Source organism: Homalodisca vitripennis, chromosome X, assembly GCF_021130785.1.
Source record: "Homalodisca vitripennis isolate AUS2020 chromosome X, UT_GWSS_2.1, whole genome shotgun sequence".
Lineage (NCBI taxonomy): Eukaryota > Metazoa > Arthropoda > Insecta > Hemiptera > Cicadellidae > Homalodisca > Homalodisca vitripennis.
In genome coordinates, this window is record NC_060215.1 from 123,979,835 (window position 1) to 124,051,923 (window position 72,089).

A 72,089-nucleotide genomic window follows, 5' to 3' on the forward strand; every position below is an offset into this window, starting at 1 on the left:
TATTTTATAATTGACTAATATTTAAATTAATACGGATATAAAAAAATGCTTAAATATGTGTGCTAATATCAACGCACACGAATTCACATGAATTATTGTAGAATAAATAGTGCCTACGGATATTCATGAAACGAATCCTCACGTACTATTTTTTTGTGTGATTAGAATTCAAGAATTTAATGAGAATTTGGCATCGTATCCGTCTATTCGTCATATTGTACAATATTCGAATTATTAAATATTATTGATATTAATATGATATAATCGTATCACATTACAACATATATATATATATATATATATATATATATATATATATATATTTGCACAATCTTCTCACTCTCAGGGGGTATCGCTAACATTTCAGTAGCAGTGACCGAGACAGCTCACCGCCGCGGCTGGATATTTTATAGCCCACAGGTGTTCTCCAGCTCCCGCTGCCTCGCACGTACAGCCCATAAAACTCGTCCTAACCCATAAAACATTAGCCTGACCTCTCTGGTCACTAATAGGTTGTTGTGTCTCTGGTGTCGGCGGGGCGAGACCCGCCGTGGCTGTCGTTCTCAAACATTATTGCATGTCGTTTGAGAAAGTACGGTTTACTAATACAACAGTTTGAAATAAATTAAAACATTGAATCTTTTTTAGCATTTTACGACGTTTTACTTCTGCTACAGAAAGTTGGATATACAAACGGCGAAACACCGAATGTCACTGTGTCTATGTTATGAGAGCTATTACAATCAAAGTGCAGCTATACAATAAATGGTTACACATTTTCTTGCTAAGATTCGCTTAATGACTGTAGCGGAATAGGACTTATATACGCACTATACAGTGCTGGATTAATACTCAAGGAGTCAATAGACGGTTTAAATTGTATGAAGTATACAGCCTGATGTTTTATTTAAGATTTTTATTCTGAAAAACACTATAATTTTTAAATCGATAGGAGGTTATCTAAAATGTTAAAATATGGAATTATAAATATTAATTACAACATCATATTTTATACGATGGACACACTTAAAAGGAACCGTCAGATATGTAAAATCATCGTCATTTAAAGAAACAAAAACCGTCAAAGTCGTGACGTAAATCTCCATATCTAGTCTTCCAATACGAGGGAGAGTAACAACTTGAGGATTCAGTCTCACAGAACGATGGCTTATGAACAACTTCCATCTCAGGTTGGTGTCAAAGTGATCAACAGACTCTTGGTGTACATCAAATCATTGGAAATAAAGGAATGTTCGAAAGCTCTATTAAGACACTATTGTTGAGTTCATGACAAATCGCTGGAAGCAGTAGAAATATTTTGTTAACTCTGTTGCTAAAATGAAAGAAATGTTAATGTTGACAATTTTAAAAAGAATTTATTACTGCAACATGAGTCGAAATGGATTACTGTAATGAAGAAATTTTGAAACTACAATTTGAGATTCTTGGGAAAAACGTATAGGCCTACAGATAGGACTTTCAAGTCCATGATCTAGCAAAGTAATAATTCTAGTCTACATTCAGTAACAATTCAATCACTACAGTCTCCGCAACGAAACTGCGAGACTTACGCCGAGGCCTATCGTCTCAGAAGCTATACGGTCCGCCAAACACTGCCCCTACAATCATCCCCTGTCCACATCGAAACTGCGAGAATACACCCAGACCTCTCGTTCCAGAAGCTATACGGACCGCAAAACACTGCCTCTACAATCAACCACTGTCTACATCGAAACTGCGAGACTACACCCAGGCCTCTCATTCCAGAAGCTATGCGGACCGCAAAAGACTGCCTCTACAATCAACCACACTCAGGCCTCTCATTCCAGAAGCTATACGGACCGCAAAAGACTGCCTCTACAATCAACCACTGTCCACATCGAAACTACGAGACTACACTAAGGCCTCTCGTTAAAGAAGCTATACGGACCACAAAACACTGCCCCTACAATCATCCCCTATCCACATCGAAACTGCGAGAATACACCCAGACCTCTCGTTCCAGAAGCTATACGGACCGCAAAACACTGCCTCTACAATCAACCACTGTCTACATAGAAACTGCGAGACTACACCCAGGCCTCTCATCCCAGAAGCTATGCGGACCGCAAAAGACTGCCTCTACAATCAACCACACTCAGGCCTCTCATTCCAGAAGCTATACGGACCGCCAAACACTGCCCCTACAATCATCCCCTGTCCACATCGAAACTGCGAGAATACACCCAGACCTCTCGTTCCAGAAGCTATACGGACCGCAAAACACTGCCTCTACAATCAACCACTGTCTACATCGAAACTGCGAGACTACACCCAGGCCTCTCATTCCAGAAGCTATGCGGACCGCAAAAGACTGCCTCTACAATCAACCACACTCAGGCCTCTCATTCCAGAAGCTATACGGACCGCAAAAGACTGCCTCTACAATCAACCACTGTCCACATCGAAACTACGAGACTACACTAAGGCCTCTCGTTAAAGAAGCTATACGGACCACAAAACTCTGCCTCTACAGAGCCTCTGCATCCTCCCCTGTGAGGATGAGAACTCTCTTTAACTCCCAAGTGGCTTGCTCTTGGTCTAACACCCTACAAAAACCTCTTGCGTATAAAATCAAAGGCGGAAAAAAATATCAGAATAGAAAACCCATATCTGAAAAAAAACAATTAGACTGATCACTGAATTAAGATCTCGTATGTGGTTATTGAAGTTATGTAATAGGTAATTATTTCCAGTTCCTCTAAAGATTCACCAAAGTACATTATGGAAATTAACTGTTAGCACTCTCAATTCTCAGAAACTCGAAATCTGGTTTCAAGATTAATCAAAACTATAGAAGTCCTATAGGGAAATCTTAACTGCCTGAAAAACGATAGAGGCAAATGTGTAGATGGCTAAAATATGCAGATAAGAAGAGTGTTATATGGACCGTTGTAATGAACAAGAAGAACGCTCCGCCTGAAATAAAGTAACAGATTCAACCCTCTCTCGGAGGAAGATCTTAAACCCCAACAGCCACATCATTCACCAATCGATAAGGAAATAAAGAAAGGATGTGTGCCATAAAAACGTAATAAATTGGAGTAATATGAAGTACTAATAACTAAAAACTTAGTATAAATTGTGAGCTTTAAAAATTTGATTCTAGAGAGTAAGATCCCCGGCGAACACATAGCAAGCATGATGCGGATACTGGTGAGCCCTACTACCAGAGGGTGTGGTGTTTGTAAACTCGGCGCTAAACTCATGAATGTTACCGATCTGAGCCCTCTTTCATCTGGAAGCTACTGCTTTTTCATTCCATGTTCAGTGGCATCGGGGTAAGAATATGTATAGAGAGGATCCATCACTAGGAATAAGCTACTGCAATCGGACCATGTCACCTCCGATGGGAGCTTCGAGACACTATACAATGAATACGAGTAGGGGATAAAGAACCGGAGGATCACTTCCACTACAGCGAGAACAAAGGGATGAGCGACCGCAACCGGACCATGTCTCCAGAACGGCTCTTACGGGCGTCTGTGGGGCGCTCCTGGACTACAAACAGGCAGACAGATGGGAATACGCGATGTGTCCACCAATGAGAGACGACTGTTAAATCATACAATAGGTACAACGGTAACTTGGATAACCTAAACAGTATTTATTTTGGCATAGGGGTTGCCCTAAACTACTTTAAAGATAACAAGAAGTCTTCTACTAAATATTAAAAACTAAAACCTGCTTTACTGAATAAATATAGTACATATTAACCCCGGCCGCCTTGAACTTACGCACAAGTTCAACAAAACAAACCAAACACACGTCTTAAGAGCTACTTAAAACAACACTAAAACGAGAGAGGACCGTGGAGCAGCTTAATTAAGAAGTAAAAACACCTGGATGGCAGGGCTGACCAGGGTTCCGCCTGGAGTAGGCACGGCACTGGAGGTGCGGGCTCCATCATAGAGGGGACGGGTGGTCGGCTCACGTCACGCGGTGCTCTTGTACAGCTGACCTGGCGTGCGTTCATGTGCTTGCCCTACACTATTCACCACTACATTAGTCTTGAGGTGGCAGGGGGAGTTTGTAACCAAGAAAGTGTAACAGTAGAGTCATACCACAATGACAGAGAGTCTACGGTAAAATGTTTACCTAATTGTTCAGCGCAATATCTAACCAGCTGGACTAAGAGGTGCGCGTCGCACAATTCTAGTCTTGGTAGTGTAACACGCTTAATATGGGCAACACGACTTTTTTATATGATTTCCAAAATCTTAGTCTCCATCACCAATACCAACATTCTGGACCATTTGCCAGAAAACACACAAAAGTACATTCATCAAAAAATATTTTGAAAAATGAATGTACGAATCTTTATAGATATTAGTCTTTGTTAGCGAATATTTTAAATCTTATAACGATTGTATCTTTGTCCAAACCAAATTCATAAAACAATTGTCGTCCATTCCAATTGTTCCTGTATTGCGTAAAGTGAGAGACAGCGGTTAAATCGGACGATAGGTACAACGGCCACTTGGATAAGCTCACCAGTATTGATTTTGGGATTGAAATGACCTGAACTACTTTAAACATAACAATGAGTCTCTATCAACTATTAAAAACTAAAACCTACACTACTGGATATATATCGTAAATGTTAAAAAATCTCTGTGTAAAACCATATTCACAAATAGAACTGGAACTAAGTTTGTACTCTAATGTTAAGTATTCCTCTTTATTATTTAGGGAATACATTTAAAAACAAGCAATGCAAAGTGTAACGGTGTTTCTTTATGTATCCGATAGCAAGAGTCTAACCTGCAATCTTTTGTCATAACAGATAAAGATCTCTTGGAGTTTACTAATTCCTCAAAATTTCTTAGAATGATCCTCGACACCTCTGACTTAGATCAAATATGTACATATTCATTCAAAAATTAAGTGTTTCTACCCTTCGTAACCTTGCAAGAATGTGTTCAAGAAACGTCCGGTTATCGATATACATAGGCCTGATATACTCTACTATGGCTTAAAGACTCAGACTGGTGAAGTTGCAATAAAAAGGATTGGACGTAGATTTAATAACGTTTGATATTTGATTTATATAGACATTAATTCCTCACTGAGCTCAGTAAACAAAAAGTAGGATAGCTAATTATTGTCCTTCGTTAATAAAAATATGGTAACTGTCAAAATTGCGTTGGCAAGATAATTAATTGTACAAGTTTTGTTTAAATCGTCTACACACTATTATTAAACTTTTGTAAAATTTAATTATATGAGTAAACAAGTTACATGATTAACACAATATTCATGTTGCAGTATTATAACTTTATTTTTTTTTTTATTTTGTAAAGCCTACGCTTTACTCTGCACCAAAAATTTTTCGCATGAAAAACAATATTTAAGATATTCACTATTCTGTAACGTGGAAAAATGTCAGCTTAATGCTGTTTTTTTTATTTAATTTAATCGATAGTTCCATCTACACCTGATGTTGCATTTGAAAAAATAATTATAAAGAGCTGTATTTATTGGTTAGGTGGAATATAATTAGGGTTATATACTCGTTTATGTATCACGTTGAAATAATACAAAAGCCATCATACATTACTGCGATAACAAGTAATATGTGTCTGGAAATAAAATTACTTGATAATGCGCTTTTCTTCTACTGCTTGCTATTACACAATTGAAGAAGTGCTTGTAAATCGTGGCAGCCATCAGTAGGCTACATACTCATGACCTCATTGTTCTCTTTCCGTCAGGTGGCTCTTTTGTAGATTTGACACAAGTATGAGTATTAGACGTTTTGAATTATTAACAGGTTATTGAACAAATGAGATCCAAAAATGGAAACCAATTACTGGTTTTGTGTACACTTTAAATCTATTTTTAATAATTCGTATGCATGGTGTCTTTATATATGCCAAAATCTCAACAACGACCTTTGTTGAAAGCTACAACAGTGTCAAATACGCCTAGCTGTAAACACCTGTGTTGTTAAAACGTTTTTTCCAGTTTTGGGTTTGCTCTTGAAGGAACATACATAAACTATACTTAGAATTTAGAAATAAAAACGCAGTTCCCTTTCCCGTTAACTTTGGACTAACTATATTGATCAATTCTAATCTTTGGAGGATGAGATTTGTCAGGCCTACATTGAGAAGCATACTAAGGTGATGTTCGTGAAGTAGGCCTATCACTAGGCTAGCCAACATTTTGGACCAGGTTAGTTTTATTGTCAGATTTTGTACTGAAATTACAAAGCCATGAAAAATGCTTGTTATTTTGTAGGACACTTTCATACCAGACATTTTAGTGAACACATAATCTTACACAAAACACATTTTGCTCCAAAATTCACTGTAAACAAAGTACAAGCAAAATAAGTACTAAATAAGGTAAAGAAGTATTAGTAAACATACTATTATAAAGCAGCTGTTGCCAAAATAGCGAACTTGTAAAATGACAATACAAATAGACGGATTTGGAGCTAATATTATAGAAAGCGACCAAGACCACTTGCAAGAGCATAAATAAACTCCTTTCAGTCGGGAAATCCAATTAAAAATATTCTTATATTATAGATTTTGACAAGGTTGAGAATATAATTGCACTAATTTTGTTGTCTAACAATTCAGATATAACTTATTAGAAGAGAAACAATCCGACATTACAGAAGATATGATGGAAAATTAGTTCATTTCAATCTTTGTTATGAAGGATAAGGCATCTGGGATAAGGATAAGGGAGGGTTGCAACTGCCATAGTCTTCTCCCATATAACCAAAGAAATCTTTAGTATGTTCTTTTTAAATTATTAAAAACATAATCAATTAATAATTTTAGTTTCTGAGTATTTATATATTTATTTTTACAGAAATTTTAATTATTTTTATAGAAATTATTTTTAGTTTATTGTAATTAAGCTGCAATAAAATATTAAGTAACAATGCGGTACATTACAAGACTCATTCTCAAAACACAAGTTCTTACTTAGTTTGGGAATTAATTTCTAAGTTTTATTTTATAGAGTTTTACTGCAACATAATTAGTTATTGTATTATATTTTATTTCACCTAATGAAATGTATGTAAACTAGATGTAAATGTTTTTTTGATGAAGAAATAAATAATTTTTTGACTTGACTTGACTTGACTTGACATCTGTCATGCAAAAGCGTGATATTATTTGTATGGCAGCCAATGTGTTTAGGAAATTTGTTTATGTATATAAGAAATATAAGTCATCTAATTATATATCCATTATAAATATCATTATACATTTCTAAACATTAACGCAACACAGTAAATATGATTTAAACCTCTGAAGTATCAATCCTCAAAATACATATCCTTTGATTTTTCTGAATCTCATGGTTCACTAAATCATATGCTTTACTTAGGAAACAGATAAGGCCAAGTGTTGTGGTATATAGAATCAAGGTAAAACATTATTGCCTTGATAAAGTTATCGACGGCAACCTGATGACTTGCACCGAGCGCCGGACTTGTGAACTGTGCAGTAATAAATCTGACCTGTCAAGAACTTTACGAGGGTAACCTGCGTCCTCTGTGCCCATATATGTTTAAAGCCGTATTGTATAGCCTACTAATGGGAAAGTTTTTTTCAGTTCACAGTGTGTAAAACGAGTTGAACCATTATCCAAGAATGTATGCAGAAAACTCGTCGGAGAAATAACAGCCATATTAGATCGAGAAAAAATGTATAAAGCAAATATTTTAGCATTTTAGTTATAAAAATGCATAAAAATAAGAATAGTTTACAAAATGAGACTGAGATATGCAGTAAGGAATGTTGTAATTGTTTAAATTTTTATTGAAAACAAGACTAATATTTCTTGTAGTAGGTTTTTTTTTTTTTTTTTTTTAACAGAGGGCCAGGTTTCCTAGGCCTGGTAGTTGCCTCTCAGCCATCCGGCTTATTGTGCACCCTCTCCCAGGTTTAAGCTGTATCAAATCCCAGGCCTTTACAAAACCATGAGATCTTCTGAACAATGCTTTCCTGCTCCAACCCCTCTTCCGTATGCATAAGAACACCTAGGGATCTTGAGCGTTTGCTCTGTAATGCCGGACATTCAAATATGACGTGCTTGGCTGTTTCGTCAGCCTCGCCACATTTCCTGCACAGTGTTTCCTGAACTGGAATACCTATTCTGTTCAGGTGACTTCGGAATATCCAATGACCTGTAATAAAACCAGTCACCTTTCTGATCTCCGTTCTACTCATTCTAAGGGCATCTGCTGCAATGTTCCTTGATGGTCCCTTGAGCATCCGCTTTGCTTGTACATTCCCCTCAGTGTTTCTCCAATGTTGTAGGTGTTTGTTAGCCATCCACTTGGTAACTGATCTACGTGCTAAGTTATATGAGACCCCACACGTTGGTTCAGGACCGGTAAGAAGACGGTTGGCTCCCAAGTTAGCGGGAGCCAACTTCTGCCCCTTCATTTCCTGTGATTCCTCTATGTCCAGGCACCCAAGTTAGAATAACTTTATTGGTTTTCGCCAGCAATTTCAAGACCTTATGGCATTCCCAGACTGCCTTCGAATTACAGTCATGGTTGGCCAAGGCCTGCAGAGCAGCCCTGCTGTCCGAGTTAATGTAGATGTTTTTGCCTTTGTAGCCCCTTTCCACATTAACTCTTGCACATTCTGCAAGGGCTGTAACTTCAGCCTGAAAGACAGTTGCCAGTTTACCTAGGCTAAAGCTTAAGTTAACCCTCGGTCTGGCTCCCCAGACCCCTGCCCCAGTACCCTTCAGAGTCTTTGACCCGTCCGTGTACCAGGTTAGAGCCTTCTTCATGTAGTCAGGCTCACCTTTTGACCATTCCTTCCTCTCAACAATGTTGACTTGAAATGGTTTTTCCCAGTCCGTAACCTTTGCCATTCTGTCAGACATCATTTCTAGAATATCCAGTTTGAGAATGTCAACGATCTTGGAGTGCTTACTAGCATGGTGATAATGCCAGTTCCCATTGCACTTCAGTCTGTAGGCAGCCATCCTAGCCTCTCCTATGACGAATATGTCTAGGGGTGGGAGATTTAGCACTACTTCCATAGCAGCGGTTGGTGTTCCTCTCATGGCACCCGTTGTCCCCAAGCATGCCAACCGCTGTACCTTTGACAGGTTTTTTGCGGCAGTCACCCGTTGGACTTTTGGCCACCATACCACTGAGCCATACACCATCATTGGCCTAATGACTCTGGTGTACAGCCAGTGTGACACGTCGGGTCTAAGCCCCCATGTGCATCCTACTGCACGTCTCACCATCATCAATGTAGTCTGAGATCGTCTGATTATGTATTCCAGATGACAATTCCAGGTGAGTTTATCATCCAGTTTGACACCTAGATATTTGAACTCCCTGCTTAACTGTATCTGGCCCCCACATAGGACTGGCTGTGTGATTTCCAGTTTCCTTCTTCTTGTAAATGGTATCATGACGGTCTTCGAAGGATTTACTACAAGTCCTTCTTCGTCACACCATCGCTCCACAATGGCCAGTGCTCTCTGCATCATTTCCAGACACGTTACCATATGCTTACCTCTTATGAGTATAACAACATCATCTGCATAGCCTTGAGCATACATACCCTGTTCATTCAGAGTCCAGAGTAAGTCATCCACAACTATGTTCCACAGGCTTGGTGATAATACACCTCCTTGTGGACATCCTCGCTGCGTTTTGACCTCTCTTGTGATTCCGCACAGAGATGCCTGTGCTCTTCTGCTCTTAAGCATGTTACTTATCCACCTAACAACAGTTTTCTCCGTACCCCTGGATGTAAGCTTAGACACTATAGAGTGAGTACTCGTATTATCAAAAGCTCCTTCTATGTCCAGGAACACTGCTAAAGCTATTTCCTTTTGTTCAATAGCTTGCTCAATCTTGCCAACCAGACAGTGTAGGGCTGTTTCACAAGATTTACCTTTCTGATAGGCATGTTGATTTGGATGTAAGGGACGATTGATGAGGACTGTGTCCCTTAAATGCCTATCCAGAACCTTCTCCATGGTCTTGACAAAGAAGGATGTTAGGCTTATTGGTCTATAAGCCTTTGCAACCTCATAGGAGGGTTTGCCTGGCTTCGGGATAAATATAACCCTAGAGGTCCTCCAAGATGAGGGTATGACTCCTGTCGCTAGACTAGTTCTAAACAGTCGTAGGAGCAGGGGTATCACCAAGTCCCCACTCTCCTGCAGTAAAGCGGGAAAAATGCCATCGGTACCTGGTGATTTGAACGGCTTAAAATACTCCAAGGCCCGTTTTATCCCTAAGTAGTTGATGACAGTCTTTGCACAGTTCCAGTCCACCTTAGACGAGCTATCTCTAGGTTGTCGCCGCCATTCACTAACAACTGTTTCACTGGTTTGAAACGATCCTGGGAAGTGTGTATTCAGTAAACGCTGAAGAGTCTCCTCAGGATCCTTGGTGTGAGTCCCATCTTCCCTAAGTATAGTACCCACCGCATTTGTGGGGCTTCGAGCTAGGACTTTTTGGAGTTTTGCGCAGTCAGGAGCCTTATCAATACTCTGACAGAATTCTCTCCACGAGTTTCTCTTAGCTCTTCTCACCTCTTTATTGTACTCTGTTAGGGCAGCAGAGTACCTATCCCAGTTCCCTGCACGTTTGCATGTATTATATGCTCTGCGAAGGTTTTTCCTCAAGGTTTCCAGCCCCTGGTTCCACCAACATGCTTTTTTCCTTGAGTTTTTCTCAATCACGGGGCAGGCTTTGTGGTACGATTCTATCATGGCGTTTTTCAAAGAGTTCGCCATGTCCTCGACCCCTTGCCCCTGATACCCATTTTCCCTTACTAGATTGTTTTTTAGCTCTGCATTGAAAGCTACCCAATCTGTTTTCTTTGGGTTTCTATAGGTCTCCTTTATTTTATACGACCTCATGTCAAAGGAGATATACTTATGATCTGAAGCAGATGCTTCATCTAGCACACTCCAGTTTAAAACTTTAGTTGCAATATAGTTGCTAGTCAGAGTTATATCTAAGACCTCTTCTCTTACCCCTGTACTTCTTCTTTGTACAAAAGTAGGTTTACGGCCTTGATTCATAATAACTAAGTTAGATTCTACTATGAAATTCAAGAGGCACTCACCCCGATTGTTGATGTTGCTGCTCCCCCAAGCGGTGTGGTGGGCATTCGCGTCACAACCGACAATCAGGTGCCTCCGCGTAAGGGTTCCGAACTCCACAATCCACAATTGTAGTAGGTTAATGACGTCCTTTATACTACACGAACTGTTAAATCATTAGTGTTGGATTTCATATTTATATCATGGAGTACAAGATCAGGGGGTTACCCTAGATTACTGCTGGAACCTGGAGTTTAAAACCTTTACATGAGGCTGTCTAGGTTCACCTTTCGCAGGAAGTGTTGAAATATGTTTACTCAGATAATGCTATTATTAACCAGAAAGGCAGGCTCCTATTTTTATAACAAAAACAATTATTGTGCTGATTGCATTTAGTACTGTTTCAATATAAACAGTGCAAGTGAACGGATTCTGATGGTGCAGAAAATTGGTTTTGAGATTTCCACATTCTAATCTTGTATTTCAAAAAAATTTTTGTGAAAAAATATAGATTTTAAAAATATGTTCCAACATAACAAATGTTCTGGTTTATATTGAATTTTGCCCAATATGTAACTGGAGAATGCTTGTAATATTTGTTGTAGTTTCAGTAATTTTAAAACTTATATTAAATTATAATATACAATATCTTATACTTTAAAACATGCGTTTACTCAAAAAACCTTCGACCTCTAACGTTTTTAATAAAATCTTCAAAATTTTCAAACGTTTGCAAAATCTCAATGTAATGCCTTTTAATATAACCAGTTTTTAAACCATTACACACATATATATATATAAGTAGATAATAATATGGGGTTCCTGGCGCACTTTCGGAGCCGACCGAAAAGCAATGTAAAATACTGTTCAATGTACCATAAAGGAAGCTGAGAAATAACACAGCAAATCTCAATGAAAAATTAACCGAATCTACAGTCGTTCGTCTCCAAAAGCGATCGGTACATTACTATCTACTCTGAGGAATGAAAAATTAACCAAATCTATAGCTGTTTGCTTCTACTTTCTTAAGCTGTGCTTTGTAAAATGTTGTCAAATCTGCTACGAATAAAGGATTTATCTTAATAAAATTTAATCAATTTAAAACATTTTTACTAAAAACATACTGTACTTTAATTAAAAACTTTTCTACTTAATAAACAACATGAACTCACCAAGCTCTCTTCAGTTTCTAGCATTTCAAAAACTTACAAAGAAAGACAATTTTAACGAGTTCAACGAATTACCAAAACATTTTAAAGAACAGTTGATACTTTCCTTAAATGATACAGAATTCAAAGAACTTGTAAAGTCCTTTGCAGAAAAAACGTCTAATGGAGTGTTTTACTATCGGCAAAAAACTAAAAAAGTAAGGGATCACATATTTAATATAATTACGAAAGATATTGAAAAGAAAGTAAAAAATAAACAAACAGAGAGTTTTCATCGTTTTTTTATGACATTTTTCCCATATTATACGTTCTTTCAAGATAATCAAGACTTAATTGATGAATTTCTTAGGAATTTTTGTGAGTATCAAGATTTATCAACACAATTCATTAAAGAGCATTATAGAATTTTTCTTATAGAATATAGCCACATTTTGTGTGAAACAAAAGGTATTACTGTAGATAATATTCCATGTGATTCCTATGAAGAAAGACACCAACTATGGTTATCAAAACAGTACTATGACGTGGGGAGGGACTGCAAGTTTTAGAGCACAACTGAAAAGACTTTATTCTACAAAGTTAATTGTTATAATTTCTTTATCTTTTATAGTCTTCTTTCCAGTAACAATCAAGTGTAATTTTTCATTTTTGTTTAATTCTTTAATCTTTTTCTCATCCAAAACAGTCAAAAATCTGTTCGGCAAGTGTACTTTACAATCTTCCAACTCGGCAATTATTGTAAACCCGAATTTATCTTTCATTTTCTCCAAATTCAAGATTCTATGTTTCTTCCTTTCTTCCAATTCATTTAACTTCGTATACTCTTTAAACTTACATTCTCCAATATCATTTAACTCTTTCAAGAACTCCATTTAAATAGAAAAAATTTAAAGACGGAAAAAATGAAATTTGCTAACAATCACTCGAGAAGTCGAGGGAATTACCAACATCTTCATTGTTTGACGAGGTTCTTCATTTACTTTCTCCAAATGTACTATAAAATCATCGAGGATTTCTAGCTTAAAATCGTAGACAAATTCAACATCCAGATAATGAAAAAATACAGGTAATATCTTTTCATAATAAACGTGTGTATTTAAACCAACAAACCTAATGTATTCTTTGAAAAGGAAAATAATTTTGTCAATGGTTCTAAGAGATAAGTAAAAATTTTTATTCTGTTTTCTAAATTCTGTAACAAAATGTGTTTGCTTCTTGTCTCCATATTGTAATTTTCTAAGCAGGTTATTCAAATGTGTTAATTTATTTCGAAATTTCCTAGGTTTAGGTCTTTCGTACAAAATTAAATTACAATCTCTACAAACTAAATATTTTTTATCAATAATTTCTCCTCTATTATAACACTTGTAACAGTTGGCATTATACTCTTCCATTTAAACAAAAAGATTTTTTTATAAATGGAGATTATGGAACTAACTCTGCCGAGATATAAATTTTTCAGCGCAAATGTTTGTGTTTACATTTCTACAACAGAGATAAATAGAAATAATTTCATTCTATTGTACAACTATTTAGGATATTTTGTCTATGATTACAAAGATTATTCCGGAAGAAATCGAGATTTTTCATCAACGAAAGAGTATATTTTTGAAGTTTTAGAAGGAATGAAAGAGAATAATATGAACATCATCAATTATTGTAAAAGACAAAATGAATGATTGTGTCTTTGGTGTAGTGTTGTTAGTGTGCGTGTTTGCGCTATGGGGAATCACATCACATTCAACTTCTACGGTGTCTATTGTTTAGAGACTTGGCCCTGCACTGCTACTGTCCAACCAAGTTAATGGCTAGGAGCTGTAATTCGGGTCTTAGACTCTGGAATTTTTTTGTTCCCAAGTCTCAATTTTCTTTGGTAACTACTGTGTAGAAGTTGATGGAGAGATACAATTAGGGAATTTGTGTTGGGTGTTTTGTAAGTGTAATGTTGTATTAATGAACGATGTGAGAATGTAATGAACGAATTAAGGAAGAGAAGGAATTAAGGAATGAAGTGGAAAGGTGAGGAAGCAAATGGCGCGCCAACCACAGTTGTCATTACTCGGCTTGTTCTATAGTCATTACACTATGGCCACTCGTGTAAAGACTTGTCCCCAACCACTGAACGACAACCATGTCTTCCTCAATAAAAAGCGCGCCTGAAGCTCTGGGATTTGAACCCAGAACCTCAGGCTTTGAAGGCAAGCGTCTTACCAACTGAGCTACGGAGAGTCTCGAAAGTTATAAGCTATATCTCTGCTATATAAGTTGTTCAATTAGGAGTGCTAGTTTACAAATTTATTAATAATTTTATATTTCAAAAACCACTCAACCGATTTTAATGAAATTTGGTACACATATAGTAAATACTTAACTCTTTCGACTTAACTTATCCATAAGGGTGAAATCATCCCCTATTTCTTAATATTCATAAAAAAATTAAAAAAATAATCAGAAAAATCTGAAACTTCAAAAACAAGCGAGTTCAACTTAAAATTTCATGAAAATAACAAAATTTTCAAAAACTACCCCAATCATCCCTTATCTTAAAACTCTTATATCTCGAGAACTATTGGAGCTTTTTTGCTGAAATTTGGTATATAGGATCAGTAAATATTAAAGTATTTTTTAAAATCATAACTTCCGGTCCAACCCTTAAGATGACCTTGGAATAGTTTTTTGTTAATATCATCCCCATTTTTTAAGATATTCTTTTGAAATTAAAAATGAATACTTATATCAATGTCTTTAACAATTCTGTAAAGTTTTAAAATTATCCGATGAATAATAGTGAAAATAACGTGATTTTTACTGAATTTCTCTAATATCGTTCTTAATCACATCATAGGCTAAAAATTTCTCAGAAACCACAACCACATAACAAATCGCGTTTGTAACAGCTTTTTGAAAATCCATATTGATAATTATATCGTTCTTTGAACCAGAAATATTTGTCAAACTCTTTGTTGTATCAATGACATAAATAGGTCTATTCGCTAAAAATTCTTTAGGATTGTAATACATTTCCTTATTATTACAGTAAACTTTCTTAAAATCTTGATACATCTGATACATGATTCTGAAAAGACCTCCGGAAATGTTTAAATTTTGTAATTCATCTGGATAATAAGAACCGTTCAATTTTACTCTGATATTTTTTACATCCAAACTATCAAACTTTGAAGGATTTTTTTCTTGATTATTCTGTCTATCTGTTTGAAAACCGATGATAACGAACTTGGGATTGAAGATATTTCTATAAATATTTTGTGATATCGAACGAATAAGTTGTTCCGGAAATACCTTTTTGTTCAATACATTGCCAATCTAGAAAATTAAACATAATGTTTTGACTTTTTGTAATTTCATCAATCAACCTAATTTTACTCGTGGTTTTATAATCAATCATTGGAACTCTAATAAAAAAATCTGTAATTGTAATTTTTCCATCAACAGGCATAACATTTCCAGTTGCAGTCTTCAGAATCACATCATCGTCTTCTGCTCTTATAAAACTTAGATAAAATCCTCCTTTATAGATCGGAATAGTAACATTTTCAAAAAATCCTAATCCAAAATGAGATAAATTTCCAGCTGCTTCAAAAACACCAAATTTAAAATCTGATTCAAAGCCATTAGAAGTTTGAGAAATAACATCACTTTTTGAATACGAAATAGTTCCTTTAATTGTGCTTAATTGGCCACAGTTTTCGACTTCTTCTATCAATTTATTGTGTTTTCTTACTTCAATCTTAGAAAATAAAAACGGTATAAAATTATCGATTAATCTAACATTATCAGTTCCAAGATATGCTTGACCATCTTGTTTTGTTAAAGTTCCAGAAATATAAAACTGGAAGTTAGACGAGCAAAAGTTATCTCCAAAATCAATATTAAACTCAGTTCTTTTATTCGGTTCATTCAAATGTTGTTTACTAATTGGATAGAAATTTTTAAACTCCGCCCTTTCAATATCACTAGCATATTTTCTGTAGTCCGCCATTTAATAAGAGAAAATTTAGAAATTTTAAACATCGTGTATCATTTTTTCATCGATCTAATGTACGTTTTTATAAGAAAAGATATAAATTTTAGTAAAATAATTAAAAAGATTAGAGTCATTTTTAATGATCTACTTCGTCATATTCAGGATTCTCTTCCTTAAATTTTGCGATCTCGGTCACATATTTCAATAAAATTTGCACAGGATAGTAACCGCTATCTATAATATTGTTCCAATCAACTGTATCTTTATTTTCATCCAAAAACTTTATACTCAAGTGTTGATAGAGACAAAGAACAGACATATGATCTTTTAATTGATAATGTATATTTTCTTTAATGAACTCTGGGGACAGAGTTTGATATTTTGCAATGTTATACCAATTCAATTTGTTTACGTATAATCTCATCATATCTTCGGATAATTCATATTTTTGAGAAATGTCATCCCAATGTTCTTTTTTCAAATCTCTTTCGTGTTGCATGATAAAAAGATCGAAAGCACTGTAATGTCCCGCCATCTCTATTTATTAGGAAAAAATTTCAAATCAAGTTTTTATAAATTGGCTCTTTTTAGTGTTACATTCAGCACATTTTCCAGATATTCTCTTAACTCCATTGATGTTTGCATAGTATTTTATATCATTTGTGGCAGTTTTCTCTTTACATCTCACACAATATATGAGTGCCATTTACAAAAGAAAAATTTAAATTGAATCATCGTAACCACCTACTCCATTAAATCTGTTGTCGATGTTTTCAAAAGTTTTATCGACATCTTCTTTAAATTTATTAAAGTTTTCTTCTAGTTTATTTAATTTGTCATGAAGTAAAGCTTGATTAATAGCTACTCTTTTAAAAACTTCACATTTTTCTCTATAGGTTTCATTAAAATCCTCTTGAAATTCATTGACTTTTTCAATAAGATCGGCTTTATATAGATTGAAATTTTCCTCAAAGTTTGTAAATTTTTCATCACAATTTTCTATAGATCTTTTACTACTCGCTTCAAGTTTTTCATAGACTTCTGTTGTAAAATCTTTAACATGCTGTTTATGATTCTCGTAATTTTTGTTTAGTTCATTAAACATTTTAATATGATCTTCAAATTGAATCATTACAACAACATCAAATGGATTAATTCCTTTACTAACACTGCTAATTCTTTTTCCTTTAAAATCTAAGGCATTTTTAACACTCGGATCATGTAAATCAACAATATCGATGTTTTCTGATAATTTTAGAGGTTTTAAAATTTGTTCTTTAACAACAACATCATGTTTGTCAATACCAGGTCGAACACCGACAATTCTTTTTTTATTAGCCAAACTAACATAATTCTTTTCAACTTTGATCGCTTCAGTAATTTTATCAGCTTTTTCGATATGAGACATTAAATTGGTAAATAATTTTTTTACACCATCATCAACTTCTTTTTCCAATGTTTTTATTTTATCAGCAACTTCATTTGAACTCATGAAATTTGCAAGTTTGTTATCATATTCTGCTTTAAAATCTTCAATCTCGACAGCAAACATATCTGAATCTGGAAGGTTTTGTAATACATTTTCTAACTTGTTATCAAACTCATTTCTCAAACTATCAAAATTCAAACTATTATCTACATTTTGAATAATTTGTGTTCCAAATACGTCAAAAATATTTTGTGAATCCATATTTATTAAGTAATAATTTGTTAACAACTTCTTTAAAATCTTTACCAGTACTCAGTTCATTCAAAACAAAAACACATAAATGACCACAAATTGGGGGATCTTTATAGTCTTGAATCTGAGAATCATTGTAGTAGACGCTTGATTTTTTCAAATATTTAATCAATTCTATAGGTGGTTTGTCCTCAATTCTTCCATACGAATCAAAATAACATGCATTCTTATCATTTTTATAATAACAAATCCAATGCGTTCCACTTCCCATAATCGAGTCTAAATTCACAATTCCACATTCAAATTTCTTAACTTTTTCAGGTAATGTATCTCTCATGAAGATTCCTCTAAAATGTTTAATATTTTTGCAGATTTCTTCCAATTCCCCGAATGTTAAAGGTTTAAATTTTTTTTTCAATGTTTGATTTCACGTAATTCAAAGTTTTTTCATCTAATCCAGATCCTGTAACATCTTCCAACTCTTTATCTAACCAATTTAAAATGTTTCGAACAATAGGAATCACATCTTTTTTAACGATTGGAGCAGCTTTACGAACATAAGGAACAACATTTTTAACAACTTAAATATTTTCTCCAAAATCTAATAAATCTTTCAAAAGTCCACCATTTTTAAGTTCTTTCAACTGATTATAAGAAAATTCTATTCTGGTTCTTTTATTGTTTTTCTTATGTTTTTCGAGTTTATTGTACTGTCTATTTGTTAAAAATATCTTATCTTCGCCATTTTTTAGTTGATCTATTTTAAATTGAATACTAACGGGTATTTTCTTCTTAAAAGCGGATTATATTTTTTCTTTCTGATTTTTGCTGAAATTTACATTCACCTCCATTTATATAGTTAAAATTTCAAGTTCTCTTCGATTCCCATTCCTAGTTTTCTCTTCAAAAACATTGCTCCAGCTGTTGGAAGTGCAACAAATCTTTCACCTAATCTAGCATCTTTTGATAAAAATCTATCCATTGCCTTATCTTGCAAAACTTTATCTGCTATATGTCTGGAATTCGTGTCTCTATGTTTTGCATAAAAAATATCGTGTTCCATAGCAGCTTGATCTAATTTATTTATACCAGTATCTCCTCTTTTCAATCTTTTTTCAAGTTTTGTGCCAGGTCCCAGATATTCATAGCCTGGTACGTGTAATTCAAAAGGTAAATTGTTGATAAAATCATTCAAAAGTCCGCTACCTTCAATCATAGATGAACTTATTGCCGGCAAAACTCGTCTTAAATATTTAATTCCATCAGGTTTTTTCAATCATTTCATCAAGTTTGTTCGAAATAAAATCCTTAATCGCTTTCTTTTCGTTCAAAAAATTGTTGTTTCCAGCCTTTTCTTGAGCATAAATATAATTAATAATTCCATCGAGTTTTGTCAAATCGTTGATATATCTGTACTCAATCTTATTATCACTGTATTTTCTTACACCTGATCCTTCGATTCGTTTTTCCCAAATTGGTTTAATTAATTTCATATATTTTTTACCTCTACTTGACTTAGGCTTCTTAGTAGATGGATCATTATTTTTGTAAATTGAGTCAGATTCCTATAAAATTTCTGTATACTTTTGCAAATCTTCTTCAGAATATAAATTGTCTTTTGGGACATCATTGTCTGTTAATAATCTCCATAAACCCTGAGTTCCTTTATATGTTTTATCTTCAATAATTATATCATTATGTTCAAAATTAACGGGTAAATTTCCAATCATAAAACTTTTCTTTTTTTTATCCCAATACAAACCAAATTTATCATCCTTTGCTCTAGGAAGAAATTTTTTACCAATTTCACCAATTATTATATCCGTTGTTCCAGGACTTATTGGTTCAACTATTGTAGATTCTTCAATGATTCTAGGTCTAAATGGTGTTGACGATGGTAATTTTGGCAATTCAAACTCAGATTCTGGTATCGAAATATCGGCAAATTGTCGTACAACTGGAACCAAATTCATCAAATTTTGATTATCGCTTAAAACATTTTCAATTTTGCCCTCAACATTTTTTATTGCAGATGTTACAGGTTGATTAATTTTTTGAATAAATTCTTGTTCTTTTTCATCAATTCGAATCTGTTCTTTAAATTCTTTGATTAATTTCTTTTCTATTTGATCAAGTTTTTTTGCTTCTTCTGAAGTTACGTTCGCCATTTAATTAGAAAAATTTTGAAACGTGAACGTGGAACGTAAAACGTGAACACGAAACGTGAACACGAAACGAGAACACGAAACGTGGAACGTAAAACGTGAACGTGAAACGTAAAACGTGAACGTGGAACGTAAAAAACGAGAACACGAAACGTAAACGTGAACGTAAAAACATGAAAACAACTAGATTATCACACGTTTATATTGGAAAATTTATTCAAATATTTGCCATTTTTAGGCTTCAAAGTTAGATTAATAGTTAAAAATCCGTAGTCTTCCTTCCAAATTTTATCACATAACTCAATAAAGTGGTTTAAACTCATATCAGAACCAACATAATTGTTGTAAATCTTTCTCGAATAGTGATCGTCTTGCTTAAAAATACACAACATATTCAGGTTATTTCTTATAACTTGTCTATCAACCTTTGAAAAGCATTGAGAAAGATAGATACAAGAGATATTTTTGTGACGAGACATTACGAAATATTCCTTGATAACGTCTTGATTTTCTAAAATACAGTCATCGAAAACGATTAAAGAATTCGGTTTACATTCGCTTAATGGAACTATGTCCTCGGAAGCATTATAAAAATATGATATTTTCTTACTTAAGTTCTTCTCAATATTCTCAAATCTTTCTTGTAATTTTTTATATGCGTCTTGTTCTAAAGATTTACTAAAAACATACAAATTGGAATAAGGAATCAACCTATTGTAGATAAAATTCAATAATAAAGTTGTTTTTCCACATCCACTTGAACCAACAATTAACAATCTGATTGGTTGATCTTTCTTATTTTCTTCAAACGTTTGAAGTTTTATCTGATCTTTTTGCTTTAAAAATTTCTCCATTTAAATAGAAGATTTTCATCTTGAAGCAACGCTTGCGAAAATGAAGCTGTTCAAGTTGACTTCAGAAAGCTCTCAATTATTTTTAAACTTGGAACATCCTATACACTTAGAGGAAGAATCAAATTATTTTATCGGTTTAAGCGGTTTTTATTCTGACAATTTTGTAATAAATATTAGTGAAAGTTCTCCTTATTGCATAGGATTTAGTGAGAAGAACATAACAAAATACTATGGTTTAAACAAAGGATATTATACTTTCGATCAAATAAAAAAATTCCCTTAAAAATTATCTGAAAACATTCAAACAATCAGATAAATCTTTAAACTTTGACGAAAACAAGTTTGAAATGCAAAAAAATTATCTCTCTAATAAAATTCAAATAAAATCACCAGTAAGAATAATGTTTTCAGCAATTATTGTAGAATTGTTAGGGTTTGTTCAAGAAACTATTGAGCCAAATCAGGTATATTTAGGAAATAAAACGCCAAAATTTAGACCGTTTGATGTATGAAGTGCACTGCAATCTCGTTGAACCTAGTTTTGAAAATCATACCGAACATTTACACAAAGAATCTGAAATTTTGTACACTTTTTTCCCAAATGTTGCTTATGGATCAAAAATCAGTGAAAAACCAAATGAAATCGATTATATATTCCAATTAGAAAAAATATTTAAAAGAATTCAAAAAATCGTTCTGACTATTCAAGACTCTGAAGGAAATCTATTAAATAATGAGAGTAAAACAACAATATATTTAAGATTGCAAGTAACTAGTTAAATTTCTTTCTATCTAAATGGAGTCAGTTGTAGACCTACTCAATAATCAACTTACATTTCAATAATAAAGACATTGTAACGATTGTTGACGAAAACAATGTAATCTGGTTTAAGGCTAAAGATGTTTGTGAAATATTAGGTTATGAAAAAACAAAACACGCAATTAAATTAAATGTTGATGATGATGACAAAATTCAATATTTTTACTTAAAAAACAAGGGGCTATTTGAATGGCCCCTTAACAATCTTCATCCTGACACTGTTTTTATCAATGAATCTGGACTTTATTCTTTAATTTTGAGATCACATAAAAAAGAGGCAAAAATCTTCAAAAATTGGGTTACAAAAGAAGTTTTGCCAAGTATTCGTAAATTTGGTCAGTACAAAACTTGAAAAACAAGATTAAATATTTAGAGGACGAAGTTAAACACTTACAAATTAAAGATGAAATAAAAACGGAAATAATCGCAAAACAAAGTGTAAAAATTGACTTAATGAAACCAGAACTTGTTTTGTAAAAATTTTGATAAGAAAAAACACCATGTTTTTGTATTAATTAAGAAGAATCACATGTGGGAATATCCTTATTACGTTATCAGAGCTCAAAAGAGAGAAATACCGAAAAGATTGAAAGAACTTGAAATTGATTACCCAGAAATGGAAATTTTATTAAGACATGGAGATCCAAATAGTATAAATCTCTACAACCAAATGAAAGAATCTTTGAATATTTTATACAACGGAAATCATTTTACTACAAATATGGCAGAATCTCGACTGATTTATAGAATATCTAAATTACACGATGAAAATGTTTCTAAATTTTACTAAAAACTCTCGATTTATTATATTTTGTTTGTAAATGTTTAGCATAACTAGGTAACCATTGTAAAATCTTTTTTTCATATTCACAAGGCATTTCGTTTTTATAACTTTCGCTGAAAATTTTTTTAGCACAATCTTTGCAAAAAGCATCTTTTCTATCTTTACTATACTGCCAGTTATTAAATTCAGAAATATTTTAATTTCTTTACAAAAGTAACACTTTTTCTCTTCTAAAGTTAATTTGTTCATTTTATCATATAATTCCTTACAATAACAGTCTTTTCTATTCTCTTCTTGACACTTTGTACATTTCTTTTGAGACTCCATTTATATAGAAAAAATTATTACACGATGAAAATGTTAAACTCTCGACTTATGATATTTGGTTTGTAAATGTTTTTGATAATTATTTAACCATTTTATAGTTCTTCCACATTCACATTGAGTATCTTCATAATATAATCTATGAAGATTCTTCTTTACACAATCTTTACAATATGAGTCTTTCTTATCTCTACTATAGTGATCACTATTAAACTCTGAAATTTTTTTAGTTTCTTTACATTTAAGACATTCTTTATCTTCCAAAGTTAATTTTTCTATTTTATCATATAATTCTTTATGATATTCCCTTTCACAATCTTTGCAATTATAATGCATTCCATCTTTCCTATTTTTATCTTTATAAAATTCATTTAAATCTTTAAATTCTTTGCACTTTGTACATTTCTTTTGATGCGCCATTTATATATAGAAAATTTATATTACAGTTTTGACTTCTTCAATTCATATTCATAAAACTTTCCGGTTATTTCTTCATTATTTAAATCTTTTATACTATAAGTTACAGGATCTGTGTTATTAATTTGATAAATCACAAAGATTTCTCTTGACCAATTGTTCTTATATTTGTTCGAAAATGTTTGTTTTTTTACTAACAATTCTTACATGATCATTGACTTTAAATTTAGTTTTCGTGTGAATTTCTGGTGGAACATACTTAAAAACCGACTCTAATAACTCTTTTTCTGCATCATTATCTACGTCTTTAGGCTTCATTTTGATTGTGCTATGAACAGTATCGTTATATTGTCTTTTACGATTTCTTGAAGAATATCGATCCATTTAAAGTTTTTATTAATCTCAAAAGAACCTTCCATTCTTTCATTTTTTGAGTTTGTTATATCTCTCTACAATACTTGATTTCTCTTCGTTTTCAGTATGATAAAATCTTAATGTTGTATTTTCTCAAAACATCGTTAAATTCTTTATTTTTAAACTCTAAACCCTTATCTGTATGAAGTAGGTTAGGAGGTTTGTGATTGATCCTTATGGCATCTTTTACTATATCTTCGAAAAGCTTTTGAAATATCCTTGCCGTTTTTTCTTTTGATAGCTCTTGACCAAGCATATTTTGAGAAAGTATCAATAACATTTAACATATACTTAAATCCATCATTTTGATCTGAATAGTTAGACATTATAACTAAATCTGCTGCCCATAAATCGTCAATTCCTAATGTTATAATTTTTCTCTTTTTAAACTTTTTTCGTACTGGTGCATGAATTTCTCGAGCTTCAATCTTCTCTATCTCATCTTTATTCTTCAAATTCTTTCTTTACTTGTTTGTTCATAAGGATTCTTTATAAATTTACTCTTATTTGTCTTACATTTTGAACATTTTGCTGCAATTTCTATACAATCCGTTTTGAGTTTGAACAATTTTTATAATCTATATTTTTCGTTTTTTTTTCTTACATTTGTGGCAGTGAATTAAATTGATCTTTCCATTTACATATCAAAGTTTCCAAATTTATTTAATTCGTCTAATATATCAGATTTTGCTTCATTTTTATAGCCATACGGTACTGTATCGATCTTATTTTCTAGGACAATTCTCTTATCATCTTTAGCGTTCAGTGCCAGCTTGTTTATGGTAACAGTGTACAAACTCATGTTTATAACTTTTGATGACTGTCATCTCCCTAAATTCTTCTTTATCTTCGAACAAACATTTCTTCAAGTTTTCGATATTTATTGTTTTATTTACAACGCTTCTCTTAATCCCTTTGCATCTTACTGGGATTTTTGTCTAGATATTTGTACGAGTACATTTTTCGATCTAAATCCACAAAATTCTTCTAAAACTTCGCTATTTAACTCATCTTTGAATTTCCCTATTACCTTCTTATTTTTAGTAGTGAAACATTCATGATCTCTTGGATAATCACTTGTATCAAACACATCTAAATTTTTCTTTAATAATTTTAAAAGGATCTCGTTTCAGTTCTAGGAAATAACTGTCTGTATCCATGTAACACAGATTTCAAATCTGGATCAAAACTCTTTAATTTTTTAATAATAAAATTTATACATTAACAACTTTGACAAATCAAGAACTGAAAAACCCTATGTAAATCGGCTTGTTAAATTTTACCTTCTGTTTGTACATGTGACTCGCTAATACAGTTGTCGTCAAAGATAGTGAAGCATTTGAAATTTGTCTTCTTGGCATGTTTTCATTGAAAATTCTTCATTTCCAAGCTTAATATCACATCTGTTTCTCAATTTTTCCATAGATTTTCCAAAAAATCTGAGTTGTTCATCAGCTTATAAAAGTCCTTTTCAAAAGTCGCTTGTAGCTTTGGTTCTCATGTTTGTGTTAAAATCAATGTATTCTTCATAAAAGGCTTCTGATCGAATGCAATAAACTCTATTCACATGTTTCAAAATCATACCTTGTTCCAAATAGAAACTTCAAATTTCTCGAATGAACAACGTATTCAGTTTTATCCAGTAGAGTTGTGCAAAGTTTGTTTTTTAAAATGTTCTGGAGCAAGAGGTAAATCCTTGTGATGTTCGTGTAAATTTGTTGGATATTCCAAGATCGACTTCGAGAATATAGCCATAATCTTCGTCGCCAGTGAGTTCTAAAATTGTTTCTTGCCACTCTTCTTTTGTATACGTTTTAGAATCCATCCACTTGATATCACTAAACGGCAGTTTTTGCATAAGACCATACCATAAAGGTTGTTTGCATCGAGATAGAGTAAATAGTTTTCGGGCTTTGTCTTATCAAAATCTTTTAAATATTTGTTATTTGCTTTACATATCGTTTAATACATTGAGAAATGCCTCCGCGAATACCTTTTTCGATCATTAAATACATATCGTAATCGTGTATCAGTTGAAGCTCGATTTTAGTTAATTTTAACATAGCATCCATGCAAGACTGGGAGCTGTTAGATAGTGTGCTGGATCAAGCTTATAGCAATTCAAACAAATATTCCTAAAATTTTCAAAGATATCAGCGAGCAATAGAACATCTTGAATGTTTATAGAGATCAGAGTAATTTCCTAGATTTTTCTCTTTTAATTTGTTCCAAACATTTAAGTAGTGTTGAAAATCTTTCTCAGATATGCTCTCGTCTGTCAAAAGTGAATAGAAATCTTGAATTCTCAATTCTTCTGTGTAATCAAGTTTTTCAATACTGTCGATAAAATTCATAGGGAAATATGCCTTTTCCAGATAGAATTTTAAAGATTTCTTCTTCGTCATTTGGCTGTCTTTTTTAGATTTCATTCAATATTCTTCCATCCTGTATAAAATGATTTGTATGTTTGAAGTCTTCTTTCTTTAGATTTTTCGCTAATTTTTCAATAGACGAGGCCATGAATCTAAATGTGTCCACGAAAGAGAATTTTATGAACTTTCTAGGTTTGTCACCATTCAAACTCATACCCGTATCCAGAATTTACAGAATAATTTATATATCGTTCATCGGTGTTTGCAATCAAATCAACATTTACCGTACTGTTTTTGCTAATTCTTTTATGTACAAATGAGTATCGTAATTTGACATATTGTGGCAGAAAGAAAAACGGGAATATTCTGAGGAAATTTCAAATTTAGATTGCAACATGCATGAGCTGCGCCTCGAAACTTGCCGGTTAAATGACAATGATCTCTCACTTTATTATAACTCTTATCTTTCCAAATATCAGGAGTAAAACCATACTGAATTGACCCAACATCATAAGCAGACCATTCACAGATATGACAAACGTTTGAATTTTGATACGAAATTTCTTCTTCTTTCTGTCAATTTCATAGGTTTCATGTTCTTAGAATTATATTTTTTCGCTATGTATTTCGATAATTTATTGAGTTCTTCAAACAATTTTGTCAGGACGTTTTTCAAATCTTCTTCATTTTTGGCACGATAACATATCGGTTTTTGTACATGCGATTGGTCACATTCGACACTAAATATAGAGTAAAACCATAAGGAATGTGCCTCTGAATCTTGGTTGTAGTCGATCTTTGCGGATTGTTCTTGCATGTCGGAATTTTTTCTAATATGCTCTCAAAGTCCATATAAATTACGTACGGATGGTTTAAATTTCTTTTGATAATTAGTAAATTTAGTTGTTTGACCTGGAAATGGCATAATTGGCTTACAAACTTCATGATTTTTACAAATTTCTAAGTGATCTGTTAAATCTCCAGATTTGTAAAAATGGCCTTAAACATCTTCTACACAAAAATTTTCTTTCTTTATGTTTAGACAACTGCGAAGAAAACAAGCTTATTTAAATCGGTTATCAAAACATAATGAGATTTATCATCTTGTTTAACATTACAATAAATCAATGTTTGTTTCAGCGTCATATTTTTCAGAAATTTGTAACGGAAACAATGTTAATATTTTCATCAAAACTGTAGACATTGATAGACATTGTTGGATACTTATACTTGGAATTGTAGCTTCGTTTTTCAAATATTTGTATATCTTTCAGAGACATTGGATACTCAAAACCTGAAAATATTTTCGTCATTCACAAAATTTTTCGTATTGCTTTACACGTTCACAGTCTCTTTCTGGTTTTTTAATAGCACATCTTATTGAGTAAATAAAGCAAAAATCATCTCTATTTTTTATATTTATACAAGCTTTTTTATCTTTTGATATTCTTTTGGTAAATCGATGTATGATCCTGCATTCATCATTTCGTGTTTGTTAAGGCTCAAAACTAGTTGTTTACAACTTTTTAAATGTCCATCCGGAACCTTTATTTGGATTATTCGTTTGTTCTCGATGTGTTAATTTATTAAATTGCTTAGTAATAAAGTCGTTTACGTCAAAGATTTCGTCTGCTTTGATAGTAAAATACATTAGACATGTTTGCGGTTCACCATTCACTAAAGTTCGTTCGTATTCACATTCCAAAGAGAGATAGCCCTTCATATTTTTAACATTTTCTTGAAATTTCTCGATTAAACTTTTAATTTCTGACCGCATAATTGAAAGATATTTGTAAATTGACATGGAATTGTCGTTCAAGTTTGTTAAAATGTATTGCTTGAAAAGACGTGTATTGAGGATAAAACTTCTACATCAATGATATTTTCGGATTTTACTTTAAGATTTTATCAATTTCTTCGATCATTTCAGACTTGGTTTTATCGTTAGTACCGATAGCCAACTTTTCAGCTATTGAATGAAGTTTTTTCATCATTAAATAGGTCGAGATTTTTCTTTTCAACTTTGAAATTTCTCTTTAATTCACGTAAATTTCTCAATATTAAACATGTTTTCGTGATCGGCAATTTTTATTTTCTCTAGCCCATTGTCTTAAATAATTTAGTTCATTATCGTAAATTTGCTTGTTTTTTCGTGACTTTTAGAATTTTAATGGCGATCATAGTTTTTTCTTAAAATTTCTTTTTTGCAGAACGGACATGATATTTTTTCGCGCTCCATTTAGATAGAAAAATTTATTTAACTAAATGGTGCTTGTAAACCAACGATTGCGCCTCTCACGGCGTGATATCACTACGGATATGACGCAGGCGAAGCGATTATCGTGATGGTCGGGTCTGTAGTAGCACACCTCGACTGTCATTGAAGATTTTTCCTTTATTCGTAGCAGATTTGACAACATTTTACAAAGCACAGCTTAAGAAAGTAGAAGCAAAACAGCTATAGATTTGGTTTAATTTTTCATTTCCACAGAGTAGATAGTAATGTACCGATCGCTTTTGGAGACGAACGACTGTAGATTCGGTTAATTTTTCATTGAGATTTTGCTGTGTTATTTCTCAGCTTTCCTTTATGGTACATTGAACAGTATTTTACATTGCTTTTCGGTCGGCTCCGAAAGTGCGCCAGGAACCCCCATATTATTATCTACTTATATATATATATATATATATATTATATATATATATATACCCTTTGTGTCCTAAAGTCTTATTTCAAAATATTATAACTTTATTGTGAAAAAATATGTATATATATATATATATAATATATATATATAATATATATATTATATATATATATATATATATATATATATATATATATATTATATATACATATTTTTTCGCAATAAAGTTATAATATTTTGAAATAAGACTTTAGGACACAAAGGTGCAATTAGTTTATTATGATTACTACGCAAGATATATTACTTAAAAAGGGTCAAGCAAACAAAGTAGCTTATGTTTTAATACCTAGATAAGAATATTTAAAACATGGAGGTGAACCGCTTTTAGACATTTAGTTAAAATAAAATAAACTTTACCTTTATAACAAGAGTTTAATATGATTACTACGCAAGATATATTACTTAAAAAGGGTCAAGCAAACAAATTAGCTTATGTTTTAATACATTGATAAGAATATTTAAAGCATGGAGGTGAACCGCTTTTAGACATTTAGTTAAAATAAAAATAAGTTAAATATTTATTTATTTATATACGAGGAAAAATAATATATATCACTCAAAGTATCTATAGCAATCAGCGAAACAATTTAAAAGTCAAAATATAAACTATTAAAAAAAATTCTGTTAATATAACGAACAAATCCAAAATTATTTTATAAACAATGGTCCTCAAGAAGGATTGTCTCAGAAAGTCATGGAACTCACACCTAGATATCCTACTACTCCGGTGTTTAATACTTTACCGAAAATACACATGCCTACCAGACCACCTCCTGGCAGGCCTATCATCTCCAGCTATGGATGTCCTACGGAAAGGATATCTGATTATGTTGACTACACCTTACAGCCGTTTGTAAGAACACACTTCCTTCTTATATGAAGGACACTAATAACTTTTAAATTAAATTAGCTCAAATTAATCGACCCTTGCCTAAATACGAACACTGCCGATGTAAAAACTTTCCATACAAATATTACTACAGAGATGGTCTCAGCTCTCACAAAATTGCTGTGATTCTCGCGCAAACGATACTAAACGCAGTACTAATTTCATTCTTAAAATTATAACCACGATTTTAACCCCCAATAATTTTAAACTTCAAGACTGAAATTACCTTCAAACAAAAGGAACTGCTATGGGCACACGGATGGCTCCTTCTTACGCCAATATTTTTTATGGGACGATTCGAAAAGAATTTTTTAACAAGTCAAGAATTATAAACCTCTAACTTGGTGCAGGTGATATTTTTTAATATGTCAGCATGGTATCAACAAACTTAACGACTTACTTTTTACTCTTAATAAAATTTAGTATTTTAAAATTTACACGGTCTATCTCACCAGATTCATTAACATTCTTGGATACTGATGTATGTATTGAAAATCATAATTTGAAAACAAAAATCCATATCAAGGACAGTAACAAAATATAATATTTGCATTTTACCAGCTGCCATCCAATTAACATAAAAAAATCAATACCTAAGATTCTATCAATAAAGACAAAAAAATCTTTGTAGCAATCAATCTGTCTTTTGCTACATAAATAGACTGTCTTATGAACTTTTTGAAAGCGGTATCCAAAACATCTTGTTGATAAACAAATCAGAGCATATACGAGTATACGAGCATATACTATCCGTCAGCTCCGAATGGTTCGACGTTCACGGAGTAGAGAGCAAATTATTCGGAGCTATCGGACTAAGACATAAAATATTCGAGGCTCACGGACGATTCTAATTTTCGGCACTAACGGAATCTAGGAGGATTCGGAGTTGGCGGACTGTCTCGTTATTCAGTCTTAGCGGACTCATGTCTCTTTTAGAGGCGAAAATTAAAGACCCCTATAGAGTCGAATAAATTCGGAGCTCACGGACTGATGTAGAAACTCTTCGATGTTGATGGACGAATCATAGAATTTATCGGTGCTATAGGAAAATTTAAAGTAGAATCCTCAACTATCCGCGAACTCCGAATTCATACCAGTCCGCCAGGGCCGAATCAGCTTCAGTCCGCCAACGTCGAAAACAGCCCATTCCTTCAACGCCGAATCGTGAGGAGGGGGCAGTCATGGAGGGATACAAGGTTGCGATGGCTGCTGGCTCCTCCTACTGCCGACAGTAAATTACGGTCGCCCTGCTCCACACTCCTCCCTCCGCTAACGGTACTACTCCGCTACACTTTACGTTAAGTGAAATGAGATAGCTATTTAAGATAGGTACAAAAACTTAGAGGTCAAATTGTCTTCTTCTAAAGAAAAATGTAGTAAAATTAACAGTAAATAGGAAATATTATTTTCGTATATTGTGTTATATTATTTCTTGGATTTTATAGAATTACTTTTAAATTAAAAGTTTTGATTAGTACTTAACTAATGTAATTGATATTTACCCAAATGTAGGTAATTATTTTTAAGTTACTCGTATAATTTCAATACCACGATGAAACATCTTTAACCGCATACAAAATATATACACATTTTCATCTATTGTAGCTTATATGCATTTTCCAGCTACTTGTTACCTAATACCAATAAATAAAGTACCTAATAGTTTGATCTTTTGGCGGTTTCCCACTAATCCTATCCAATATTACCATATTACATAAAGCAATACATACAGTAGTAGAGATCAATCTTGTCTTAGTTAGCAATAGTACTTATAATATCCCTCGCAGATAAAGCCATGATAATCGCTGAAAGTTTGGAGCTGGTGAGGACTAACCAAAGTATGTACTGTATAGTTTTAGGGGAGTCGAATATGGAATTAATACCAATGATTCAAAATATTGAATATGTAGAAAATGCCTAAAGGAAATAGTCAATTAATTAACAGAATAGTCAGTTAAATTCTGTATAATGATTAAAATGTAGAAATCTATTTGGCTGCAAAAAATAATAATGTTTTAAAAATTAATATATTGGATTAAATGAGCACACTTAATTAGGAATTTTACGTGAAAGCTTGTTATCCTTCTCATAAGTTATGAAATAATTTATGCTCTCGGTAGTTATTTTGAATATTCGGTGTATATAATGTGTGTCACTCGGTCAGCCAGAGCGGACGATGTGGTGCATGAGAGAGGGCTAATGGCAGGTCAGCAGCGCGGACGAGCAGGAGATGATTGTGTAACATCGCACATTGAACAGAGGCCTCTGCACCTCGAGGTTTGTGGTCGCGTCACAGTCAGGCCCGCGCTGCCCGCACGCGTATTTACAACCGCAAAGTGGTCTCAGCAATCGCTTAGTCGGGTCTGCCGAGGCCTGGCGGGGATATCCGGATTGGCGGGCCCGCATATCCTATCTATTGCATCAGGCTGAGCCCGTGCATAATATTATGTAGACAAACATGAATTTTGTTATTCATTCGTGTCACAATAACAGCCCCTTCTACCAAATGGACATTCACAAATTCTAAAATATACATTGAGGGAATACACAATGTTTTCTTTTCAGAATTAAGAGTACTCGGTTTATCAATCTTGAAAATATTCAATCTTGTACTAGACTTAGGTTTAGTGGCTCATAATCTTTTTTGATCACACCGATAAGTGCCGAAATCAATGACTCTGGTTTCATGGTAGTTTTCAAATGAGTTGCAAATATACTCAATCAATACATAGTCTTTGCATCAAAAGTTTTACATCATTGTAATACTACATCTTTAAAAAAGTGCACGAACCCTCCACAGTACTTGTTTGTATTATTCATTTAGATCATCACATTGTTGCAAAACGATAGCGCCATTGAGCTCTCCACTCCCAATTATAAATCTCTGTCTCCAAGTAATACTGGTCTTTAAAATACAACATGTTTGTTGTTATGTATAACCTATTTTACATTGTCTCTGGATCATCCGAGATTTTCGTTATCCGAGGTAGTCTCGGTCCCATTTACCTCGGATAGGCGGGATTCTACTGTATAATTAAAAATTTTAAAACAGCGTTTGGATGCGTATTTTTGTCTTTAAAATGAGATTTACCTCACAATTTTGCAATCAAATATAAGCTCGTAAAATTGCTTGAAGTTTAACATTGTTCTCATAGGGAAAACGTTAAAATGCCACCATTATAGCCGGCCGATCACTGGATAAGCTGGAATCGCTTATCAAGTCTGTAAGTCTGTTCGTTTAATGGCAGTACTAAAATAGTACTTTTGAAAAAAAGAGTAAAAGGCAATAAATGGCAATACATTGAGGAACAAATGAATTTAATATAAAATATATATATATATATATAATATATATATATATATTATATATTTATATTTATTTATTTATTTATATATAAGTCTAGGACACATCAATCAAGACATAGGCTATAAATACATTTGAAATAAGAATCTATACATTAGTAAAAGTAATATATAAAATATTAACAATTATTGATTTAAAATGTCTTTAAACAGGTACCCAAAATAACAAAATAATTTTACAATATCTTAAAGTAGAGTAAAATGAAACATCAAATCTAAATAATACAACAAAAGTGGAACACAACAATCAAGACGTAGGCTATAAAAACATTTGAAATTAGAATCTATAAGAAATAAGAATCTATACATAAGTAAAGTTTATATATAAAATATTAAAAATTATTGAACTTACAATGTTTTTTAAACAAGTACCCAAAATAACAAAAAGATTGTACAATATCTTAATGTAGAGTAAAATGAAAACATAAAATCTAAATAATTCAACAAAATTGGAACAGTCCACTATAAATTAAAAATATAAACCGTACTAAAATTATTAAGAAATAAGGCTACCAAAATGTTTCTATAAATCTCAGTGCTGTTGTAACCTGCATAAAGGGCAACGAGGGATGACCTGGAAGGTAGGTAGCCTGTCAGTGCATTCAGCGCACAAACACACATGACCACGTGTGAAGCACGCTCCATCAGACAAACTACATAGTACCTTCCAGGTGCTGCCTAAGCGGGTGGCGCAACAGCAGGGCCAGCTGCTTGCACTTCAGGAGGCAGAGGCGGTTGGACGACTACTGCTGCAGGAGGCGGAGACGGTGGGACGACTATTGCTGCAGGAGGCGGAGGTGGTGGGGCGACTATTGCTTGCAGGAGGGCGGAGGCGGCAGGGCCACTACTGCTGCAGGAGGCGGAGGCGGTGGGGCGACTACTGCTGCAGGAGGCGGAGGCGGCAGGGCCACTACTGCTGCAGGAGGCGGAGGCGGTGGGGCCACTACTGCTGCAGGAGGCGGAGGGCGGTGGGGCCACTACTGCTGCAGGAGGTGGAGGCGGTAGGGCCACTACTGCTGCAGGAGGAGGGGGCGGTGGGGCCACTACTGCTGCAGGAGGCGGAGGCGGTGGGCCCACTACTGCTGCAGGAGGCGGAGGCGGTGGGGCCACTACTGCTGCAGGAGGCGGAGGCGGTGGGGCCACTTACTGCTGCAGGAGGTGGAGGCGGTAGGGGGGCCACTACTGCTGCAGGAGGAGGGGGCGGTGGGGACTACTGCTGCAGGAGATGGAGGCGGGTGGTACGGACTATTGCTGCAGAAGGCGGAGGCGGCAGGGCGGCACTACTGCTGCAGGAGGCGGAGGGGGTGGGGCGACTATTGCTGCAGGAGGCGGAGGCGGTGGGGCCACAACTGCTGCAGGGGGAGGGGGCGTGCGGCCACTACTGCTGCAGCAGGCGGAGGCGGTGGGCCCACTACTGCTGCAGGAGGCGGAGGCGGTGGGGCCACTACTGCTGCAGGGGAAGCAGGAGGGGGCGGTGGGGCCACTACTGCTGCAGGAGGCGGAGGCTGTGGGCCCACTACTGCTGCAGGAGGCGGAGGCGGTGGGGCCACTACTGCTCGCAGGAGGAGGAGGCGGTGGGGCCACTACTGCTGCAGGAGGCGGAGGTTGTGGGCCCACTACTGCTGCAGGAGGCGGAGGCGGTGGGGCCACTACTGCTGCAGGAGGTGGAGGCGGTGGTACGGCTATTGCTGCAGGAGGCGGAGGCGGCAGGGCCACTACTGCTGCAGGCGGCGGAGGCGGTGGGGCCACTGCTGCTGCAGGAGGAGGAGGTGGTGGGACCACTACTGCTGCAGGAGGAGGAAGTTCCCTATCTCCAGCGGGGAGGTCAGCTCGTGGCTGTATCTGTAACATACAACGGAATGAGTATGAATGAGTTTTAAAACATGCAAAAGTATGCCAAAGAAAGAAAGGGTTCTAGTTTCATTAGTTTTCCTTGAAATATAATATACACAAACCTTTAAAGCCAATTTGAAATATGAAATTGCTGTAATAATTATGACACCTCCTTAAGTGTCAAAAATTAATTACAACGAAAACAGTAAGTTTACAAACCTCAGGGGCAGGACGATGATTTTGCTCAGCTTGCAGAAGTGGTGGTGGCATGACTGGTTCTGCTGCTGCTACACGGCGCCCATCATTGCCAGGGATTGCCGCTAGCCGCACTCGCTCAGCTCTCATTGTGTCGGATAACGACAAGGTAAAGTTCGACACGCGGTTTAGGAACTGCGCCTCATTGTATCTCCCCTGGATCAACATGGTTGACGCCTGTTGTATTGCAGCGTCTTGGCGCACGTAGGCACGCCTTCTTAGGCGAACATGCTGTACGCCATTAGCCATTCGATTGTAGTCCTGTCACTGAGCATTTTTCAATTTTCCTGAGGTTATCTGTGAAACGAGATAAACAACCTCAGTTTATTGACACTTGTATAAAATATGTCTTAGAGAAGGCATAAAGACTGCAACGGAAGACGGAAGACCATAACTACTATAACAATAAAAAGGAGTAGACTTCTGGTTCTATCAGTTATAATTACAATACTACATTGTCTATTTAGACATAAATTGGAAAGACAAGATAAATGTTCAAATGCCGAAGTAATGTTTAAAGTGCAAATAAACCCGATTTGTTTAATATTAACATAAATTTATTTTAGTTGCAAGATTGAAATTAAAAGAGTATCGCACTTTTATTGTCATTTGCTGAGCGTAAGCTTTAAATTTTGGATGATACTTTATTTTTTACATAAACAAGAATAAGATCTATGATATTATTTGTATAATGGAATTTGGCTGAGCGTCATTGAAACCTATCACCAAGTAGGCTAGCACAGCTTCTCTTTTGTCTGCCGGTAGGATATAAATATTTACTATCTGTCTGTATATCTATACCTGTCCGCAGGACGTCTAAAGAAACGGCAAAAGACTTTTTACCGTGGAACTTCCACACTCCAGGATGTGGCCCCATTGTCCCTTAATAAGCTGCTGTGGAAACGCCTCCAGAGCGTTGTTGGTCTGGTGCGGCTCGCCAAACACGCTAAATCGATTCGCACCGACCATCCGCATCCAGAAATTTTCCATATAGCTGCAATATACATAAAATACTCTATAAACTATAAAAAAAGAAATTCTACCATGACATAGTTTTTTAGAATCGAAAACAATTATTTGTCATACCGATATTGTTGTGACTATATCTTGGAGAAATAAAAATGTACAATACAAAACATAAAATACCTGTACCAAAATGCATAAAAATTACTCGAAAAGGCCTAAGTTGTGATAATTTCTAAGGAAAGATTTTGAAAATTGCTGGAAGCAGAGTAATTATATAGGAAATCTAACAATAAACTGATTTTGAGCACACGAGAAAACACCAAGGCCTAGCTTTTAATACCAAACATCCTGATAAACTTACCGAAGCAGTATTCTGAATCTGGCTGCCAGACCGTGCAGCACTGAGTAGTGAGCTATGACCCTGAGGCCAAGTGCTATTCTTTCAGCAGGCAGCAAAGCTAATGACATCAACATCTGAAGAGTCTTAGCAGCCTCTACGTTGGTGTCAACTAAGTGTTGGAGGCGAAGCTGCCTGTGCATGCGATAGATTGCCTAAAAACGTAAATTTTTCTTGTATAATATAACTAATTATATGTCACCAGATAATAAATGTCCACATTTTTCCTTTATACAGTATATTAAAAATTTACTGTAAAAATAAGGTGTTACGATAAAAGAGGCACAGCAAAAAAAAGCGCATTGCGAAGAAAAGGTCCAGTTAACCCTGTTGGACAAAAGGAATTTTAGTCATTTAGTCTCTATGTTTCTTAGAAAAAAGGAATGGTACGCACACACAGAGCGCTCTCTGCTCTGAGCTTAAATTTGGGGTACTATCTCGAGGAATGGTTATAATAAAACAATATAATTAGAGTTAAACTTATATATTAAGTTATTATATATACCTGTGCAAAATGAAAGAAGCATCCGGCTACTCGAGCATTAGACCATACTAACTGAGCAGCATTGCTCATAGCCAATTCAAAATCAGTCAAAATGACCTGCGGATTCTAATCAGGAATTAATTGTTTAAAAAATATGAAAACACCTTGGTAGGCCTCCTGTGTCTTCCTCGTCATTAGCACAAAAGCTACCGGAAACAGCTGAAACGCGAAGAATAGTTTGTTAGTTTTAGTAACTTCCTGGGTCATTAAGAGTTTTAATTACAATTGATAATTTTTCTACATGATCTCTTTAATCGATGATAAATATCTAGTTAATGCTGCTTTAGTACAAAATGCGTAAAGAAATCACATTGATTGCCCTTAAGAAGTCAAATTTTTACATAGTTTGTGTCTTTTGTAGTTGCCATATCGTTTGTCCGAAATAACGTTTCAGCCACAAATTACGTATATAATATAGAGTAGTTTAAAACCATGTAATATAGACTAATTTAATGCACTACATCTTTTTTATTTCAGAAATAATTTCAGTTTTTCTAACGATTAACGCCGCAAGATTAAGGTAACACATTTACATGTTTATATACCTGAAGAGTGTTAAGATATTAAACAACAGGTAAATTAGAACTATAAACTATATAACAAACTATTAAATTTGGAATTAAAATGTATTTAAAGGCGATTATTGCTTTAAAAAAATTAGGTTATTATAAATTCATAGTCATGCTGTATAGGACGGGATCGATTTAATTCCAAGAGGATAAGAATCCACGTGTACATAATTAAAATACGATCTCCGGTTACTGCTAATACTTTGTAGGTAAGAAGACTCGGCCCCACCCCCCCCCCCCCCCACCCCCCCCCCCCCCCACCCCCCCCCCCCCCCACCCCCCCCCCCCCCCACCCCCCCCCCCCCCCACCCCCCCCCCCCCCCATTCCTAATATTATGTGCAGGTGTTTAACTAAAAACTAAATTTAATCAACTATACAACTACAAAATTACGACTGCACGGAAGTTTTCAATACCCAAACTGCTGAGGATGCATACGATACGTTTATTAATACATTACCAATAGAATTGTAAACCTCCAGTCCGAAAAAGAAACTTCCGAAGAAAAGAAGAAAGAGAAGAAAAGAGAGAAAAAGAGAAAAACCTTTATGTGATGAAGAAGTAGCTAGACTCAAAGATGAGTATATTAAAGCATAAATAAGTACCAGCCATTACGAAATACCCAAGATAAGATGAAGGCTAAAATAATTGAAAAAATGATGATAAAACATTAAAAATGTTTGAACCACCATTCATCTATAAAACACATATATAATGCAGACAATAAATCAAAGGCAGTGTGGTAGGTAATGAAAAGAAAAATTCATGAAACTTTAAAACACAAATAAAACTTGAAATAAAAGAACGCTAATCTGATAACCCATTGGATATTTCCCAACTTCTTAAACCGATTCTCCACCAGTCTTGCAGATAGAAAACACTTCTAAAACAGCAGTCATCCTAAAAGAACTGCAACTTTCACAAAACAAACAGAAAATCCTTCACTTCTTAATTTTGAGTATAAAAATGAAAAGTAAATTGGAGACATAATAAAAAATCTAAAGGCCAAATCTGCTGGAATTGAGGCCAGCTTAGCTTCTAAAGCACTGCAGTGATTCACTTACAGCTTCTTCAGGCAGTCTCACTAAGGTCGTCCTTACAAACTGGACAATTTCCTGTCAGCCCTAAAATATCCAATCTAAAATTCTAAGCGGCTGCATACCAATTCAAATCAACTATAGACCAATATCAAACATATCAACCTTCTATAAGGTCATTAAGCGAGTAATACTTAGGAGGCATTGATTGTGAACCGATAAACTTAGATGAAAATCAAGACACCACCCCTGTTAAAAGCCATGTTTTCTTCTGTTTGAAAACAGTTCAACAGAACTTTGAAGAAACTTGTTGAAATTTTCACATTATTTTGCTTTACAATATGTCATAAAAATTAGACAGAAACCTCTTAATGAAACTAAAACAAGAGAAAGTTTATCAATTACTCTCAATACATGAGTCAATTCATACATTTGATCATCTATACACCAGTTAAAACACATTAACCTACTAAAATTGTAACTATCTTAAGAGTTTCGGTTCAAACAGTGTTAAGCTCTTTTTAAAGCGAAAATACATACGTAAGAACTAACTAAAAAATACATGACGTTCCTCTGGAAAAATTTAAAATGCAGAAGGTGTAGTAGAAGTGGGCCGGAGGGCACTGGGCTTGCACGTTTCGGATTAATGTTAGGACGCTTGTTACAGACTGGAGTATAATCAAAATTGAGATAATCCTCACGCATTAAAAGTAAAATTCATGAGACGTATGAAAAGGGATGAATTAGCCAAAAAACTGTTTGTAAAAAATGCTCTATCTATGAGCCACATACATGAAAAATTTCCTGTCGGAGAAGAATTCTCGCCATGACAAGGGGCACCCTGGAAAGAAAAGTAAATACTTACTGGTTCCCGTGAGTCTGGAATGGAACAATCTTCCTTCGTAAAAAATGCAAACCGTATAGGTAGTGTCACTTAGCTGACTTAACCAAACCCTCAAGAGTAACAAAAACAATATTTTTTAATTAACTTTATTGTTTTAAAATATTGCGTTTTTTCACAATACAAAGTGTAATAACAAATTATATATATTTTGTTAACAACCAGATCACAATATTTGATTTTGTTTTAAAACGTGATATGAAAGTAAAAACTGAGAAAATTGTCAATTATATATATATATATATATATTATATATATATATATATATATATATATATATATATATATATATATATATATATATATATATATATATATATATATATATATATATAATAATCGTACTACATTATGATTGTCAGTTGTACAGAAGTGAATTATGACGTAGGTTATCCTCAAGGGGTACAAATATGGTCCTAATATATTGATAACGGGGAAAAACCTGATAACAGTAACAATTAAAAAGCTCTTATCTTTGGGTCGCAGTTTGGACTTTCCAATTAGCCAGTCTATTCATAGTAGGCTATTCTAGTTTTCTTGTTTTAGTAGTTGCTGTCCAACCTTTCTATCAGTGCACTTTAGTACAAAAGAGTTTGTCGTATTGCTTGTAGTTCTTCAACTACACTATGTTTGCTTGACGAACGTGAACGTATAACACTTCTTATGATGGTTGGTTGGGGAAACAACGGACGATCACACGAGGAAGCATGCCATTTATTTCATGACTACTTTCACGAGAAGGCAGCCAATTTCTAGAACAACTGTAGGGAGAACTGTTCAACGCTTTATGGAAACAGGATGTGTTTCCGATCGTCATAGGACAGGAAGGCCCGCTACTGCGACAACTGAAGGCAACTCTTTAGATGTATTGCACTCATTTATTGAGAATTACGCAAGAGTCCCTACGCTCAGCAACACAAACTCATGACATCTCTGTTACGTCTGTTAAAAAGATTCTGAAAGGGTCTAATTTTAAGCCTTATAAAGTTCATTTGGTGCACGAACTCAACGAAGTTGATTTCGATCGACGTATAGAATTTTTGTGAAACTATGATGGCCAAAATAGATTGCAACGAAATTGATGCAAACAATATTGTGTTTTCAGACGATTGTTCATTTATGCTGAATGGAAGTGTAAACAGGCACAATTGCCGTTACGTTACTAGAGTAGCGAAAATCCTCACTGGGATGCGGGAAGCACATACGCAGTATTCACTAAAGGTGAATGTCTGGCTTGGTGTGATAGGTACCCAGTTGGTAGGTCCTTTCTTTATTTGAAAGGAAATTTAAGTGCAATATCATATTAACGTTTGCTAGAAAATGAAATTACACCAGCAATTCGAAACATGTTTGGAGAAACATTAACCAGAATATCTGGTTTCAACAGGAACGGAGCACCCCCCACACTACGGCATTTGACGTAAGAGCCTATTTAAACACTGTTACCAATATATTAGGACCAAATTTGTAACCCTTGAGGATAACCTACGTCATAATTCACTTCTGTACAACTGACAATCATAATGTAGTATTTATCTGCAGTATTCGTTTGGTTTGCAGTTTTGCTTTACCGGGGTTATGGCTACTAATGAAATGTAACCAAGTAAAACCTTTGAACAGCCGCCATTTTGTACTGGATCAATCTTTTTTGAGTGCGGTTTGCGGCATTAAACTCTGCTAGATAAGCCCTTTAAAATGATGTGCATATTGACCTATGCTCCTATTTAAGATTTCCTTCCGACTCCTTGCGGGACGTCCACATGATATTACAGAAAACTGATAGTTCCTTCAAAAAGTAGATTTTTAGGTGTAGTATTGATGTACCAAATCTTGTTCATTTATCTGTTTTAATCGTTTAGAAAATATTATACCAGTGCAGGACTTTATGTACACCCTGTATATAAGTAGATATGAATATGCCAATTCTAGACCACTTTTGGAGCCAACCGAAATTCAATGTAAAAGCGTGTTAAATGCACCATAAACAAATCTGAGAAATCACGAATGAAAAATAAGCAAATCTATATCTGTTTATACCGTTCAATGTTTGCTTCTAATTTCTTAAGCTGTTTTAATGAAAAATCTTCGGAATCTTAATGAAAAATCTTTATTATTCAAATTTTGCAATTATTGTCATCCAAAATTTATCTCATTTTCTCCAAATTTAAAATTCTATATTTCTTATTTTTTTGTAATTCATTGAACTTCTTATATTCCTTAAACCTGAATTCACCAACCTCATTTAACTCTTTCAAGAACTTACATTATTTAGTAAGACGAAAATTTAATTGAACAAATTTTTTTTATATAGGGAAGTAATGATGTTTGTTCCCATTCGCTCGACTTCTCGATCCCATATATAGTTGCTATAAATTTTTCTGGTATAGTGATCATCTTGCTCAAAAAAAACACACAAAATATTCAAATTATTTCCAATAACCTGTTTATCAACCTTTGAAAAAGGATTTGGGAAATATATATATATATAAGAATATGTTTTTTGTGACGAGACATCACGAAATATTCTTTAATAACATCCTGATTTTCCAAAATACAATCATCAAAAACGATTAAAGAATTCGGTTTACATTCGCTTAAAGAGACGATATCATCAGAAACATAAACATGTGATATTTTTTGCTTAAGTTCTTCTGAATAAGTTTTCAAATCTTTCTTGCAGTTTTTTATATGCGTCTTCTTCCAAAGATTTACTAAAAAACATACAAATTTTAATAAGAAATCAACCTATTGTAGATGAAATTCAATAATAAAGTTGTTGTTTTTCCACATCCACTTGAGCCAACAATTAACAATCTGATAGGTTGATCTTTCTTATTTTCTTCAAAAGTTTTGTAGTTTTATCTGATCTTTTTCCTTTAAAAAATTTCTCCATTTAAATTAGCGAAAATGAAACTGTTCAAATTGACTTCAGAAAGCTCTAAATTAGTTTTAAAACTTAGAACATCCTATTCATTTAGATGAAGAATCAAATTATTTTATTGGTTTAAGTAGTTTTTTATTCTGATAATTTTTGTAATAAATATTAGTGAAAGTTCTTCTTATTGTATAGGATTTAGTGAAAAGAACATAACAAAATATTTATGGTTTTTAAACAAAGGATATTATACCTTTGATCAAATAAAAAATTCCGTTAAAAATTATCTGAAAACATTCAAACAATCAGATAAATCTTTAAACTTTGACGAAAACAAGTTTGAAATGCAAATAAATTATCTCTTTTAAACAAAATTCAAATAAACACGACCAGTAAAGAATAACCTTTCAGCAATTATGGTAGATTTATTAGGGTTTGTTCAAGAAATCATTGAGCCAAATCAGGTATATTTAGGAAAATAAAACGCCAAAATTTAGACTGTTCGATGTAATAGAAGTACATTGTAATCTCGATGAACCTAGTTTTGAAAATCATACAGAACATCTACACAAAGAATCTGAAATATTGTAAACTTTTTATCTAAATGTTGCTTATGGATAAAAAATCAGTGAAAAACTGAATGAAATCGATTATATTCCAATTAGAACAAATATTACACAAGAATTACAAAACTCGTTCTGACTATTCAAGACTCTGAAGGAAATTTTACTGAATAATGAGAGTAAAACAACAATTTTATTTAAGATTTATAACGACTTGGATTGTTGATATTAATATTCCAGAGTATTAATATTTAAATCATCAATAATACATCCAAGACGATATAAACATATTTTTTTCATTAGTAATAAGTACAATGTATTACTAAATTTGTTAACTATTAAATATTATCTGGTTTGTCTAAAATAAAAATCACAGTTCTAAATAAAAACAATGGATTTATTTTTAACTGGCAAAATAATAAGTTCAACGTTTCAGAATTTTTATCACTCTATTTTCCACAAAGAATTGACAAACCTTTTTGTAAATTTAAAAATTCCTTTGACAAGAAAATAAAAATATTAATCAAATATGTCAAACTAAAAATCAGAGCTCTCTTCTAAAATAAAATAATAAAGTTTTAAAATTAGAATGAAATACCACTTTGAAATAATAAAAATAAAAATGTTCACTTCTAAGTTCACTCAAAATTCAAAATAAAAATTTCAACTTCTCTTTACACTATTTGAACCTTAACTTTCAAGTGTCTGCAATTCAGATTACAAGTCTCTCTCTAACAATTATTAAAGTTCAATTAATTTTCAATTAATAATTCATAATTTTCAATTAATAATTCACAATAAAACAGTTCCAGTTAAAGATTAATAAATTACTACCTTTTCAAATCTCAATTAAAGTTATTAACAAAGTTCAATTTTAATTCACTTCTCTTGCAAGCATGAACCAAATGTAACTTGTACGATTCTATTATGCTCTATTGTTCTTCGAGAATAAGTTATTCAGATTGCTCTGTAGTTTCTATGAATTTAATTCTTTCCTATAAAAAAGACAACAAAATTAATTTAAAATCAGATCAGGATGACTATTTCAATAAAACGTACAATAAAGTGGTGCTTACCTCAAAATCACTCGCGGAAAAAAATTTAAGAAAAGCGGCGCACTGCAATTAACTTTACTCACGAAAATAACCAAGAGAAGGGCGAAAATTATGAGCGGCGCTTAAATACTTCCCTTTCCAATCACCTTTGCAGGACATCCGTGGAGCTTTCCATTGGTCCTAGCTGTATCAAACCAGGAGAACAATACTCACAAGAAGGCAAGTTCTAATCAATTCAAGGCAGTCAACCTGCCATCCTAACAATTTTAAAACTACCAGTGCTAACTTGCCAAAGGATTACATGTTCGATTTTACACTGACAATTTCACAATCTAATCTAAAATTAAGTCCCAATATTTTCGATCCCAAAATTTTTATTTAATTTAAGTTTTAATTAAAAAAATAAATCAATTTAGCTTTAAAAACGCTACATTACTCCCCCTCCTTTACTTAATAATATAAATACGGGCCCTGCAGTTAATAAAAGAAATTTAACACCAATTAGCAATTAAAAAATGTTTTTAAAACGTACATCATTTAGTTAACCCACCAATGTTTTTGGAACAGACAGAACAGTTACACAAATAATAGTTGGCCGTTATCAAAGGAATGTATGTAGGACAATGACTCGAGATAGCGAACCCTAATACCCTCACAACTCTAATTTTACTATATCTATAGTTGACCAGTCGTTCCCAGTCCAAGGAATTTTGTCCTTTCCGGTCTCCTCCTGGCGACGTCTATGTATGGACAGCAGCTTCCTCAGTCAGTGAGTGCTCGTCTTCACGGTCCCATGGATCCGTCGTGTAGGTCACCACCCCTCGCTGTTGTAGCCGGCGCGCCGTCCGCGGGTGTGACCAGTGATAGCGAGTGTTGTTCCGTATCTCACCTCCACAGCATTCCACATATAAACAGAACATTCACTCTTACTATGAAATAAGTCCCCTTTGTCACCATTTATGTCGGAATTTCAGAGCTTGTCTCGTTTCGTTTTCAAAAAATTTTAATTTTTATCCAACTCGAAGATTGCTCATTGTTTCCTTCATAAACTTTATTAAAATATTTTAAGACCCTTTATTTAATTACGAACACGTTATTTACATTGGATTACAGGGGAGGGGTTGACCTAAATTTCTTTCTCTCATTCATACACTATAAACAAATATCAACATGAAATTGGACACACAAGAAGGAAACGTTAGTACAACAATAATATAATGTCTATATACTAATATCAGACGGTATAATGGTTCTAGACACTATTATTAAATAAATACTAAATTTCTTAATTTTAAAGTCCTGAGGCCATGTAAATTATCCTTTTCATGTAAATATTTATTTATATGTCATAAAAATCCCATTTTTCTTTTAATACCTAAAAGAAAACACAAAACCTTGACTTGGCCTATGGTTACTCAATTATGACATTTTAATATGGTTTTTTTTTTAATTTTATGCTGAAAGAAAAAAATCGTCCAATTGTTCTTACCTGTCCAAGTGTTCCAATTAAATTTCACTTAAGCGGGTCTCAAATCTTGTAAATGCACTCTTTTCAAAATTTTCAAGTCCTTGGTGTGCTGTATTATATAACTGTTCTCTGAGATAATAACCACAATCTTGTATGGTCCGTCAAATTTCCTATCCAATTTATTTCTGTGTCCAGGTATTTTACAAAACACTTCATCATTAATTTTAAAACTTTCGGTGGTTTCTATTATAGGGCCTTAACTTCGAATTTTTAATAAACTGTTTATTTTAAATTCTCCAACGCCTCCGCATATTTTTGACATTTTCTCTTTGGCACTAAATTTTCAAAAAATTGATTTCAAGTTCCACTTTAAATCCAACTCATTGTTAGGTTTAAAATTAAACATTAAAGAATATGCGCTATACCCAGTACTGTCATTCACACACGAGTTAACTGCTTGTTGAATTTTACTTAAATCAGAGTCCCAGTTCCTTTTGCAATCACTATACAAGCAAGTCAAAATTGAATTTAAGTTTCTTAAATATCTTTCAGATTTGTTACCCTGGGGGTTGTACGGGATTGTAGTGATTAATTTCACACCCCATTTGAAAAGATTTGCCCTTAACTTCTCGCTGGTGAAGTAAGTAGCGTTGTCGCTCACAATAATTTCCGGCAAACCAAAGTTTTTAAAAATATTACTCTCTAAAGCTTGCAACACCATACCTGAATTTACTTTCTTGAGAGGTACGATCCAATTTGTACTTTGTGAAGTCGTCCACCATGATTAAGATGTATTCCTTCTGTCTTGAAGATCTAGTTAGAGGTCCAAATACATCCATGTAGATTTTCTGTAGTGGACGTGTCGAATGTTTACATGCAGTTCACCACGGTCCCTCCAGTTAGTAGGTTTACTGCTAAGACAAATAGAACACCTTTTAACATTGAACTTCACAAACTCATTCAGATTAGGATGGTAAAACACCGCTGTAATTTTCCTTAATGTTTTATTAACTCCAAAATGCCCCCCGCTTAGGCTATTATGATAATAATCAAAGACCGCCTTAAAAATAGATTAGGGGAGAACTATTTTAGGGCATTTAGATCTCGAATTTTTATAAAATAAAATTCTTTTTTCTACCCAAAAACCTTTGCGCTCATCATCACTACTAATGTTTTTTTAACTGTTTCTTGCACAAATTCGTCCTTATTCTGTTCCAATTCTAAATCTTTGGTTAAGAAAGGATAGAAGTTATTTACATTACAAGTTACATTTACTACACTATTTGTACACACATTTACAGCAGAATTATTTGACAGTTCTTTCAACACCTCTCCATTAACCTCATCATTGTCATCAAACAGCCGTGACAAACAGTCTGCAGTCACATTATCACTCCCCTTAATATGCTTTACAGTGAAGGGAATTGATAAAATTGTTTCCACCCATATACCAAGTTTCCCTAGTTTAGTGTGGTTGCTCAAGACCCAAGAAAGTGTGGAGTTATCAGTGTACAAGTTAAACTTCGAGAAATTCCCTGAATTTGTTTATTGGGCACACCACTGTCCTGAGCCTCCTTGTGGTAAGTACTTAGTTTTTCTTCATTTTCAGTAAATTTTCTCGAGTAATAAGCCACAGGTTTTAAGTTCTTATTGTTATCTTCTTGCAATAAGCAAGCTCCTATAGCCCTGTCACTCGCATCACACTGCAAGGTGAACTCTTTATTAAAGTCAGGAATAGCTAACACAGGGGGATTAGATATCTTATTCTTTAACTGTACAAACGATTTTTCACACTCTTCGGTCCACTGCACATTTCTTCCTCATAGCGTTCAGAGGAGCCGCTATGTCCGCATAGTTTTCAATAAATTTAGAAAAATAGGACGTCATTCCTATAAACCGCGCAATGTCCTTTTTGTTCTTAGGTCTCCTACACTGTTGAATATTTACAGTTCTTTCTGGGTTAATTTTTAATTTATTTTCACTCACAATGTGTCCCCAGAAAATTTATTTCCTTGTAACAAAATTTAACTTTATTAACATTTGCTGTCAGGTTATGGTTCCTCAAACAACGTAAAACTTCCCTTAATTGGGCATAATGTTCATCTAAACCCTTTGAGTATACTATAATATCATCTAATTATGTTAATACACATTTAAATTTTAAGTGTCCAAGCACTGTATTTAAATAAGCAGTTAAAACGCCACTGCCTACAAGAAGTCCAAATGGCAATCTTTTAAATTTATAACTACCGAATGGCACAGAGAAAGTTGTCAAATTTTGGCTTTCATCAGCTAATCTAATTTGATGATAAGCTTTTGATAAGTCTAATGATACTGAAATAGCGGTGACCACTTAAATGCGGGTATAAAGAATGGAGATCCCCAATTGGAAAATGTACAGCCTCAATCTTATTATTTAATTCCTTATAATTTATCACCAATCTTTCTTTTCCGGGTTCCTTTCCCACCAAAAAGGCCGGACTGGAGTACTCACTTAGGCTTGGCTCGATAACATCGTGTTCTTGTAGCTCGCCGATGATCTCCTTCATTCTCACCATCTTCAGAGGGTTAAGTGGATATAAGGCCGCAGTTTGACAATAGCATCATCCTTTAGTTGGATTTTGTACTCGAAATCAAGAGTTTTCCCCAGATGTTCAGAAAAAACTTCAGGAAACTCTTCAATGATTTCTAATACTTGCTGTGTAACTTCGGAACTCCCTATCTTATAATTATTATTTATATTTAACACATTAGAGCTAGTGTTTTGAATTAAATGCACTGACTTGTTCAAGTTAAAACCAAATCTACACACATTGTTTTTTAAATCAATCAACAATCGAGTTGATTTAATGAAGTTAGCCCCTAAAATTCCACATTGTGATAAGTTATTAATTACTACTAGATTAACCTTCCAGGATAAGTTGTCAATCTTAATTTTAAAATTTATTTCTCCTAGTACATTTAATTTTTGGTTTCCAGCACTAACACATTGTACCTTAGATTCTAACAATTTGTTAACTAAATTCGCTTCCCTTAAATGATTATAAAGTTTCGCACTGATTAAACTTAGTGTACTTCCAGTGTCTAACAAACATTTCACATTAACTGTGTTTTCTATATTTACTAGTACACTTGGCATGGTACTTTTGGCTTTCCTCATGGCGTTTCTGCCACATGTGGTTAAACATGTCCGGATTTTTGTTGGGGACTATATTTAAAAATATTTTTGAGTGTCCAGTTTGCCAAAATTTTTATTTAATTTAAGTTTTAATTAAAAAAATAAATCAATGTAGCTTTAAAAACGCTACAAGATTGCAAGTTACTAGCTGAGTTTTTTTTCTATCTAAATGGAGTCATTTTAGAAATCAAAAATTATTTTTACTAAAAATATGATACTAAGAATCTCGACTGATTTAAAAAATATCTAAATTACACGATGATAATGTCATTAAATTTTACTAAAATTTTGAATTATGATATTTTGTTTGTAAATGTCTTTTAAGATTATAGAATTGTCGAATTTCTCTTCCACATACGCAATGAACTGGTCTAGCAAAGATTCCTTTAATACGTTCTTTACAATGTGCTTTGTTTTTTTATATTTACTACAATGCCATTTGTTAAATTCAGAAATATTATTAAGTATTTTACATCGTGTGCATTGTTTCTCTTCCAAAGAAAATTTTTTCATTTTATCATATAATTATTTTCTATATTTCTTATTACAATCCTTACAATAATAGTATAATCCATCTTTGGTATTCTTATTTTTAGAAAATTCTGCAAAAGCTTTAAATTCTTGACACTATGTAAATTCCTTTTGAGACTTCATTTATATAGAAAAAATTACAGCTTTGTCCTTTCTCAATTCATATTCATAGAAATTTCCGGTTATTTCTTCCGTATTCAGATCTTATATGCTACAAGTTACAGGATTTGTGTTATTAATTTGATAAATCACAAAGATTTCTCTTGACCAATTGCTCTTATATTTGTTCGAAAATTTTTGTTTTTTACTTACTATTCTTACATGATCATTAATTTTTAAATGTAGTTTTCGTGTGAATTTCTGGTGGAACATACTTGAAAACAGTTTCCAATAACTCCTTTTCTGCATCTTTATCTACGTCTTTAGGCTTCATTTCTATCGTACTATGAACGGTATTATTGTAATTTGCAACTATTTCTTGAAGAATATCAATCCATTTAAAGTTTTTATTAATCTCAAAAATTACTTTCATTCTCTCATTTTGAGTTCTGTTATATCTCTCTACAATACTTCATTTCTCTTCGTTTTCAGTATGATAAATCTTAATGATGTATTTCCTCAAAACATCAATAAATTCTTTATTTTTTAACTCTAAACCTTTATCTGTATGAAGTAAATTTGGAGGTTTATGATTGATCTTTATGGCGTCTTTTACTATATCTTCGAAGGCTTTTGAAACATCCTTGCCGTTTTTTCTTTTAATCGCTCTTGACCAAGCATATTTTGAGAAAGTATCAATAAAATTTAACATATACTTAAATCCATCATTTTGATCCGAATAATTAGACATTATAACTAAATCTGCCGCCCATAAATCATCGATTCCTTAGGTTATAATCTTTCTCCTTTTAAACTTTTTTCGTACGGGTGCATGAATTTCTCTAGCTTCAATATATATTTCTTCTTTATTCTTCAATTCTTTCTTCACTTGCTTTTCATTTGGATTCTTTATAAACTTACTTTTATTTGTCTTACATTTTGAACATTTTGCTGCAATTCTATACAATCTGCTTTGAGTTTGAACAATTTTAGAATCTATATTTTTTGTTTTCTTCTTACATTTGTGACAGTGAATCAAATCATCTGCCATTTATTCGTCAAAATTTCCAAGTTTATTTAATTCATCTAATATATCAGATTTCGCTTCATTTTTTATAGCCATTCGGTACAATTTCTTTTATCATCTTTACCGCTCAGTGCTAACTTGTTTATGGTAACGGTGTACAACGCATGATTGTAGATTTTGATTACTGTCATCTCTCTAAATTCTTCTTTATCTTCGATCAAACATCTATTTAAACTATCGATATTTATTGTTTTATTTACAATGCTTCTCTTAATTCCTTTACATCTTACTGGATTTTTATCTATATATTTGTATGAGTACATTTTCGATCTCCATCCACAACATTATTTTAATATTTCACCATTAAGCTCGTCTTTGAATTTCCCTATAATTTTCTTGTTTTTGCTAGTGAAGTATTCCTGATCTTTTGGATAATTACTCGTATCAAACTCATCTATATTTTCTTTCATAATTTTATAAGGATCTCGTTTCATTTCCAGAAAATAACTATCTTTATCCATATAACATAGATTCAATTCCGGATCATATTTCTTAAGTTTGTCGTAATATAACTCATACATTAGCAATTTTGAAAGGTCAAGAACTGAAAATCCTATATAGATCGGCTTAAGATTTTACTTTTTGTTTGAACATATGACTCGCTTTACAGTTGTCATCAAATATATTAAATCATTTGAAATTTGTTTTTATTGGATTGGTTCATTGAAAATTCTTCATTTCCAAGTTTAATATCACATATATTTCGCATATTTTCCATAGATTTTCCAAAAACTGAGTTGTTGTATTCTTTCATGAAATGAAAGAAAGTTTATTTCCTGTATAATTACAATACTATTACAATTAGTATTAATATATACATTGATAATAAATATATGTACAATAAATAACTAAAAGTATTAAACATAGTGTTTGGAAATTAGCTTACATGGGCAAGCAGCCTGTGCGTAGGCTAGAGTCGTATTATTAATACCTAATATGTATTTACAAACTTATCTCCCAGGAATATAGCACTGATATATCTCTAACCAAAGGTATCTCCATTAATACAACGTTCATCGCCATCAGTGCATTCCGGTACCTGTCAACAGGTAATTTTTCAAGTCCACAGCCGAAGATGGGAATGAGGGGGGGGGGACAATGTCGTATTCAGTAATGTCTACTGTAGCAGTTAGTCGTAGGTAAACCATAATCATGAGCAAAACAGTTGGTACGAGAATGGTCATGAATGGTCATGACCCGCTCACACCCGGACAGTAACAAGGTCTCGGCCTCCTCAAGTCCAACATGCAGTAGAAAAACTTGTAACTTTATGTTTGAATATTTCAATAGACAAGGTTTCGAATAAAGAAAAATTACTAAATTTTGTTACATATATTTTCTAAATAAGGTCTGAGATATATAAAAATGAGTTAGTATTTGAATATGACTTAATTAATGGTATAACAGAGATCCCCACTCTATTAGAGTGCCTGGTATTATACGAATGTGACGTTAAAGAGAAAATTGTAGAAAAATGTTTATATATGTTTATTAGTATACTTTTTATACACAACTGGCGTAAGGAAAGAATTGATGTTTCATGAAAAAGATTGTAAGTTGGATATCTCTTACTTTTCCTAAACCCTGCTTTTAAAATACTTTTTTGAATAACAAAAAGAGGTTCAAGGACCGATTTTCGAGCTCCTCCCCATGCAATGTTTTCCAAATGATAATACAGACTGTACGTAAGCAAAATACGCAGTTTTAATTTCATTGTCACTTAAAATATCACTTAATCTTCTGAATGCATAGATGTATTTTCTGACTTTTTTTTGTAAATAAGCTACATGTTCCGTCCACTTTAAACGATGATCGAAAACCACACCTAAATACTTATAGGACACTACACTCTCTATACTCTTACAATCACATATTACATTTGTGTAAGTTCCACAATTATGAATTTTAAATTCATTGAATGGGCATTCTGAGTTAATGCTTAAAGAAATAGGCATAAATTTTGTTTTTAAGATGTTTAATGACAGAATATTTTGATCCAACCACTGTTTTATACTCATCAAATCGCTCAATGCCATGGCCTGTGCTTCTAGCCAACTTCTTCCTGAAATAAATATTAAACTGTCATCTGCGAACAGAAAAAGTTTGCCTTGTAACTGAATTTTTGCAATATTGTTGATATATATTAGAAACAAAATTGGACCTAATGTTGCTACCTTGTATTACCCCGTAGTCTACACTTTGTGGATCGCTAGTTGCGCCGCATATAGACACAACCTGCTTCCCTGTCATTCAAGTAGCTAGTGAACCATGCTAGAGCAGTACCGCGGATTCCTATCATTTCCATTTTTTGTAGCAAGATTGTGCGATCAACTGAGTCAAACGCTTTTTTCAAATCTAAAAATATGAGTAAACACCTATTATTTTTTGAGATATTGTCGTTCAATTCCTTATTTACGTCAAACAATACATCAATAATATTCTTGTCTGATCTAAATCCATATTGACACACACTCAATATATTGTTGTTTTGTAAATATGAGACTAGCTGATTCTTCACTATACGTTCTAAAACTTTGGAAAACAAGCTTAACAATAAAATAGGGCGGTAGTTGCTTTTGTCGGTAAAACAATTTGATTTATAAAGGGGGTAAATTTTAGCCAATTTGAATTTTTGGGGAAATACGCCAGTTTGATATGCTTAAATTAATTATGTGTGTTAAAGGCTGCAAAATAATATGCATATTAGACTTTATCAGGTCCGCCGAAACCCCATCCCATCCAGGTGCGGATCCTCCTCTCAGTCCAGTGATTTGCCGTGCAACCTCTTGTTCAGTCACAGTGTGTATTGTGAAGTCCGTGTTCAATCTAAAGTCAGAGTCTCTCACCACTGGGTTCCCACTTACAATGATATCGTCTGCTAACTTTTTACCAACAGATGAAAAAAACGTATTGAAATCATTACTAACTTGTTTTAATATTTCTTTGTTATTTGTGGTCGTTCCAGGAAGAATTTTTTTTATTGGAAACGCGTCTCTAATTTTAAACCCTCCCGGCCAATTCATTCACTATTTCCCAAAACAATTTTGCATCTCTTTTTGATTCATTCAGTTTATTCATGTAATACTGCCGCTTTTCGTATTTCAAAGTGTTGCTCAAATGCTGCCTAAGGTTTTTAAATTGGTTTCGTAATTCACAATTAAAAGGTTGCTTTTTAAGAATTTTGCTTATTTTATCTCTTTCCCGTATAGTGCTTATTAGGTCGGTTGAAATCCATGGCTTGAGTTTTTTCTTACGTTTTAACAGGATTTTTAATTTGTTTTTTTGAACTTGATAATGCACCCTGAAACAATATGAGCAAAACTACTTGCACACTCATCTGTATCACAGCAGTTCAGTACAGGTTCCCAGTGAGTATTAGTAAGATTGTCGGTGAACAGTGCTCGGTCTGTGTACGTGATGGGCGGTGAGGGGGTGTCTTGGGCAGCACTGCCGAGTGTAATACTAAGTGCGGTGCTGTAGTGGTCTGTGACAGTGGTCTGTAGCACTGCTGCCCGCACACTCCGCCAGTCGTCGTATCTCACAAAGATATGGTCCAAGCAGGTCGTGCTGTGATCTGTCACCCGAGTAGCTCTGTCCACACATTGTACAAGTCCGTGGCCAGTGATGCAGTTCAAGTATTTTTTCTAAAATGTCGTTATTTGTAAAAAGGTCTATTTTGGTGTCTTCCAGAATAATGCATTTTTTTGTTGTGTTCTAAGTTCATATAATAGTTGTCGAGAGCTTCAATAAAACTGTTTACATCACTATCAAAAGTTCTATATATTGCTAAAAAGTTAAAGCGCTTATTATAGTAAGTAAAGTCAAGTGAAATTCCGTATACGTCTCCTAAGGTTATTTGTAAAAGCTTCTAATATTTGAATGGAACACATTTAAATGAGTAAGTGTACTATCCCTGGGAAAAGAATAAAAATCTTTATATTCATCTATACAATCTATTTCAGTGCATATAACTAGAAGAATACCATCATCATTATCGTCAATCATGCCTTTTCTATTGTTTATTGACAGGCTGCCTGCCTGCCTAACCACTTTTTATTAAGATAAATTTTTAACACTGATAAATTATAACAGTTAATTATATCTGTAATATTAATAAATAGTAAATATTGGTCATACAGTGCTTTTAAATCAAGCGAGCATTGTATAATTAAAGTCGACTACGATTGAAAACAATTATACTGTTTCTAACATTATGTAACTGATAAACGGTCTTAAAATAAGTGAATTTAAGTTGATATATTTGATGCATTAAAGATAATTTTTTTAATAATTAACATTTAACAAACTAATAACGATAACGTATTATTCTTTATAATATTTTGTCTACTGGCTTGGTCAATTTATACAGTAATAATAAAAAAACAACCATTTCAAATGATGTTATCATGGCCATATTTACATATTTGGTATACGGTACTTCCACTTTACTTATAACTAATGAAGAGAAACAATTTAACATAAATTCCACTACTCCCCTTAAAAGTATTAAAATCTAAACCTCAACATAAACACTACCAATTCAATGTAATATTAATATTCCGGCAATAGTAAAAAATTCCTACTTAACCACTAAATATATTCTTTGGCTAATCAAGATATTACAAAAACAGTGTACTTAAGATTTTTATTATAACTATTAGAATAAAAGTAACAGCTGCTGCATTTAAAAATAAATTCTTGTTTACTCAATAATCAAAAACAAAATCAAGAACATATTATATTAAGATTAATTGTGCTGAGTTAAATAATGGACACACACACACCCCTACTTATATACATACACATATATACATATACATACCCATACATACACCCATACATACCCACACACATTTTCATACATACATACATACTCATGTACACATACATACTTATTTTAAGCGAGAGAGAGAGAGAGAGAGAGAGAGAGAGAGAGAGAGAGAGAGAGAGAGAGAGAGAGATGATTTTATTCTCGGTTGCAGCAAAAATAATTGAATGCTATTACTTTACCACGAAATATATTCTTTGGCTAATCAAGATATTACAAAAACAGTGTACTTAAGATTTTATTATAACTATTAAAATAAAAGTCACAGCTGCTGTATTTTAAAATAAATTTTTGTTTACTCAATAATCAAAACAAAATCAAAAACATATTTTATTAAGATTAATTGTGCTGAGTAAAATAATGTACACACACACCCATACATATATACATACACATACACATACACACACATATATATATATATATACATACATATATATATATATATATATACCCATACATATACATACCCATACATACATACACACACATTCATACATACATACATACTCATGTACACATACATACTTATTTTAAGCGAGAGAGAGAGAGAGAAAGATGATTTTACTCTCGGTTGCAGCAAATATAATTTGAATGCTATTATTATTTATTGATTAAATTACATTTTAATACATATTTTTCTAATATACTTGTATTTTAGCATATTTATGCAATTATAACAAGATATGAAATTAAATATAATGTGACTTAACGTCGATTCCTTATTTGGAAATTGTTTTATATAAACTTGATTTACAGTATATTTATGAATTAAAACAAGATCTGAATGTGATATAATATAAACTTAACAATTCCTTCTTTTGAAATTATTTTAAACTTTTATAAGTAAATGTATGCATGAAACTACCACGTTTAATTTGAACAAAAAATAACTTTATCTGGTGTAGCTTATCCTGCTTACAACTTAAAATTTTACAATGAACTGAAATTACTTACTAAATAAAAGGGTCTCACTTTCACTGTTTCGGTGGCGTATTTTCCCGTGACTGGGGCTGACGGTCTTGTAGATGTTCCAGTTCTCGGAGGCTGTGGAAGATCCGGATGGCCCGCGAAGTATGTGTTTTTCGGACAAACACCTTACCATCCTTGCACCAAGCGTAGGTCAGCGTACCAGCTCTTACCTCGGCTTTCCCGCGGTGCAGCAGGGCCCTGTTGTGCTGAGTCAGATGTTCATTAATATAAACTGGTCCCGGATTGAACGAGGCGTGCAGGTCCGTCGTCTGAATATTCCTCTTCTTTTTTGCCGCATCTAACCATTCTGCTCTCACAGATCTCAGGGCGAACCGGACTACGATGGATGGGTGGAAACGTCGATCTCGGGGCACTGGAAGGCGGTGGGCAGTAGATATGTCCCGCTTGTCATATGGCACTCCAATGACTCTCGCCACTGACTCCAGGACCGCGTAAACGATTTCTCCTCTTGAGTGCGGAACGCCACGAAACCTCGATGTTGTCCATACTCGAGTATTGCTCGAGATCAGCGACGCTCCACTCAGCATTCTGCAGCCTGATGTGCATGGCAGCATTCTCTTTTCTTAAGCCGTCACACTCCTCTGTCAGCTTGACGTTCTCATCTTCTACCGCATCCAGTCTCGTAATTACTAATGCGAGAGAGTCCTGAACCTTTGTCATACTTTGTTCAAGACTATTGAAGCTCGTCTTGAACAGCTAGTTGTCTTCTGCTATCTGTCTCTGAATGGTCTTTAGTATGTTCATCACGGACGCATCCTCTGGGTCAGACTTACTTCCCACAGAAGACGAGTCCTTTTTACACTCCTCACACTGCCAAGACCCACCACTAGAAATTAAAGCTTTAAGCTTAGCGACAGTTCGAATTTCTCGGCAGCATCCAGGATGGTACTCAGCACTACAATCAGCACACCTAACCACCTCAGACGGATTGGATAGTTCTTCTTTGCACTTAGAGCACACCATTTTCATAAGGAAAAAATTTAAAAGAAAAAGCCAATATTAATAGAATAGTTTTATATGAATATTAAGGAACGAGTAGGCTAGCGACAGTAAAGGTCGGAACGGGTAGGCAGGCAAAACACGCAAACTACGCTATCCGCTCGGAGCGCTTATCTTTGTGACCTTCCAGCTCGGCTGACTGATAACGACAAACGAAAGGTTTCTGATCAACTGCAATAACTCTATTCACATGTTTTAACACCATTCCTTGTTCTAAATAGAATTTCAAATTTCTAGAATGAACAACATATTCAGTTTTATTCCAGTAGAGTTGTGCACAACTTGTTTTTATAATGTTCAGGAGCAAGAGGCAAATCCTTGTGATTTTCGTGCAAATTCGTTGGATATCCTAAATCAACTTCGAGAATATAGCCATAATATTCTTCTCCAGTGAGTTCTAAAATTGATTCCTGCAATTCTGCAGTTGTGTAAGTTTTCGGATTCATCCACTTGATAATCATCATATGGTAAATTTTGCATAAGACCATAACCATAAAGATTGTTTGCATCAAGATATAGTAAATAATTTTCTGATTATGTCTTATCAAAATCTTTTAAATATTTGTTATTTACTTATAAATATCGTTTAATACATTGAAAAAGGAATCAGGATTCCTTTTTCAATCATCAAAGACATATTATAATCGTGTATCAGCTGAAGCTCGATTTTCGTTAATTTTAACATAGCATCCCATGCTAAACTTGTAGCTGTTAGATAATGAGCCGGATCGAGTTTAGAACAATTCAAACAAATGTTTCTGGAGTTTTCAAATATATCAGCAAGAAATAGAACATCTTGAATGTTATATAAATCAGAGTAATTTACTAGATTTTTTCTCTTTTAATTTGTTCCAGACCATTAAATAATGTTGATAATCTTTCTCAGATATGCCATCTCTTAAAATTTGAGTTGAAATCTTCATTCTCCAATTCTTCTGTGTAACCAAGTTTTTCAATACTATCGATAAAAATTCTAAGGGGGAATAAATATGCCTTTTCCAGACAATATTCTAAAAATCTCGTCTTCGTCATTTGGCTGTCTTGTATAATTTCATTCAATATTCTACTATCTTGTATAAAATTATTTGTATGCTTGAAATCATCTCTCTTTAGATTTGTATCTAACTTTTCAATACACGAGGCCATATATCTGAATGTATCTACAAACGAAAACTTGATGAACTTTCTTGGTTTATTACCTTAAAATTAATACCCAGAATTTACAGAATAATTTATATATTTCTCATCTGTGCTTGCGATCAAATAAGCATTTCCATATTGTTTAGCTAATTCTTTTATGTACAAATGAGTATCGTAATTTCTCATATTGTGGCAGAAAACTGGACTGTTCTGGGGAAATTTGAGATCAGATTCCAAATTCTATGAGCTGCACCTCTAAATTTTCCTGTTAAATGACAGTGATCCCTTAATTTTAATCTTTTTTATCATCAAAACCTTCTGTTTCACAAATATGGCATATGTTAGAATTTTGATACAAATTTCTTGCTCTTTAGTTAATTTCATAGGCTTTATATTCTTTGAATTATATTTTCTAGCTATATATTTCGATAATTTATTGAGCTCTTCAAAAAATGTTTGACATTCGCCAAATCTTCTTTATTTTTTGCTCGATAACATATCGGCTTGTACATACGATAGGTTACATTTGATACCAAATATAATGTGAATCCATAAGGAATATGTTTCTAAATCTTGGTTATTGTCGATCTTTGTGGATTGTTCTTACATGTTGAAATTTTCTCTAATATGCTTTCAAAATCCATATAAATAACTTACGGACGATTGAACTTCTTTTGATAATTAGTAAATGTAATGGTTTGTCCAGGAAACAGCATAATTGGTTAGCAAACCTCATGATTCTTACAAATTTCTAAATTATCTGCTAAATCTCCAGATTTGTAGAAATGGCTTAAACATCTTCTACATAGAAAATTTTTATGTCCGTGCTTAGATATTTGAGAAGAAACTAGCTTACTTAAATCGGTTATCAAAACATAATGAGATGTTTTCTTCATTTTTTACATACAGTAGATCAATATTTAATTCCGCATCATATATTTCGGAAATTTGTAACGGAACAATATTGAGTTTTTCGTCGTAACTGTAGACATTGATAGACATTTTGGGATAGTTGTACCTAAAATTGTTGCTTACAATTGCCTAGAAATAAAGTCGTTTACGTCAAAGATTTCTTCAGCTTTTATAGTAATATACATTGGACAAGTCTGTGGTTCCCCGTTCACTAAAGTTCGTTTGTATTCGCATTCCAAAGAGACATATCCTTTATTATTTTTTAACAGTTTATTGAAATGTTTTGATTAAAGTTTTAATTTCTGGGCGCATAATTGAAAGGTATTTGTAAATTGACTTGTAATTATCATTCTAATTCGTTAAAATGTATTGCTTAAATAAACCGTGCATAGATGAAACTTCAACATTAATGTTGAATAATATTTTCGGATTTTTAGGTTAAGAGTTTGTAGCGTTTTTAAAACTACATTGATTTATTTTTTTAATTAAAACTTAAAATTAAATAAAATTTTTCGGATCGAAATATTGGGATTTAATTTTAGATTAGATTGTGAAAATTCATGGTAAAAACGAACATGTAATCCTTTGGCAAGTTAGTACTGGTAGTTTTAAATTGTTAGGAAGGCAGTTTGACTGCCTTGAATTGATTAGAACTTGTCTTATTGCGAGTATTGTTCTCCTGGTTTGATACAGCTGGACCAATGAGAGAACACCACGGATGTCCTGCAAAGTTGATTGGAAAGGGAAGTATTTAAGCGCCCGCTCATAATTTTCGCCCTTCTTTTGGTTATTTTCGTGATTAAGTTGATTACAGTGCACCGTGTTTCTTAATTTTTTTCCGCGAGGGATTTTCAGGTAAGCACCAAATTTATTGTACGTTTTATTGAAATAGTCTTCCTGATTTGATATTAAATTAATTTTTTTGCCTTTTTATAGGAAAAAATTAAATTCATATAAACTACAGGGCAATCTGAATAACTTATTCTCGAGGAACAATAGAGCATAAGAGAATCATACAAATTACATTTGGTTCATGCTTGCATGAAAAGTGAATTAAAATTGAAATTTGTTAATACATTTTGTTGAGATTTGGTAATTTATTAATATCTAATTGGATCTATTTTACTTTGAATTACTAATTGGAAATTAATTGAACATTAATAATTGTTTGAGAGAGCTGTAATCTGAATTGCAGAGACTTGAAAGTTAAGGTTTAACTAGTGGACAGAGAAGTATAAATTTTTATTTTGAATTTTGAGTGAACTTAGAAGTGAACATTTTTATTTTAGTTATTTCCCAGTGGTATTTTATTTTTATTTTAAAACCTTATTATTTCATTTTAGAAGAGAGCTCTGATTTTTAGTTTAATATATTTGATTAATATTTTTATTTCTTGCCAAAGGAAATTTTTAAATTTACTAAACGGTTTTTCAATTATTTGTAGAAAATAGAGTGGTAAAAATTCTGAAACGTTTGAAATTATTAATTTGCCAGCTTAAAATAAATCCATTGTTTTTATTTAGAACTGTGATTTTTATTTTAGACAAACCAGGTAATATTTAATAGTTAAACAATTTAGTAATAAATTGTACTGAATATTCACTAGGAGCTTACTAATCAAAAAAATATTTTATATCGTCTTGGATGTCTCATTGATAATTTAAAATATTAATACTCTGGAATATTAATCACTACAATCCAAGTCATTATAGAGTTTTATCTATTTGTTCAATAATTTCAGACTTAGTTTTATCGTTTGTTTCAATGAACAATTATTTCTTCTGCAATTGAATGAATTTGTTCATCATTAAATAGATTTAAGTCTTTCTTTTTCAACTTTGAAATTTTTCTTTAATTCCCATAATTTTTCTATACCTACTATACATCTTTTCGTGATCGGTAACTTGATTATCTTTAGCCCATTTCCTTTAATAATTCAGTACATTTTCGTACAGTTCTTTGTTGTTGGCATGAATTTTAGTATTATAGTGTCGATCATAGATTTTTCTTAAAATTTCTTTTTTACAAAAATATTTTTTCACCCACGATTTACTAAGGAAAATTTTGAATGTATGGAGTCAAATATCTATTTATTTAAGAAAGATTATATTTAAGAAATTCATATTGTTCTCTTTTATTCCTTCTACAACTTCAAAAATAAACTCTTTCGCTGCTGAAAAATCCCAATTTCTTCCGTAATAATCATACACATAATAGCCTAAATAGTTGAATGATAAAATAAAATAATTTCTATTCATCTCAGTAGTTGAAATATAAAAATAAACATTTACACTAAAAAATGTATATCTCGGCAGGTATAATTCCATAATTTCTCTTTCCATAAAAAATAAAAAGTTTTGTGGATGAAGTGGAATAAAGGTTTTTATTAAGATTTTTCAATAAAACAGCTTAAGAAATTAGAAGACGCTTTTACATTGAATTTCGGTTGGCTCCAAAAGTGGTCTAGAATCGGCATATTCATACCTACTTATATATATATATATATATATATATATATATATATATATACTTATAAATATATATATATTTCTCGTGTGCTTGAGTATTTCACTGAACTCCTCCTTAACGGCTGAAACGATGTTAATAAAATGTTTTGTGTGTCATCAGGTGGATTCTAGAATGTTTAAGATTTTAAAATGTTAGAAGTTACAAAATGAATTTAGTATATAAAATATAAAAGTTTTTAAAGTGCCTGCACATTTTAAACTGCAATTACAAGACAGTTAAGTACTTCAAATAACCAAACGCGATTTGACGGCCTTAGTTATGACGTATATTTATTTTTAAAACATATTTATGGTTAAACTTAAAGCTTGAGTGTTCCACCACTTTATAACAAAGTGCATGTACTTGCAGAATGCCTCATTTTATAATTTTATTTTTGTTCGCAGGACATTTAGAACTACCATAAATTAAAACATCGTCCAAAATCCAATTAATACATTTTAACAGCGAATGATGAAGTCATTTTCATTATTTATTAAACGTTCCCCTAATTTTGTGTGTTTGTACAATTAACTTAATTTTTTGTCATACCTTACATATTAGAAACTGTCGCAACAGATGACTCTTTGTTACAATTACTAAAAATCCTAATCCTAATAACATCATAAATGCGAAAGTTCCTTATTGTTTGGCTTACTTTCACGCATAAACTATTCAACCGATTGCCTTATATTTTTACATGTACATTTTAGGGTTCTTGAGATAAATATAGCATTATTCTTATTCCAAAAATACCTGGTCTTTAAAATTATCGAAAAAATCCCGCCTTGGTCCCTAAATTTGTGAAATATTAATTAAAAGAGCATTTTTAATGTTGTCAACTGATTTGTGTAAACATTGTTTATTAATTTCAATTAGTTTACATTTATTAGTGAGTGCAAATATTTAAATGCCAGTTTGGATATCAGAGATGAAGTAAGTACTCAGCTATCTTAAAACGCCCAGAAACATATGATGCTCAAAATTTTACACCCAAGACTCCCTTTCAAGCAGCCAGCAAGAACTATGCTAGATGAAAGTTAGCCGGACTGTGCTTTTGAACTAACGTACAACTTCCAGTTCTAACTTTTCTAAAATATTTGCAATATTTTTGAGTCTACAAAGATCAAGAACGATTAGGAACATCGTTCATGTACTTTTAGCTGTAACTTTCATAAAATATTAAGAATTATTACTAAAAGAAAATGTCACTATCCAATAAATACAATGGTTCCAGAGTCAAGACCTGGGTCCCACCATACGACTAACTTGTTTCTTTTGAGAAAATCTTAACAGAGGACTGTGGTCACATTGAGTGATTCAAGATCTAAACTAGAGCTGTAAATGTAACGAAGAAATTTCTTTATTTCAGTACATTACTTTAGGGCTATCGTTCGTAAATGTTAAGAACTAACTGTAATGACTGCGGTCATGGTTTTAGAACCATAAGAACAATTAATTCAAAACAATTGCACCCTTAGATTAGTTGTGAGGAGTTTTAATTTAAGCATATAAGTAATAAGCTTTAAGACATTTTTAGTTTGTTAAATAATTGTATAGTTTATAAAAAGATTCAGGCCTCTTTGCTATTCAGGAGAAGTTTAACCTTTTTAACTTAATGTTATTAAATATTAAAAAATTGTTCATTTAATAAGAAAAACCTAAAAGCGTTTTAATCATATTTTTCAAATGAGGCACAGTCAATAATTTTACGACTAAACAAGGGGCGTACAATGTGATGGGATTAACTCAAGGTCGTTGCTCTAAAGCCGGGTTTTATATAATGCCTAATTGCATACTTTAAAAATATGAATTTTAAATATAAGATAATTTTCACCTTTTAATAATTTATGCCAAGTTATTTATTCTCTACGTTTACAAATTTATTAGATATATGTTCTTAAAAGATATGTTCTATTTATATGTTCACTTTACTTTCTTTTAATAACTTTTGTAGCATAGCTTTGAACGAGTCGAAAGGAGACAACGCATCACACTGACTGTACACAACTGAACAATCCATGTTATCTCACAGCTGATTTCTGTTGTACTCTACAAACCATTAACTACCAACACGGTGTTATACCTACATATTACTGCATTGTTGTCATCCAATAAATTTAATATTTATGTCACCAACCATAAAACAAGTGTTTGAACATTTTTTAAACAGTATTTTTAAACTGTTTTTCAGTTCATCGATAAAATATGGTAAATTATTGTTATATTAAGTATATATTGCTACTAAATGTAACTTATTAGCATCAAAATGTAGAGACATGTTAAAATATACGGTGTTCCATCTTGTAGTTGTGTACAGTCGACATTATAAAAAGAATCCCTTGCCCAAACGGCAATACTTTTCGTTCTATAATTATAATTTCATTTAATACACAGTGTAAAAACTAGTCTCACTTGAATTAATCCTAATAATAATCCTGATAATATAATTACGAATACATCGGAAAATTTGTAATTAAATTACCGATGATGTAAGTTGAACTAATTAAATTAAAAAATATGTTATAACTATTCATAATGATTTACGCTTTTAAACGAAGAAACTGAAACTGAGCCTTACTGACCTAAAAATTCAAAATTTGAGAGCAGCCGTATGCCCTATTAAAATTTATCAAGGTCATCCTGAAAATTTACCAGCTTCTCGCTAGCTTTCTCGTCTTCTTTGAGTACGAAGATGTTTCTCCTGAAACTCACAGGAGCCGGTAGTCCCTGTCACTCTTTAACTGCCTCCTCATTGCCAAGAGCCGCCTCCTCGCTGGTGTTAGGACGTCCTGATTTCTTCAAGAGTTTTCTCAGAAATATCGCAAGTAGCCATTTGTTTTAAAAATAGAAAGTGAAACTGACCAAGTTAGAAATTAAAAACCCCCATTATTAATATATTTGACCGAGCGTGATCGTGAACAATAAACGTGTTATACTTTCAAGACAGGAACACGATCACTACGACTCTTCTTATCTGAGCGCCGTCTAATGACTGCCACTATATACAGAAATGTGATACGCAATGGCAATTTTAATGACTTCTGCAGATAACACAGCATTGTGTTTTGCCAACCAAGTATGGAATTAATTAACTGAACTCATTATCGAAGATTTAATTGCCCGTCAATGTGGTTTATGAACCATATTCTATACCATCTTGATGAAACTAAATATATCTACTATGGAAAGGACGTCCATATTTCAAATAATATTCTATAAAAATTCACTGATCATTACAATTTCTAACTTGCTCAGCTTACCAGACTAAAAAAATAAATACTTAGGAATTTATTCTTGATCAGGATATACATTTGAAAAAAACATGTAAAATGTTGGTATCAAATAAAGTCGTAGGACATTTTTATTTTTATAAAATGCTTATGCAATGACAGAAACTCATTATTTATTGGTGCACAGTAAAGTTCATTACATAATGTTTTGCTGCGGGGACTTACGAAACGAATATAAATCCAACATTCATTCAACAATAAAGTTATACGTATATTAGAAAAAAATATTGAAAAACGGAACCATTTTAACCAATTTTAATAATATAAAAACTATCGCGATCATGTTCATATTTGTTTACAAAAGCTTTAAATCGTACTTTGTAGTAATACATACCTCTCAGTTAATATAAAAGAAATTTGAGAAAGCGTGAGCATTTATCTGTTTCAAAGCTAAACCTAACTTTACATACATCATACTTTTTCATTAACGACTATAAATTAGATTCTAACCGATAAAAAACATATATTGCTTTATTAGGAAAAGGATTTACATTCAGTTACACATATTAGTAATGAGGATTGTGTTTTTAGGTTACAAGGATAGTTGTTAATAAGATCGGAACCTCTAAAAGAGCATTTTGTTCCCAGAGGCTCTAATAATTTTCAAAAACTGACTATATTTCATATAATGGCATTGTATTACTAAAGTAGTGATAATCGACTAAGATGTACAATTCACGTGTATATGAAAATATTGGTAATACAAAAGTTACTTTACATTTCGGCGTTGTCGTAGGAAGTTTTATTCACAGATGTTAAACCGAAACTGATGGGAATCGGAAGAAAATCAAGACATGTTCAAGATAGTGAACTTAGATGACAATCACGACACCAGAATCTCAGAGCTATGATTATATGAACTGTAATTCAATAGTCAGATGATATTTATATTTTCAATTATAAACAATCCTGCAAACATACATGATTAAAAACCTAAATCGTGTTTTGGTTGTAGTTCATTGTAATCATTTAGAGTATCTACTAGTATGTTTATTCAGAAAATTATGATTAAATGTTGTGCATGTGTGTGTGTGTGTGTTTTCATAATACGTAGATATCAAACACGAACTTGTATAGTACATATCCGCATATAATGACATGAGTATAGGAAATTCTGTTCACAGAAAGCCAGCGCAAAATTATAAAAATACACACACACACACACAATCGCACATATAAATATAAATAAAGTAGCAGAATACCCGAGCTTCGCTACGGGAAAATTATTCATGGATCTTACTGCAGGATTTCAGGAGTTCTATAAATGCAAATTAATTAAATGAGTTTTCATATTATTAACTCGCCGTTTTTCTCATTACTTTTGCTTCAATGTTTTCAACTCCTCCTTTTTAAATTTTCTTGTACTGATTTTACCTAACTCAATACAATAACAGTCACTGGATTATATCACAAAAGTTATTAAATCATAAGCTGGATTGCTTTACGGAACTTACAATACTTCTTTGTAGACAACATTCTTTGTTTTTCCACGAGGCTGAAGGATAGTTAAACTATCAGCAGAGCTAACTCGTGAGCAAGCGACATAACACTGGCCATGAGAGAAGCAGTCTTCCCTTACATCAACACCGGCCATTTTTAAGGACTGGCCTTGCGATTTATCTATCGTCATAGCAAAGCAGAGTTTGACAGGGAACTGTAGTCTTTTAAACTGAAAATGGTAATCCAATGGAATTAAGGGAATGCGTGGGATAAAAACCTCTTCCCCCTGGCCACATCCAATGTATATTACGGCTTGTATAACGTGTCTGCGCAACGCTTTGATTTGTAGCCTAGTTCCGTTGCAGAACTTAGGTGGAACCAGGTTCCTAAGCAACATTATTGGAGCTCCAACTTTGAGGTAAAGATGATGTGGTGGAATGCCTGGAGGATTAAGCGTGTGCAAGAACTCTACTGGGTAGTGTATCGCATCTTCTATTTCCACCACAGAGTCCACCGACTGGTAATGGACAATCTCAGATGACAGTTTTTTCCAATAATAGGTTATTAATACTTTCAGCAGTGTCATTTTTAGGTGTAAGGATAGCTCTTTCTACCAAGACAAGTCTTTTAATTCGACATTTTTTAAATCTGCATAAATCTTTTCAATCGATATTTGCAAATCACATACTACTTCACACAAATCCTTTGGAATATTGACTTCGCCATTTTCTTCAGGCAAATTTCAAAGACCTATCTCTAAAAGTAAACTTGAAAACTCGCCTGCCTTTAAACTGCCTTTAATATGAACCCTAATATTGATTTTCAAGGAACAAACTTGGACTTTAAGCCAAAGAACTGATCTCTTCACGCAGGCTTTTACTTCATCAGCTCGAGTTCCTCTTGTTACAAGTCTCCAGCCATTAAAAGCGTGACTCCACCCATAAGTTTTCTGTTACTACTGATGTCCTGAAGAGTCCTATCTAAAGCTTCAATTTATAGTATTTATAGATTATAGAAAGGTAAATTTCAATAGTAAACTGTGTAAAGGTCGTGTATGAGAGCATTGTTACTGGACGATTTTTTAAGCAAACAGTCATAACTATGACTTATTTCTTAGTACTTTATATATTATCGAATGAATCTAATTTATTCCAATAGAGATGACAATTTCATAATGCAATGAGCCCAGACAAATTTATTTTCAGAGGGTATAAAGTAGCGTTTTTTAACAGTGCATATTGGGCGAACATGTTTATTTTGCCCCACTTATCTATATTTTACAACATAATTAAAATCCAAGAACCCTGATGAGCTTACTTTCAGAGGGCAAAAAGTACAACATTCAAATAGAGCGTATTCAACTAACGTTTTATTTGGCAGCATTCAGTGATCTACGTCAACATAAGTAGCATTCTTATTAACATATTTTCTAAAATTTCCCATGGATTCCTATTTATTCTAGTAGATTTTAAAGTTGCATGGTAAAAAATAGCCACACCAATATTATCCAACTAACGTTTATTTGACTACTTTTGGCGATGTTTTACAACACTAATATTGCCTTTCCTAAGTATTTCTTTAACTTTTACTGTAGTATACTGTTTATTTTAGTAGGTTTTACAGTTGCAAACTCGAGAAATAACTATAAAAGTACTTTGGGAGTGCTCAAAGTGGCTAAATTGAGTCCAAAAATTCGTTTCCAAACTATCCACGTTTAAACCACTTAAAAATAGAATTTTTGAAAACCCAGTGTTATTGCACATCTACATGATAAGTACGACCACCATGCCAAATTTCAAGATTCTGGGTCTTGTCGTTGTTGAGACAGAGCGATGAGTGAGTGAGTGAATGAGTGAGTGAGTGGATCAGTCAGTGGTATTTGGATTTTATAGGTATCTATAGATAAATCTATATATAAATAGAACATAAATATTCTTTATACTTCGTCTAAACAAGAAATTTTCAAGAGAAATAGGTAAACATATATAATAGGTTGAGTTCTTAGATATAAACCGTCAAGAAGACCCCCCCCCCTTGTGATGTGCCGCTCCTTAAATTCAAGTGTTTGTCCAGATGATAGTGACTTATCGGTATTTGGTGTACTCAGTTTAGTTTCAAATCGAAGGTATAAAGCGTGAAGAACTACCCCCCTGTGATATGCCGCTCCTGATATTCGAGTGTTTGTCCAGATGATAGTGACTTATCGGTATTTGGTGTACTCAGATTAGTTTCATATCGAAGGTATAAACCGTCAAGAAGTACCCCCCTGTGATATGCCGCTCCTGATATTCGAGTGTTTGTCCAGATGATAGTGACTTATCGGTATTTGGTGTACTCAGATTCTTTGTTGTACCTAGAGGAATCTATGTTTTAAGTTTAAAGAGTCTATAATTATTCTATCAAGGGTTATTGCACTCAAATATAAGAAAAATCCTTTGACCTATTGATCTCAAAATCAATAGGGTTCTCTCTTGGACCAAGATGAACATAGGTACCAAGGTTTAAGTTTATAGGACTGTTCTATAAAGAGTTATGGCACCTGCAACATACGAACAGATAGTCAGTCTATCCCTTGATATTTTGATCACAAAATTAATAAGATTCTTTGTTGTACCTAGTGGAATATATGTTATAAGTTTCAAATGTCTAGAATCATGGACAGACAGATAAAAATATTCCCCTTAGGCGATTTGGCTTTAAAATTAAAAAGGTTATTTTCTGCCACCGAAGGCAAACCTAAGTATAAAGTTTCAAGTCTTTAAGAATATTCTTTCAGGACCTCTCGCACAGACAAGCGGACCGACATTACAATTTTACGTTACAAATTTATTTTAAGAACACTAATTCGAAAATCAATAAAAAACATCTTGAAAAAGTACTGAACATTCTCGCAAAACCTCGTAACTTGTGATACTGCATAGAGAGATTTCTTGGTAAGACTGCTCCGTGACAATGTTTAGAGAGATCGCTTCTTTAGACTGTTTCGGGAGAGTGCTTTGTGAAACTCCTTCAATTCACTGCAGAATCTACTTGAGATATTGACAAATCTGTTTTCAAAAAGTTTATTGGAAACGATACCAAATGTTCTTCGTGAGATATAATCGAGAGACTGGTATTCTATACTGCTTCGTGAGACTGGGTCGGGAGTCTGTTTCGACAGATTGCTTCGTGAGACTGCTTCGAGAGATTTTTTACGTGAGACTACTTCAAAATAGATTTTTCATTAATTCGAAGACGTTTTGGCACCATTTATATTGATGTTAAATGTTTGAAAAACATTTTTAAACACATTTTTTATTGATGTCAAGTGTATCTTTCATTGATTTAAGCATAATTGTTATTTATTTCAACATATTAGATAATATCGATGAACAAACAGACAAACGCAAAAAGCGACTAACTTATATTATGTATTGATATGGGAAGTCGAAGAACCTCTAGGAAATTAACTTTATAATTGTGTAAGTAGAAGTAAATACATTTGTCTTTAATGTGACTTTTTTATTTGATAAGCCATCCTTGACTTTATACCAACGGATTTGTTTACTGCAGTAAAGGGGGTTTCTTTCTTAGATATTCTCTCAGTGATGGCAGTTTTCCCGTTTGCATTTGAAATTTTTTGCAAAATGCCTTTTTATAGCTAACTTTTCTGGTGTAGTAAATCTGATTCTGCTTTTCCTTCGTAGTGTTGCCTCATGTAAAGTTTCTTCTGCATCACAATCTTCATCCGATGAATGTTTCTAGGGTATTCTTTCCTTTAATTGTACATCAGGTTCAAATTCATTGGCTTTTCTTCGTTTTCTGTTTTATCCACTATTGGTTCTTGAGAAGTAGAATGTAGCCTTATTTTAGTTCGGGTTTTAAGTCTTTTGGTCCCTTTCGCAGAAGATTTTATTTTTTGAGGTCTAATTTGATTATTTGATGATTGGAAACTGAGAAGCAATGTGCGTAATTAGACACGACAGCTGCCAAGACAGAGCTGAAGAATGACGCATGTGCCTTTCTTGAAGACATTTTAAGATCTAGCCTTGTGTGGATCTATTTAAACACCATAAACTTGAAATAATGCCCTCCTCCGTTTTTAGTACAGCTTTTTGAGTCAGTGAGGGCCATATGCCATATGCCATTTTTTATGTTGTTATTTAATCATTTCAAGAAACACTGGACTCAGATTGACAAGAACAAACTATCCGTCAGTAGTTTGTTTAAAGCCAATGACCAAACAAAAGAAAACTCAGAAAAGATATGATGAACTGTTATGGTGCTATTTTAGAGGACCCAAATTAGTCAAAGCAGCCTCGAAATGACTACTTAGAGCTTCTACAGTTATGTAATGTTTTTCTTAGTGACACAAGCTTAGAATCGAAAGTAAAGTTCCGAGCTCCATGTGGTTTTCTTAATGCACGGGATGGCTAAGGCTATTTATTTTCTCAAAATATATTTATTTAAGGAGTAGTAAATTAACCCTCAAATCTAAATAAAAGAGGGGAATCACTGAGGTAAGCTTGTTTGTGCCACTAATTTATGGACGACATTAGAAAAAGGTGCCCAAAGCTGAGAAGGCCATTATGAATGAGGTACTTCTTTTAAAGCAAGTTGAAGCATATCCTAACATATTCTTACTTTATGAATAGGAATGTGGCTTTATTAGCTTTTTAAAACGTCACCTAAAACAACAAATTAAGAACACTTTCAATACATTCTTCATTTAGTATAACTGATCAGAAAACAGTTTCCAATAGCGAAGGATGCAACGCTGATGGATGATAATGTTTATAAACTGTATTAAACGCGAACTTATTAGAAAGTTTATATGTATGGAGATATATTTATTATTTTAATTAATCAAGTTGTTTTGTACCAAAGTATCGATGTTTAATGAACAATTCACTTTTGTTGTTTTAAGTGTAAAATCATGGGGACCTCTAAATTACACCTACTTACTTAAAACTTTTTTCTGTATTACATAATAAGAAATGGAACAAGGGCATGAATGTGGTGAATACGTTTTATTAACATTTTAGTTTTTGGACCACCCTAATGTACATGTATATGTATACATATATATTTTATAATCGGGAATCGGCACAATTCCAACTATGGAGTCAGAAATATCTCAGACCGGAAGAATACACTTTTTTACCGAAATAGGCTTCTCAGATTTGCGTATGTAAAATATAGTTCATGAATCACAAGTACAAGCGGCCTAAAGATTCATTGTTTGCCGTTCATTAAAGAGCAGTTTTCATTAAGCTTCTAGATGGATCTAGAACGTTTTTCATATTAGATGAAGTAATTTAGACATTTTTATGATGGCTAATGACTGTCCTAACCTTAAGACTCCTCACATGAGCTGGTGTGGTATCTGTCTCTGCAGACCGCGAAAACGAGTTAAGGACAGTCCACTCGATGTCACGCTATGTCATAGTTCTGAGACAATATTATTTTTGTGTAATGCTAGTTATTCGTATTAGACAATAGAGATCTTTTCTTTTAAATTATAGAAAAACTTCATTTTCTATATTATGTCAGCCAGTTAACAATAAATCCTATTTGAAACCGTTATGCCACGTATCT

At 33.2% G+C, this 72,089-nt stretch overlaps 3 protein-coding genes across 3 annotated transcripts; all 3 read right to left on the reverse strand.

Moving 5' to 3' along the window:
• Positions 1-33,723: 33,723 nt before the first annotated feature.
• LOC124369602 (leucine-rich repeat extensin-like protein 3) lies at positions 33,724-35,415 on the reverse strand. Its single transcript, XM_046827652.1, has 3 exons — positions 35,098-35,415; positions 34,292-34,887; positions 33,724-33,895 (listed from the first exon to the last, which is right to left on the reverse strand). Exons 1-3 carry the CDS (start codon positions 35,380-35,382, stop codon positions 33,724-33,726), a joined length of 1,053 nt encoding a protein of 350 aa, XP_046683608.1. The 5' UTR covers positions 35,383-35,415.
• A 534-nt stretch (positions 35,416-35,949) lies between these two features.
• On the reverse strand, positions 35,950-37,186 carry LOC124369603. The gene is made up of 3 exons (XM_046827653.1): positions 37,002-37,186; positions 36,461-36,651; positions 35,950-36,127 (listed from the first exon to the last, which is right to left on the reverse strand). The coding sequence occupies exons 1-3, from the start codon at positions 37,068-37,070 to the stop codon at positions 35,950-35,952; spliced, it is 438 nt and encodes a 145-aa protein (XP_046683609.1). The 5' UTR covers positions 37,071-37,186.
• A 29,336-nt stretch (positions 37,187-66,522) lies between these two features.
• On the reverse strand, positions 66,523-67,098 carry LOC124369604. Its single transcript, XM_046827654.1, has one exon. The coding sequence runs from the start codon at positions 67,096-67,098 to the stop codon at positions 66,523-66,525; it is 576 nt and encodes a 191-aa protein (XP_046683610.1).
• Positions 67,099-72,089: the final 4,991 nt, after the last annotated feature.

Bases quoted from the DNA above. Each gene is read 5' to 3' on its own strand.
- LOC124369603 (XM_046827653.1), bottom strand. From the start codon at position 37,070: ATGAGCAATGCTGCTCAGTTAGTATGGTCTAATGCTCGAGTAGCCGGA. The intron at 36,652-37,001 runs GTATATATAATA...TTACGTTTTTAG, and splicing joins GCTTCTTTCATTTTGCACAG to GCAATCTATCGCATGCACAG. The intron at 36,128-36,460 runs GTAAGTTTATCA...TGTATATTGCAG, and splicing joins AGATTCAGAATACTGCTTCG to CTATATGGAAAATTTCTGGA.
- LOC124369604 (XM_046827654.1), bottom strand. From the start codon at position 67,098: ATGACACTGCTGAAAGTATTAATAACCTATTATTGGAAAAAACTGTCA.
- LOC124369602 (XM_046827652.1), bottom strand. From the start codon at position 35,382: ATGGCTAATGGCGTACAGCATGTTCGCCTAAGAAGGCGTGCCTACGTG. The intron at 34,888-35,097 runs GTTTGTAAACTT...TGTATGTTACAG, and splicing joins ATCATCGTCCTGCCCCTGAG to ATACAGCCACGAGCTGACCT. The intron at 33,896-34,291 runs GTCCGTACCACC...CGCCTCCTGCAG, and splicing joins CTCCGCCTTCTGCAGCAATA to CAGTAGTGGCCCTGCCGCCT.